Raw genomic sequence first — 72,089 nt, forward strand, 5'->3', positions numbered from 1 at the left:
AGCTCCCCTTGAGCCCAGGGATAATGTGACAGGGAAGGCGATATTCTTTGCTCAGACTTTCTGTCCACTTTTGAGCTGAAGGGCAGAAAGCAGCCGAGAGACAGAGAGATGAAGTTCAGTGATCATACAGATTGAAGATGATGATAAATATGGGAGCGGAAAGAAAGCTCCGCAGGCATGCTAGCTCCAAGGTCATCACCAGCTTCAACTGAAGGAGAAAATGAACTGCCACCAGAGGAAACGCCTGCTCCTCTGCCAAGCTGCCACCTTAGGTTTTATGCTGGAGAAATGATCAATAGCTGCTGGCAGCCTTTGGTTCTGTGCATTTGAGAACATCTAAAGACATTCATGACTGAAGATCAGTCAACTATGTAAAGCACCAAATAACTTCTCGGGATCTGCAGCTGCTAAAAATACATCCACGTATTGTCCGTGTGCCCCAGGAGCAACACACCCCACGTTACCCTGCCAGGGAAATGCAGACAAGGCAGAACGACAGGAGCGAGCAGGGCACAGCAGGGTCCTGGTAATTAAAGACACTGGTAAAAAGGAAACTCAAAGAAATCAAACAATGTAGCAGATCGTCCAAATACAGCCTTTACAAACCAGCACTTCAGTAAGCTATAGCTGCAGCTCAGTGGGCTAGACGAGGTACTCATTTCTGTGGGCATTAGCTGAAAGTCAGCATTATTACAGGGAACATAAGCGTGGTGAGATCATTCTGTTCTGTTGTCAATACACATGAAAAACCAAAAAACCAAAACAACAGCACAGAGCCTAGGAGAAGAGGGGTGTGCTGGCTGGAGAGAAACCAAGGAGGAACAGACTGCAACTAGCTGAACGATGCTGTTCAAGATACAGAGTTATATCCAGAGCACTTGCCCACAATTTTCTGGGTATATGCCAGTGCAGTTTGTTCCTTCCCACACAATGGTTCTGTGGGTTTTCAGGTTTGTTTGTTTTTTTCCCAAGAGAAGAAAATTCAAACAAGCTACAAGGAGATTCCAAACCATGGTGTCAAAAGGGGATGAAATATCTTAGAAAACATGAGTGGAATAGGAAACCTCCAAGTATTAGGACTTGCAAGCACCCAAGCACTCCCAGACTGGGTCAGCTGTTGCTTTCCCACCTGCTGAACTCCTCATGGCCCTCTCACAACCCTTCTCCCTTCCTGGAGCCCCACAGAAAGAGAGATGGGCCACCAGCATCCATGTGGATGGAGGGCAGCAGAGCACAGGGCCTCACGTCTACTGACCATCACCAACTGAGAGACAAGTGCAAGTCAAGATTCCCAGGAAAGGGAAATCTTTCTGGGAATTTAGTCTTGTCAGCCACTTCCAAAGGAGACAAGGGGTTAAAGCAGTGAATGAAAGGGCAGTGGTATTTACATAAGAAAGACCATGAGCACAAGCCCAGCCTGTATCAATATTAGCAACAACTAATTCAATCTGTCAATGGGAAGAATTACAGGAGCTCTGAAATATGGGGAGAGCTGCAGCAAAGCCTTCATTTCACAGACAGTCAATACTGGAAAGAAAAATAAACCACAAAAACATCAAAAATCCTGAAGTACAGATAGCAACTATGAGCACTCCCAGCACTGCGTTAATCCTGACATTCCTAAATTCCTGTTAATCCTGTATCCTAAATTCCTCCATTGCTTTAGTAGGAACTTAATGAACCCACAAACGCTCTGCTCAAGGCGTGGCTGTGCCAACAGGTTTAGAAGCAGCTTCAAAAACCTTTTCACTTTTCACAAAAATGTCTTTTCACTTCCTTACAAATGTTCCTGATAAAATATCAGGCAAAAAAGGTTGTTGCAAGGATGCAGCAACCTGCTTCAACTGGAGGGCAAAGTTTTAACATGCACTCACACATGAATTTACTCTAAGCTCTTTTCCCTTGATTTCCTCTGACTTCCAATACTCCACATTGAAATTATATATTAAAATTCAATTCTCTTAATGTCGTATCTTCAGAAAAGATCTTGATGTGAAACAGCATGGAAGTCTAAAACCAGTTTCCTTCATTGCTTTTTAAAATTACCTTTTTCAACAATTCTTTTTTAATCACACTATGATAAATCTGGGTTATCTCTAGTTCACTGCTGAAACGTATTATTGGCTTATACTTTTCTCTTAGGTAATCATTAAGTACAGGCAACACTTTGCAGGTTCAAGAAGTTAAGAAGAGGGTCTCAGGAAGTTTATTATACATATACATCCCAGATAATAACATTATTTATAAACACTTGTATATACATTTTATGCAATTCAGAAAAAAAGGTGCAGAGACTGGAAAACAACAGAAATCAGCAAATGGCCCTTTGAATTGGGTGATTTCCTCCACTTTTTCAGGAAGAGAAGTACATGATAAAAAAAAAACACATTTGTATTCTGCTGGTTACCATTCAAATGCTCATTTTCTCTCACATTGGTAAAACAGCAGTATTAACAGTGCAGTCAAAAATATTTGTTGGTATGTGGGTCAGGTCCCACTTTGTGAAACAAAGCCCCAGTAGTGCAAAGCAGGTATTATGCCAACTTCTCTAGGCAACAGAGGACAACCCTCCTGCATAGGATACCCACCAGTCTCACTGGAAAAATTACTCTCAGACACGTAAGTGATAATATATAAAACCATGGCCTGGAGGATAATTTGTCTCAGCTACACCAGAAGTCCTTCTAAATGCAGATTATTCTGTCTGCCTCATGAGGACAGACAAACCCTGTGTGTATCACACCAAGTGACAACCTGTATCACCACACACACACCCTGCGGGGCCTGCCTAGCCTGGAGGTGACACAAAACCAGCACCAAGGCTCCATTTTGATCCAACAGCCAGTGCCAAAATTTGCACTAGTTAATTTGCACAGCACCATTGAATGGAAAAAGACGGTTGTGCAGTAGGAGGCAGAATTTGGTGTCAGGTCTCAGTAAATGACAGTAACAAAAGATGAAGTGATTCAGTGCAGATAAACCTTTTCGGCAAAATATTCCCTATGTCTTGCTATCATCAGCAGGAATGGAGAAATGCCAGTCCTCTCCTAGAGAGCACAAAGAACAGGAGACTGGGCAGCTGATCATATTTTAGGATCTCAGCACCTTACTGCCTCCATACCATCACAAGACCAGAGAATAAACACTCTCTGCTATGTCACACACAGCATCTCAACAGCTAACTACTGTTAAACTTCAGTAGTCAGGCAGCAGACTCAGACATGTCCTCTATCCATCGCCTCCACCACTTCAGCTTGCAGAGACAGAAATAAAATATTAAAAAGGAAAGTAACAGTACAGTCTGAAAAGTAACCACATAAAAGTGTCATCACCTCATCCAGCAAGCCTGCTCCTTGCACGGTTTTCAGTTAGAGGCAGGAAGTGTAATGCTTTTCTCTGGTGTTAGTTCAGCAGGAGCCAGCAGCCCCTCTAGAGGAGTTCCCTGGATCCTATTCCTTGCCTGCAGGAGAGCTTGCCCTGAAGATCAGGTGACATGGTCTAGCATCCTTTACTAATCATACCGAAAATGGTCCCCTTTTGGATCCTGAGAAGATATTACAGGATAGCACATTTGAAGAAGAGCCCTCAGCATGTTGATGTGTGTTAACTGGATGGCATAGAAATCACAGATCTGAAGCCTTGCTGGTCAACGCTCACAGAAATGCTCTTCTGAATGAACCTCACCTTTTAGAAAACAAATTAACATATGGGCAAAACACTGATGCAGGAAAGAGTGATTCAGGCACAAAGGTGGATGTGCAACTTTTTCTGGTCTTTTTTGGTATTCATGATGACAGAAACCATAAACTTCAAGTAAGCATCTAAACATGCATTGAGTAATTGCAATATAAAACTGATGCTAGTTATCTCTCGTGCAAACCTATGGCAATGCAGGCTAACAAGTGCACAGCATGCCTAACTAAAAATACTGGTAGTGTTTAGTCCTAAAATCAATGGTTAGTACAGCAGAACAGTAGTAATGTCTAGGCACTTAAAAGTTGACAGAGAATTCAAGAGTGCTTTCCCATGCTGTCTGGAAAATACATCATCCAGTCAATAGAGGTATCAAATACTTATTTCTAGGACTTTGAAACACAGAATGAAAAGTGAGCTAATGTGATCTGCATGCAGGGTAGCCTTTCTGTGAGCTATCTGCCTGGCAAGAATATTTGCAAACTTCATTAATATTAATAGTGGGAGGGAGGAAAGAGAGAGTTTACCCAGAAGAAAACAGCATCAAAATCAGTGTGTAATAATATGACAAAATGAGTGAGACAATCACCAAGGAAAGGATTTTGTTGGTATTCCCATTGCTTCTTCCCATGGTTATTTATTTGGATGCAGAAAGTCAAGTTGAAGTGTACATGACCTGTCAGAGCATGGTGCTTGCCATGGAATAGCTTTTTTTTGCTGACTGAGAACAAGGGAAGACAGCCCATGGTCCCAAGACCCACAGGCTGCTCTAGTAACCATTAGGATTCCAGCAGCGTGTGCCACCTGCAGACCTGTGTCCCCTTGGACTCCTTCATTTCCTGCCAGTGACTCTGCTCTTCCTCTCCACTGCTGTTCTGACCCATAGAAATCCAGCCAACCATCTCCTTGCGCTTCATGCTGCGCCTGTTGTATATGGAGATCATTAGTGTGACATCAGAGAGCTGGAAGAGGGCAACCTGGAAGATGAAAGTTTCCTTGTAGACAGGGTTGGGCTGTCCTCGACGGATGGAGGTCTTGCAGCGAGACATCTCCTGGCCCACAGAGTTGAGCAGGCAAAGTTTTCCGTAGGTGTCTAGGATGAAAAAGAGGAAATCATTTGTTTGGCACAGGTGACTGACTAAACGGAAATCCCAAGCAGGTCAAAACCACTCAAAACAACGCTCAAATAGAACAGCCTTGTCTACAGTGAATAACAGATGAGAGCTGGACTGCTTTCCTTAGTAAAATCCATGGGATGAGAGGCAGCAGGTGAAAGCACCTCTCGGATTTCTTCGTATTCATCTGGGGAGAAGAAAGGAAGGAAATCGATGCTTGATTGGAAGGAGCTCTCATGGAAAGAGCAGGAAATCTGGTTTTCAAACCTAGTAAACCTGTCCAAGACTAATAGAAACTATCAGCATCTCTATGGATTCTCCACATCAAATAGTGTGTCTGCAGCTTTCCTTCCTCCCCCTCACAACCAGGCTTCATTGGAGCTGTCTTACCAGGCCTTCCCTTGGCTGCACTTGCCTCTCCACCACTTTCCTTTGGAAGAATGCCTCTATCACCTATTCTTCGAGACAGTAAAAAAAAAAGGGTCCTGAAAAAGAAGGAAAGGAAACCTGCATACATGGTGAAATTATTTGATCTTGCACAATAGCTCCAAGACTTTTTCTAAGTTCTCATCTTACTTTTTTGGTGGACCCAAGGTCAATTTTATTTAAATCAATACAGGAAGTATAAGTGCCTAGTAGATAGAGGGGAGGGATGATCCAAGTCAGCATTCCCGTAAACCCATTCTTAAACCTCTTGCTGCCTCCTGTGTTAGGCAGTTCACCTCTGTTGTGTGGTCACTAACACCGTAGTCTCAGAGCTCTGTGGTCCCAGTGCTCCACAGACCCTGCTCAGTGCAAGTTGTCACCTCACTCTGCACATGACAGTAATGGATCACTTGTCTAGAAAAGTCCCCTCCTAACCCCTTCATAATCTGTGCCTGGGTTTCTGCAAATTAGTATTATTTCAGAGCATGTTGAAGACAGGAAATAAATAACAAGCCCCCATATCTTGTCTACAGCGTGTCTATCCTCTTCTGTTCCCGTTCGATGTGCTATTTTATGCACTTCTCTACTGAGCAACACAAGGTGTGAAATTACACTTCAGGTGTGAAAACACTTCTGTGTCTCCAAAGCAGGGCTCTCCGCTCCTCTCAAACTGTTCCACTGAAAAAGCTGTCAGGAGACTGACAATCGAGGAGCAAATTGTGAGCCTGCACAGCTGTACAGCTACCCAATTACCACGGGGAAAGTTCAGTCCCCTCATCAGCTGGGGGTGCCAGCCTGGCTCCCACCACGTTAGAGATGAAGTAGATCTTGTCAACAAAGACATACCCATTAGATAGAAAAGCAGAGCTCTGACAAGAAGTAGTTTCCCGATTGTATCTGGGAAGGAAAGAATTGCTTTTTCAAGAGGTAGACTAATTCCCAAAGGTGCATTCTGTGTTGGTGATGCCGAGGGACTGAATTCTGTAACAACTTCAGAAACACAAAGCCCAAGAGAGGACTCTCTTTTCTAGCTCAACCCAATGTGAAACCACGCAAGGTACTACCAGACAGGGTCTCTTGCAATACTCATAGAGACATCCCTTTGTTTTGCACTGACAAACCACAACTTGCACTGAAGCATTCCTCATGTGGAAGTCCTGGCTGCTGGTCTGAGGAACTCCCTGGAAATAAAAATAAGTGGAGAGTAGGAGTTTTATGGATGGTTTTTTTTAAGGTGTTCACTTTTTCATTTTGTTTTTTTTTGGGTTGTTTGGGGTTTTTTTTTGCCAGGAGGGGATTTCAAAATAGTGACAAATCACCAGGCTGATTTTAAAATACAAACAAGCAGCTAATATGAGCAACTCGGTTTGAATTTTATCTTTTTTCTTTCAAATTAAAAGCTTATATAATTTCAGTGCATTTTCCAAACCAATCCCATTTACAGACAGAAAGCTAAAGGGGCTCGTTTCTGCTGACAGACAAGAGGGGTGAGTGCTAGACCCAGGATTAACGGAGATGAGACTCCCTCTAGGTGCTCCTGGCCCAATATATCAATTTTTCTCTAGATATGTCCCTGTTGACATATCACTTTCCCCACTACCTTCTTGAGACCTGCTTTGCTGAGGGTGAGGACATTTGATTGGAATCATAGTTGGGGCTGGGAAGGGTCAGCAAGGGCAGAGCTGTGGCATGGAGCAGTACTGGAAAGGTACTGGAGCCCTTGGAAGCTGCTGGGAGGGTTTCCCCAGCTGTGCTGGGGCAGGGGACAGACAGGTTGAGCTGAGCAGCACTATGCAGCCAGCCACTGCTGCAAACACCCTCGCTGTTACCCCACCTGAGCATAGCAACATGCAACATAACTAACAGCAAATTAAATACTTTAATAGCTTATGTTCCCATGCTGCTTCAGGGAAAGCTCACCCCCGCAAATGCTGGTACCTGGTTTTCTGAGAAGCTGGGGAGAGGACCAAGGTCTAGATTTTCCTCTCAGTAATCTTAGCTATCATCCCTCCTTCTGACTACTGCCAGTATGGACAGCTCAGGTACGATTCATCACACCCAACCACAGGTACATGTGTTTAAGGAGTACCCTACAGGGACAACCAAGTTATAGTCAATACCATCAAAGCAGCATATGACATAATTCAGCAAAGATCTAGTAGGCAATGTGACCATTACAAATGATTTAGGTTTTAACACTAAAGCAAGTGCCACAGCTAAAACACCTCGTAGGAAGTTTTTCATCCTGTTTCAGTTCCAGGCAATGAACGGATGAGTTTCTTACAGTGTTAAATTCTAGGATGATACATCCCTGACTGAGGCCTCAACTCTTGCAAGTGAGGGGTAATACAGCTGGCTTGAAAGAAAACTGAGCATAGTATGACCAATGACTTAAACCTAACAGATATCAACATCAGAAAATTAGGATTTTTCTTTAATACTTACATCAGATCTGCTACATAATTCTGCACCAAGGCCCTGTCTACACAATACCAAGGCTGGTGAGGATTCTGCAGATATCATCTGGATCAGGTAAGGATATGCAGGCTGGAAGGAGCAAACTCTCAGCACAGCACTAAATACCAGGAGCCCTGTCCATGCCCAGGTAAAAAACAGGCACAAAACCAGTACAAGTGACAACTAAATCAGGCTGCTACTTCTTCTCAAATGTATTCCACTGGGTGTATTTTACCAGCCAAAAGAATCAAACTTGCCTGAACAAAAATAAAAGAGTCAGTGTGGATAATATATTTAGAATCTTAAATCTGCTTTGCAGAGCTGGTATGTCTGAGGCTGAGCTGTTATTCTGCTTCACTAACTACAGTTTAAGATTGTGGTTTGCCCTTACTGAATTGTGCTCCTTGAAGCATTTTTTTAGGTGTCTTATCAGGAAACATTCTGGTTCTCCTTGTGATCCAATCTGGTCCTCTGAGATGGAAAGCTCTCCCCTTCAGTTGGCTTTGCCAAAGAAAATCCATTCCTGGGCACATGGTGAAATTAGTGGAACTACAGCAAGGATGAACACGAAAATTTACTGAGGAGCGTATGTGTGAGAGCATCTATTCATTATGAAGGCAAACATTTTCCATCTAATTACATGCTCAGATTCGGTAATGGGCTCATTAATGTGGTATCTCAGCACTGTACACTCTTCAGTGTATTTACTTTCATGCCACCTCCGTCAAGCACAAAAGGAGAAAAGAGCTTAAGGCTCACAGTCTTTAAAATGCCTAAGTGCTCACCTATTTAGGCAGCTATCTCACTGACATGAAGAAGAGCAAGATGTCTTAATATCTGGGAGTGTCAGAGCCTGCAGCTTGCCTACAATTACACAAAATTCTGTGAAGAAGCAGAAACAAAATCTCATTTTGCCAAGACCAGTTTTAGCACCGCATCCACCAGGCTCTCCTTTCCATGTAGGCTTTGGAACAGAAGTTTTTGCTACAGATCATTTTTACTATAGACTCATCTTTTCTCTCTGGTATGACTGGATCAAAAATATTCATGTATACATAAAATATCAACACCTCTGCCTTTAATACCTGAGTGAAAAGCACTAAATCAAGGAATGCTGCAAGAAGCCAGACATCTTTTGGGCTGGTGCTGCATAATCTTACTTAGAGGTTTGGCCAAGCCTCTCCTCATGCATACTGCTCTGTCTCCATCGACACTTCTTGAGACCTCATCTGCAAAGGCAATCAGTTTATCCACGACTCTTCTAATGACTCATTTCTGTCATCATCCTTCTAAGGCAACTAACTGATAGTGACAACTCAGGGGAATAATCAACCATAATTTATACGTTCCCGTTTTTAGAGCAGGGGCCCGGGTGTACATTCTGCTTTCATTCACTCTAAGCTCCACCATTACTAATAAAGTTGATCCGTGAACAAAAACACTGCAATAAAAAAGCTACCACCCCCTGCTTGAATTCATATTTAGAAAGGAAACAAACAACCAAAGACTCTTGACTCTTCTTATCTGTGGACTGCGAGGTACAGCACAGCCCTATATGGACCTTCCCACCGTGCTCCAGGCAAACTAGCTCACTTCTAAAAGCAGTGTAACCACCTCAGCATGCTGCAATCTAGACCAATATCACCTGCAGTTAAATAAAGCCTTGGGCCTAAAGCTTAATTTCTCCCAGCTGGCATGCCCACACTCTGAGCCTGCACAATCAACGGCACCATGGCATGGCAGAGCAGCCCTGGAGCTCCTCTCTGTGCCACTCTACACAGCACAGCTCAATGTGAGGTCCCAGTTTGAGACCCAGAAGACTGCCGTCCCATTAGCCATGGTTCTACCTCCCCATTAAACTGGCAGTGGGGCAGGAATGCTCTGAATCTGGCTCACTGCAGCTGGATTGGGAAAGAGCAGGGAGAAGAATTCAACCTAAGTTGTTTTTTTTCCCAAGCCCAGATCATGAAAGTCTGCATTGGCCAGAGGCAACTTGTGGCTTACTCTGCAATTCATACAAGAGCTGAGACCTGCCTACTGCATTGCTGAGGAGCCAGCTTTCCTTTCCCTATTCCACCAAGTCTCTGTTGCTCAGGTCCCCTCTCCTGTGGCTGGCTGCAACTGCACAAGGAGGGCCTGGGATCTGGCAGCCTTCATGACATGTGAGTCATCAGAGAATAGACCAGCAGCAGCACCTTTAATTTAAAATGCAGCAGAAATGAGTGTGCAGCTCCCTGGAATCTGTGTTTTGCCTGAAGAGAGGGAACTGCCAGCATCAATGACTTGTTTTGTGCAAGGAGATGGAGGCTGCAGAGGAGCAGGAGACAAGGGCTCCCTGGGGAAGCAATGCCCCAGTCTCTCCAGATGGAAAGCTGCTTCCAGAGAGCTTTCAAGCTCAGCTCCTTGGTGATTCTCCTCTGCAGCCACAACACTGCATGTCCACTCCACTGTATGGTGCCAGCCCACACCTGGGACACACACCTGGCTGCAGAGCTGCACCTCCCTGCACTCTCCATCCCTGAGGAGGTGCAGCTTCAGCCTGGGCTTACACAGCTAAACTGTAACACAGACACCCCTCCAGAGGCACAAGGTGACTATCCTCTACTAAGGGCACTTCAGCACTTCCCACAACATCCTTCTGTCTTTGTGCATTGCTGCTGCTTCAGAGAGGGCGTGGGAACTTTAACTGAGTGTGTATCAGAAAGTGTGAATGCACAGGGCAGCAGCATGATCTGAGGATGCTTAAGCCTGGCTTTGCTCACCTCCAGCAGTGGTGCCCAAAGGCATGGCTTTGTTATACAGCCTGTCACCAGATGTCCTGCAAACATGGCTCTGTAGAGTCACTGCAGGTTTGCAGTGAACATTCAGCTTCAACTGAACTTTGGAATTAGGAGGATTCTACCCTGCAATCACGGGCTTTTGCTTCTCCTTGTTTTGGGAGGGTGGGGGGAAATGATTATGATGTTTGTCTGGGTCACAGCTATGGGAGTGGGAGAGGCATCACCATCCATTCCACTTCAACTGCACTCATTTGATTCAGAAATATCTTTTTTTATACCCAGCAATTGTAACATGGATTATACTTTTTATAGATCTTTTAGAAATATAAAACTATTGAAAACATTACTGGATAACCACACACTATCACTGGATGTCTAATTATCGTGGAACATCCCCCACAAAAATCATGGAATCATAGAATGGTTAGAGTTGGAAGAGACTTTAAAGATCATCGAGTTCCAACTCCCTTGCATGGGCAGGGAAATCACACAACTCCTCCTTGAAAGTCCATTATTCTGTGACTTGCTTTTCTGAGTTTAATCAGTTCCAGGTGTCACATGTGGTGGGAAGAGTTCTATCAAGCCAGTCCCTCCATCCAACAGTATCCAACAGCACGTGCCTTAGTAAAAATGTGACAAATATGCTGGTTCTCTCCCAAAAATTCTCCCAGTCTCCAGCAATTTGCAACTGAAGACTCAGTCAGAGGCAGTGTATTCATATTCAGTGGTCCTCAGTGGATCTTTCTTTGTGAATTTGTCCTATCCTGTACTGAACTGAAGGAGATTTGGAACACCCATGACATCCTGTAGCAAGGAACTCGACAGTGTAAGTGAAGAGCTGTCCCCTCTTCAAGATCCGCTACCTCCTCACTTCATTTAATGATCCTTTGTTTTTTTATCAGGAGAGACAACAAATAAGTGTTGTTAATTCACTTTTGCAACAACACTTAAGATTTCACAGGCCTCTGTGAAACCTTGCCCAGTCTCCCTTCATAGCAGCATCATAGGAGGTGCAGTCTATTCATCTGCAGCTCCCTGGAAGCTGTTCCCATGCTCCTGTCTCCAACACTCCTTAACACATCTTTCCAGTTCTGCCATATTCAATTTGAATAGAGGGAGCCAAACCTGCACATGGTGTTCTTTACACTGGTGACTGTCCATTTACAGTCAAATAACAATTGTTCTGTCTACTTCTAACCTTTAACTCATGGGGTTTTTTTTCACTACTACTGCTTATCCATTTTCCTGGAACTATTTACTGTAAGCCTAGTATTTCATTCCCAGGAGGCCCTGAGTCCATCCAGCTTATATCTGAACTTCACCCCTGCCCCCGTGCAACACCTTACATCGATCCACACTTCATCTGCCACCTCACTGCCCAGCTGCTCATCGCTGAGTATCCTCCTGGGGCTCCTTGCAGCTGGCCTCATCTTTACTACCCTGAATTAATCTTTATCAGCTGATCTTACTGCAAGTTTGTTCAAGCTATATTTAAGGATGAGCAACAAAAAGATGCAGGAGAGGTGGTCTTGTACAAGCTTACTGTGACTGACTGGCAAGAACCTGGCAGCAGGCAGCTTCCCAGCACCTCTACTGCTCTGCTAACTGAGCTGTCTGGAGGACTAAATCTGCCCCAACTCACCCTGGTACACATTCCCCTTCTGTTACTGTTGAGATGCAAGCAGGAGTTACCAAACTTTAGGAGACTGAGCAAGTTCCCTGTTCAGAGCAAGATATGCAGGGTAAGTTATATTTTTTTATTCAGCTTCCAGGTCTGATCAGGAGTAATGAAAGAAGTTTACCTGTGCATTAGTTCTCCAGGAATGAAGCAGGGATACTAACTTTCCTTCCCTCACAAACAAGTTGCTAAAACAACATCCACTAATGGCTTTGAAGCATTCTGACATCACAGCAACAAACACCATGTAAGGAATCTAACATTTCTATGGGAGCATCTTTTGTACTTCCTGACACTGCTATCTATGGCTCAGGTAGATGTTTGCTTTCAGGAAGTCTTTGCTCCAAGAATTTCTCCTGCTCCCAACAGAAATCCTGATAGCTTGTTCTCTCCCTCTTGTCTTTTCCAGCATTAATGTTATTGTATTTGTTTAATGGGGTTAATATGCGGCTGATATAATAACGATCACTCATGGATGTAATTATGTGTGATTAATTCTGCAGCTGCTGAAAAGCTTGGAGGACTTTTCTTAGGTGAGGGAATATTTTTACAATAGACTTTCTCAAATTGCATTACACACAGATGCAAACCGCAAAAGAAGAGCAGGAGAGGGAAGAAAGGAGGCTGGATTAGAGGAGAGAGAGCTGCACCCAGCTGAGCAGTTGATGAAGGTTAAACATGTGGGCAGAGACCATCTCTGTTGCATATTTATACACTGACTAGCACAAATGATTCCTGGTCCATCACTACAATCCCAAGGTACTACTACCATGCACACAGTATGTAACTGGTTATAAATTTTTAAACATATGTCTGCTAATGGTGTGGGCTTCTCTTGTTGCTTTTTTTATAGTGAACATCCTTTAAATGAATGCACTGGATTTTGTTGTACGAAGATACGATACCCCAGAGCAAAATATGAACCTCTACAAAATGCTAGCACAGGTTAATTTTTACAAGAACCAAAGAGAGTGAGGTGCACAGCACACAAGCCATTAGCACTAAAATACTGAGGGTGTCCACAACCGACAAAGCTGTAGATGCCTTTTTGCATGAGGCTTTTTGGCACACACTGATAATTTATGGTCTGATGCTGCAGCCATACTCTTGAGTGCTCTTAAGTGCTCTGAGTGATAATGGATCTATTTGTGTGATCAGGGACTGTAGACGCAGGCCTATAACTCAGCATGTTCCCCAGAACAATACCTGGACACTTATCCTTGACCAAATATCCTTAAATCCCACATACGTGACCTGAAGAGAAGAAAACCATCTGCAAGATTAAAGTCTTTGTAAGCTGCCCAGCTCTCTTCTAACCCAGTTATTACCCATGTGAGCACCCATGACTTTGGCAATTACTCCATTAAAAGGTTTAAATGAAGGCAAAGATGTGCCCAGAAAAACCTGAGATATGTGCACAATCTTCCTTTCCTTCTTCAGAAAGCCATCTGCTTTAGTCTCTGACCTAAAATCACCGATGTCCCAGGCCAGTTCCTTCTTCTGCACTCAGTGAAATCCTTGTGCAACCAAGGAGGGGGCACACATGCTGCAGGAGGTGCTGAGCTCATGTGTGCAAGACTGCAGGTGGCAGAGAAGAAGGTCAAGGTGGGCAAAATGCACAGCTGGAGAATTTGTTGTCATGCAAGATTCTCCTGTCATTCCCCATAGCTGCAGCTGTCAGCAGCAGACAGCAATAAAGCCACTGAGCTGCAACAGGACCACATATGGGTACTGTATAGGCTCTGTGCACGCAGGGCTGAGAATGGAGATGGATTCTTCCCATTGACTTCTCTCAGTCTTACCATAAATGGCTGCCCTGAAGAGCAGTTAGGGCTTGGTATTTAAGTGTTCTGAAGCACTATTATAGCTGAAATCCCCATGATACTTTAAAGAAATAAATCACTCCTCCTGAGCCCCGAAACAACAGAACTGTAGATAAGATGCATTAGAGAAAACACAAGGACTATTTGCTCACCCTCCAGAAAGGGACAGAGCAGCAGTTTTAGTTTTCACCTAGTGAAGGACTTATTGAGCATCTCATTCAGCTACCAGCATGTTTCAGACAGTAACGATCAGACCTCACAGCACTCCTCTGCAGTGCCTGCAGGATTATCAGGGAAATATTACTCCCACATCCAAGAGAAGTGCTGATTTTCTTCCTTCTTTTAAACTTACTTCAATTTCTGCTTCACTGGGTTTTCCTCTTCTCATGACACTAATGGGAACTTTACAGGCCCAGAAGAACAATGCAGAAGTGACAATGTGACTTGGCATAAAAGAAATAGATTGTGATAGGTTCAGAGTTTGCATGTAATGGTTTATGAATTTCTGTTTTTCACCTAAAAACTGATCTAACACTGAGAAATACTGGTCTGACAATGCTTAATTTGATACGGATACAGAAAGCATGCAAAGAAACAACTCAAGATAGCCCTAACAGTGAAGATGGAAGAACTGTTATGAAACAGTGTCAGGACTATTAGTTTGGGTGACTGACAAAAGAGTTTGATCAGCTTATCCAACCAATTCACCTAGGCTTACCTGTAGCCCTCCAAACACAGAAGCAGAACATATAGGCACAATTTAAAATGAAAGGTCCCCCAAGGAATGCCTCCTTTTCCAGTATCCTGCTCCTGTTCTCGTCAATACACACAAAATTCTTATCAGGTTTAAAGATGCTGCTAACCAAGCCATGACACTCCTGCATGGCCACCAGAATGGGATGTCTAATCAAGGCAGCTAAACTTTTCCATGCTGAAATAGCTGTAGACACAGTTCATCTGCCAAGCCTCACCCTCAGGTGAGAGCCTCAGGACAGATACAATTCCCCAGCAGTCACAGACAATGAGTTCTAGGGCTGCTCAGCTTACTGCAACGCATGGAGCTATACAGCACACCCTCAGAAAGGCTGTTAGAAGAATGTGAAAGAAATGTCAATAATTTGGTGATGATATTGCAGGTAGTGAGACAGAAGGCCATTATTTGAGTTCTATGCAGTGAAGACATTTCACTTATGGGAAAAGAGTGGACATTACAGATGCCTGACCCAGCCAGGTAGAAAACAACTTGTGCAGGGTCTGATTTAGGAACAGAAGTCCTGCATAATGGCCATTTCAGTGAAGCCACTGAGGCAAGGAACACCAGAGTGAGGGATGGTGCTGGTGGAGCCCTTCTGCAGCGGCTGAACCGCAAGGAAACTTGGCAAAGCCGAGGAAGAGAAGGCGGGAGAGAGAGAGAAACGGAGAGTGAGAGGGAGGGAGCCAGTCCCAGCCCCTGTCCCTGGGCAGGGAGTGAGAGCTGCTGGGGAGCGGCAGATCTGACTCACCGTGGGCAAAGGGGAAGGGACGGGGGCTTGACCACCTCAGGTAGAAGAGCAGCCCCTGGGGAGCATGGTTGACCAGGAGCAGGGAAACAGGAGCAAGGAAACAGGAGCAGGGAAACAGGAGCAGGCCACCAGAGCCTGGCGCGGTAGAAGGGCGCAGCGCGGCAGTTTGCCCTCCCTCAAGTCAGGGAGCCAGGAGACCCGCATGGTTAAACAAGGAACTGCTGGGCAAACTCAAGTGGAAAAAGAGAATCTGTGGATCATGGAAGGAGGGGCTGGCCACTTGGGAGGAATATAGGACTGTTGTCAGAGGATGTAGGGAGGCAATTAGGAAAGCTAAGGCCTCCTTGGAACTAAACGTTGCTAGTGAGGTCAAAGACAATAGAAAGGGCTTCTTCAAATACATTGCAGACAGAACTAATACTAGAGGCAACATAGGCCCACGGCTGAATGGGGTGGGTGCTCTGGTGACAGAGGATAGAAAGAAGGCTGAGGTACTGATGCCTTCTTTGCCTCTGTCTTTACTGCTGCAGACTCTCCCCAGGAGCCCCAGATCCCTAAAGCCCCAGAAGAAGTCAGGATGAAGGAAGAGTTTGCTTCGATAGATGAGGATTGGGTTAGGGATCAGTTGAGCAATCCAGACATCCATAAATCTGTGGGTCCAGATGGAACACCCGTGGGTGCTGAGGGAACTGGCAGAGGTCATTGCTAGGCCACTCTCCATCTGACTGATGACACGGATTATTTCTGTAATATACTGAAGTATAGTCCAGTGGAAATTTAGGTTTTCCCATCCATGTACTAAAATATTACATAAGCATTTTGCTAGCTCTGGGTCAAAGAGCACAGTATCTTACAAAAGCATTCTTAGCATTTTGCAAGCTGGAGTTATTCTGTCAAAGCCTGTGAAAGCAAGGAACTGCCAAAGGTTGTTACCTTTGACAGGCAGGCAAGCACATGACAAGAAGTAAACACACCAACAAACAAACAAATGTTATTTCACATTGCCATTAGCTGCTGGTTTCAGATAGGAGGCAAAAGGACAATATGAGTTGAATACAGCACTGCCATTTGGCCCTTGAATGAGGCACCCCAGCAGCAAAGCAGATAACACCATGTCCTATGGCTGCATGACCCCATCAAAGACATTAACACCATCCATCTACTATATTTTTCAAGGACTAACTACAGCTCAAACAACAACCAAACCTTCTGTAAGGCAATTGCCATTTTTTCTTTTAGATACTGGAGGAAGGGACTCAACTGTCGTGATCCAGAACAGCAACTTTCAGATCTTATTTCTGCAGATTTTCTTGTGCAGCAGCAGACAATTCCTAGCAGCAGGATTCCCAAAGGGCCCAAAGCATCAGGTCACCTAGTGCTCAGCAGCACAGCAAGGGGACTACACAAAGTATAGCCCTGGGAAGCACTTAATGGCACTAGGCAGGGCCTCTGCAGGTCTCATGGTAACACATAATCACTTGAAAAGTGCTTCTATCTTTTTATGGATCTGCTGAGAATTACTCTGAGCTTTGGGTATAATAGCACTTTTGCCATAATCAGATGTTGTAAAGGTATATGCAATAAAAAAGACATTCAGGTATTACTGTCCTGTCAGCTGTGTCTTCATAAGATTGCCTCCAATTACACCGTAAAATTCATCAGCACAACTATTTGAAATCATGCTTTTAATTTGCAGTTGGATACTCTGCAAGGAAACCCAGCTCAGAAATGATTCAATCGAGTATCTTGAGGAAGAAAATTTTTAAAAAGCAAATTTTGAATCAACGGTGTTATTAAATAGGAGTGAAAGCACTTACCAGGTGGCCTATTAATTGCTAGGTTTCGGAAATGGCTGCCTTTGATCATCTCCACTGACAGCCGCCCCGTCGTTGCGTTGTATGACAATCCCACGAGCAGCTCTGGCACCCCTCCATGAGACAGGGACTGTGTTGAGGAAGTGCTATCACTGTGAGAGATGGCTGACAGACTAAGCTGAGAGTCTGCACTCTGCAGGGAAAGAGCACCATGAGTCTCATCAGGACATTCACCACCACCCTCCCTTAATTTATATCTTGTAGCTTTGTTTAGTTAGACCTCTCTTAAGAAATGGCAGTGACTAAGAATGAGTTATGATGGGGCACCAGAAGAATCAGAGCAACACTTCTACAAAAACACAGCTCTGACCTTTCTCTTTAAAGATGAGGAACTCTGTGTAAAGTGCTATTACTAGTGTAAATCAGAGCCTCTGAGATAAGCATACACCCTGCTACATCAAATGCACAGTAAATCTCCTTGACAATGACTTTTGGATGGAATACATTTTGCAGATTGGGTTTTTTTGGTCATGTACTGTGTATTTTCTTTTTTTCCTTCCTTGCTACCATGATACTCTCTCTACCCCCTCTTCACCCAGATGATGATGTTTTATTCATTTTGTGTGCACAACCTCTGACTGAGCTTTTTGTAGGCAATGAATCATGACAGAGCTCATCTACACCAATTGATTGGCATACACAGAGCTGGATAAAACTGCAATGTGCATGGAAGACTATGAAGCAGCACAGCCAGTTCCTCCTCACATGACTATCTCTCCACTTCCATCTGTCATGAAAAGGAACATTATAGAGCATTTCTGGTAACATGGAAACTGCAGAATGCAGAGATCCAGAAGCTAGCAGCTGGTGCCAATGAGGCAGCTCTTGCACTGGCAGTTGCACAGGTCCACCAACATAATGACAGTGCACAAGAGCTACTGACTGTCCTTTTTGAAATTAACATAATTAGCCTTGTTGGTTCTGGGACCAACTTACTATTTAAGCAAGGCACAGCATTTGATGACTTGTGTAGATGTAGTACATCTACATGATTTTGTGCAAGCTTGCTAGCTGAGCTGCTGTTACTAGGGCACAGCTTTGTGAAGGAAAGACAAGCCCTGTGCTTCCCCTTACTGACAACTTTTTAAGTGACAGTGGGACAGATGGATCCTAACAGCCCTGGATGAAAGACACCGAGTACAGCTAGTCCCCATTCACCAGATGAACAATTTTACAGACTGCATTTCTTTCACCAAACTTACTCTCAAATTACTCCTTGGCTCCAAGACCAATGTCACCTTTGCTTCCCCTTCCCGGCTGACGTTGCTCAGGTAGAACAACTGCTCTCCCATCATCTTCTCTCCAATCATCTTCTGCACCGCATAGAGGCGGAAACGAACAGCATGGCTGCTTAAGTCCCCTGGCTCCAGCTTACTGAAGGTAATTTTGTCATTGAACATGGGGATGGATCCTCTCTGAACACTTGTCTTCCCCCTCTGTTTCTTGCTAGGCATCAGGACTGCGTGGACTTGCCAGGTGTTCACACCACTGCGGTCCTTGTCTGGGATATCTCTGGCCTCCAAGATAGTAACCACTAGCTTTTGACTTGAGGGTGTATAGCTGAAGATGACATCTAGGTCACCACATTTACAGATAGGCTCATGAGCACCATGATGGGCTGGCACACTGTTCACTTCATGATGTTCCTGCAAAGAGAAGGAAGAAGTAAAACCTCCACTGGAGCTCAATCTCCTCTGTGATCCTACCTGTATTAAAAAAAAAACCACTATTCTCCTCACTCCTGCTTGCAAGTGTCGGCAGTTGCTCTGCAACATAAGGATCCCACTGTTTCTTGAAAAGCCAGTGCTAGATAGTTGCCTGATTTTGTGTAACATTCCTCATACAAGCTAGTAGAAGTACTTGCTGAAATTTCAAACAAAAACTTTCATCCATATTTAAGTTTTTTGCAAGATACTGTTAATTTGCAAAAATTCTACACAGGGAAAAACTAGACAAAGGTTTGGTTTATATTTCATTCATATCAATTTTTCTTATTAATAAAAATATCATTAATAAAACTTTTTTATTTAATTTGAATTAAAAACAAAACAAAACCAAAACCCAAAACCTTACCTTACTACTTACAGCAAACACTGGAATTTTTTCAAAATGGATTTTTTTACATAATGGAAATCATATAATCCAGAGAAACCTGCTGCCTTTTGGGATGTTTTGCTCTGTTACAAATTAAAAATGTTAAGCACTGTGCTCAATTTGACAGGAAGGGAAATCACTACATCAGAATTTCTTGCAGAATGGAATTTCCATTTCTAGATGCTACCCTATAATTCAATGCTTTTCCTTCAGCTAAAGCCATGATAACTGAGAAAATCAGTCTGGTTAAATACATATTGATTCTTTATTCCCTTTCTAAATTTCCCAAGAGAAGCATTTGTTCCTTCTGTTCAGTTTAGATACTAATACGTTCAGAATAAAAATTCAAAATAAACAATCAAAACATGTGCAGACCAATTCACACACAACTTTTTACCCACTTTAAAACCAAAATTCCTCTTGATAAAACAAGATAAAAAACATGGGTGCTTACCTTTTCATGAGTGGGTGTGTGCATTTCTGTTCAAAAATGCTTTTTTATCTTAGAGCTACAATGTGCTTCATGCGATAAAGGGGTTGCTATAGTGATCAATGATTTGTATTTAAACATGAGTATACTCTGTACTAGGAAAAATCTTCAGTTAATAGCCAGAAGGTGAATTAAGGCCTGTCACTAGCAGTCTGAGTCACCCTCCTCCTCAAACATTTTTCTTCTTTTGTCTTTGAAGTAACACTTTTTTCCAACATAGGAATTTTATTCTTTAGAGTAGAGAAGACAGGCCATAGGACTTCCAATGTAATTCCCTTCAGGAGTGTCTAGGGTGGTATTTCTCAAACAAGACCCCAGAAAAGCCTCAACACTTTCATCTGCTTCCTGTCAACAGACTAGTCAAGTGCTCAGATTCATCTGCCATGCCATATAAAGCCCCAGCTTTTCATATTTTCACAAGTGTTTAAAGGATTCATACATGTGAGCACAAAAGCCCACGTGTGCACATCAGTGATAGAGACCTGCAGTCACACATCTGGCAGAAGTCATGGCAAAGACAGAAAAATCACCTCCTGGACAGCACATGAAACAACCTGGTTAGCCATAAAAATGCCTTTCTGTATGAAGAGCAGGCTGCAAAGACAAAAACTCAAGGTAGGCCAGGTTGCCTGAAAAGAACATGATATTCTGCAAATGTTAAGTGCTGCTGTGTGGCTGTCAAGTGATTTCTGTCTGATTGATGAAATAATATTTAAGAAGGAAATGTAATGGGATTGCACTTGATTCATGTTTCCTTCAACATGTTCATCCCTCCTCACTTTCATTTGGGCATATTGAGGAGATGGAATAAAGCCACATTTGAGAACTGCTGCTAAAGTGTGGAGACAACTGTGCAGAATGTTGCTTTCATCTACATGCCTGAGCTGGAGAACATGAACTCCTGTGCATCATCATAAATCCACAGACACAGAGATGCAAGAGGCACTTTCTTGCCCCAACAGGGCTGAGTAGCTCATCTTCCGGTGGCATGTAGGGCAAACTGAAGGTCAGCTACCTACTTTTTGAGAGAACATCTAGAAAGGATCTGGATTTCCAGAAATGTCGAATTGTGCTACTGTAGCTGTGGCCACATCCACCACAGAAAAAAACTGCATGAACTGGAGGCAGAGAGGGAAAGAGAAATGCCAGACTCTGGCTGTGACCTTTCTGTGGGCAACCAAGCTTTAGGGACCTCATGGGCTGGCTCTTTCAGAGATCACTGTGCTACCTGGGACTCATCCCTGTACAGGTTTCCAGCTCACAAAGATTATGGACACTCTATCTTCTCTCTTTGGAAGTCATCGACAGAATTCTCCTTGGCTTTTGGAGCTCAGTTGTGGCTATGAGCCCATTCTGATTGCATTAGTTATACAGACACTTCAACCAGAATCCAAGGAAAGTGGGGAGTTTAGATATTAATCTGAATTTCTTTCCTTCCCTCCTCCCAATACAGTTGTTGACATGTCAAGCCAAGTACACTGATACCTTATGTCTAACCTGGCCTTTCAGGACAGCCAATATCCCCTTCACTAGGTAAAATAAGTCCATTTCTGCCAGAGAAACCTGAAAGGGCAGCTAATTATGGACAAGGCTTGAAATGGTACCTGTGGTTCCACTGCAGAAGCATGATATTACCATTTTTGTCTCTAAAGAGAACTCCTTTGAGTGAAACATAATAGCTCTTGGACATTTCTGGCATGTCAGAACATTTAGTTCCTGCAATAAAAAGTCTTTCATTAATCCTCACAACATCTTTGGATGAGAAGCTGCTTGTAGTAGATAAACTGGGACTTGGGCATATCTGCCCCTTGATGCTATAACCATTCTTTGTGGTTTAAAAATGTATATACTGAGAGCAAAATGAGACGCATTCCAAAGAAATGTAAGAGGACATTGGAGACACTGTGGCACACGTGAAGCAAGGCAATGCACTCCAAATGTGGAAAAGGAGAAATGAGCCTCAGAGGGACAGACAAACAGTCTGTGTCAGAGATAAAGAGCAAAGAGAGGGCAAGGCATCTACAGCATGGAGTTGCCATGTGTCGTGTAGTGTTTTGTGGGACTGGTTGGTGCAGCAAACAAAATGCTGCTCAAAACATCCCTTAGGGCTGGAGCACCCACACCAAGAAGCTGCTTTCCATCTCTTTAACTGGATGTAGGCAGCAAGCTCTGAGGAGAGGAGACTTTCCCTCAAAGCTGTGTTGCTCAGAGCGTGATGGAAGTGTTAATTCCTGCTGCTGGAAAACAGTCTCTTTTAACTCAGGCAGATGATGTGACCTTTGTGCTGTTCTTTTAATACATCTATGCAGGCTGACATTTTTTCAGAAATTTAATCTTGTGGTAAAATAATAATGAAAAGCAACACATCAGAAATATTATAAGAGAAAAGATGGATGCTAAATCATCAGCTGCTTACAATGCCTTCAAGTCTGTAAGGTTTTCTTGAGACTTCAAAATAAAGGTACAGAACTAAGGGAAAGCAGAGATGCTCTCAGGGTCTCCCTCCTTCCCTGGATGGATGCCTGCTACCCATGGGGACCAGAGTGATGGTCACTTACCCAAGTTATGGGCCACCCCACCAGTTGCTTCCAGCTTTCCAGATGCTTCCCATTGTCTAAGCCATAGAAACCACTTGAAAAAGGAGGTGCAGATCTGACCCAGTGACCATACACCATGTCCCTAGACACACACCCCACACATAGAGCCTGTAACAAAGTCCTGAACCATTGCTAAATGATAGCAAATGCTGTCAGGCACCTAATGGTTTCAATTTCAGTTCAAAGATTGCAGTCAGAAATCAAGCAACAAAAGAAGCTTCTCTGAATGAGTGTTGGTAGCAAGAGGTAAAACATGAAAAAGGGGAAACACATAGAGAGGGGTGTATGTTCATGCACGCAGGAGTACCATTATCTTATGCTGTGCTGATCATCTTCTCACTTCATTTCTTCCCCAACATTTTTTGGCCCCAAATATCCTTCAAAAGCTTACACCATGTATAAAAAGAGACAGTTCACCATACCTCAGGGCTCCAAGCAGATGAGCTGTCAGTAGCATCATTTACTTCCAATCCCTGGTGGGTAAATTGTGCCTCCATTTCCAAACGTCCATCCATGGCCTGGGGGCTAATGCCATCAACAATGCTGGGCTCCTTCCTGGGCCCTTTACACTGCCCAGCACCCCTGCTCTCAATTGTTGTTCTTGAATCAACTGATACGTGGTCATCTTCACGACAGGATAGGTTGTCTTGGTAACTCAGTTGGCTTAGTCCATCCAGATCTAACAATTTTCAGCAAGAAAATAATTTCAGAGGGATTAGAATAAATTCCTCCCCCTCTACCTCCAAAAACATGCGCTTCTCTCTTTTAGTTTTTTTTCCCCTCATCTCCAGTGTGTGCAAGAGAGTTTCTACTTCTGGGTGCTGCAGCACTGAACTGATAAAATATCAAATCCTGGATAAATCAGCATTTGATGGAGTGGATATGGCTGCTAGTCACCCCATTCTGAACTGTGACCGTTTGCCTTTACTTGAAGAAGTCAACCACCAAATGTAATTAGCAATGGAGTGTTTGAGATGTTTGAGTGCCTTGGGGCTGCTTTGTGGTCTCAAAGCAGTCACTTCCAAGAAAACACAGGTCAGACAAATTACAGAAAAGCACAGCAAAGGTCTGATCAACAGGTATCAGCAATTTCTGCCTGTGCGTGAGGAGAAGGAGGGAAGGATAGGAGTTAGCACTGCCCTCAAGGGGATGGTGCTGGTGAGGAAAGGAGCTTCACAGAGATAACAGAGTGCCACCATAACCTTGTCACCCAACCCTGGGAGTTTGGGTGCACATGAACAGCCACACAAGCCAGCAAGGAATCTCCAAATTTGGGCTAAATTGTCCCAAGGGCAACTGAGAAGAGATTTGGCCTTGAATATGTTCTGCAAGCACTTTCAGAAGAAAACAAGGACCTTTGTCCTCCTAACGCATCCGATGCCGGGCCTTGCTTGAGGAACACAAAGAGTTGGATTCTGCCTCCATCACTTTCAAATAAGCAAGGAGCAGTTGCAGTGAAAGAAAACAAGTTGTGCTTCCAGACAGCTGATGACAGTAATGAAAACAGAATGACTTCCTTTGCAAACACAGCTATTGGGGGTTTAAAGCTTTCCCAGAATGGTTATGATTGGAAGAGATCTCTGGAGGTCACTTTGTTCAGTTGCCCCTGCCCAAGCAGAGCCACCTGATTGTTCTCAAGCTTGCAGGTTTGTTCTGAAGAAGGTCATTACTATACAACAATAATTTTTTTAAAATTTGGCCTCCAACCCAAATCTTTTAAAAATAGTATTGATTCCTGTACTTAAGAGATAACGATTAGTTTGTTTTGGTTTACTTGAATCAATGCTTTCATTCCCCACCTGATAAATGAGAGAGGGAACCTGGTGACATCTGACATGAAGGAGGCTGTGGTACTCAACAAATTTTTGCCTCGGTTTTCACTGGCAGTTGCTCATCCTACATCTCTCACGTCCCTGAATCTCAACACAGGGACTGGAGGAATGAAGTCCCACCCATCATAGAAGATCAGGTTTGAGATCCTCTGAGGGACCTGAACATACATGAGTCCATGGGATCTTTTAAGATGCATTCCAGGGCCCTGAAGGAACTAACCGATGTAGTTGCTAAGGTGCTCTCCATCATACTTGAGAAGTCATGGCAGTCAGACAAACCACCAGTGACCAGAAAAAGGGGAATTCCACACATTTTTTAAAAGGGTAGAAAGGAGGATCCTGGACACTGCTAATCAGTCAGCCTCACCTCTGTGCCCAGTAAGATCATGGAACATATCTTCCTGGAAGGTATGTCAAGGCTTACAGTTGACAGGAAGGTGATGAGACACAGTCAATATGGCTTCACAAAGGACAAACCCTGCCTGACTAATCTGGTGGCTGCCTATGATTAAGTGGCCACATTGGTGGATAAGGGAAAAGCAACAGCTGTGTGGGAAACTTTTCTTCTCTCTGTGACTCATCGGCTCGTGACATCATGTCACCTGACTTAACTTCTGTAAGGCCTCTGACATGGTCCCACAGAACATCTTTGTCTCTAAATTAGACAGATATGGATTTGATGGATGGACTATCTGATGGATGAGGAGTTGACTGCAATGCCTCATACGAAGTGTTGCAGTTAGTGGCTCAATGTCCAAATGGAGATCAGTAAAAAGCGGAGTCCCTCTGGGGTCCATCTTGGGACCAGTACTGTTCAATATCTTCACTAAGGACCTAGACAGTGGAATTGAGAGAATCTTCAGCAAGTTTACAGGTGACACCAGGCTGAGCACTGCAGTTGAAACACTTCAGGGAAGGGATGTCATCCAGAGGGATTCTGACAGGCTTGACAAGTGTCCAGTGTGACTGACATGAAGTTCAACAAGGCCAAGCACAAGGTCCTGCACATGGGTCAGGGCAAACCCCAATATCAGTATAGACCGTGAGTTGAATTGTTTGAAAGCAGCTCTGCAGAGATGGACCTGGGGATACTGGCTGATTAAAAACTGGATATGAGCAAGCAATGTGTGATTATAGCCCAGAAAGCCAACTGTATCCTGGGCTGCATCAAAAGAACCATTGCTAGGAGGTCAAGATGATTCTCCTCCTCTACTCCCCTTCAGTGAGAACCCACCTGGAATACTGTGTCCAGTTCTGGGATCTCCAACACAAGAAATACATGGACCTGTTAGAGTAGGTCCAAAGGAGGGCCACAAAAATGCTCAGAATGCTGGAACACCTTTCCTATGAAGAAAGGTACAGAGAGTTCACATTATTCTACCTGGAAAAGAGAAGGTGTCAGGAAGATCTTTTGGCCACTTTTCAGTACTTAAAGGGCACTTACAAGAAAGATGGAGAGAGACTTTACAAGGGAGTGTAGTAATAGGGCAAGGGGTAATAGTTTTAAAATAGGAGTGGGTAGATTTAGATTTGATATAAGGAAGAAATTCTTTACTGGTGGCAGACTCAGGAACAGGTTGCCCATAACAGTTGTGTTCATAGAAGCTGGAAGTGCTCAAAGGCAGATTGCATAGATCTTTTAACAACCTTGTCTGGTGAGTGTCCCTGCCCATGGTAGAGGGGTTGGACTAGATGATCTTTAAAGGTCCCTTCCAACCCAAGCCATTCTATGATTCTCTACACATACCCTCCGTCTAGAACAAAGAGCCCAAATCATTCCGAATAGAAGAAATTCTGTGTTTGGCCTTAGCAGAAAATGTGCTGTTTCTGATTCATACCTGCTCTCCAAAAGCAAACCAACCAAACCAACCAAACAAACAAAGCCACAAGGAGAATGGGGACTGTAGTCAAGAAACATTTCCTGGAGGTGTGCAGAAGTCCTTGTCCCTCTCCTTGGCTCTTCTTTTAATTTAACAGCTCAGACACGAGAATAACTTTATCCCCTTTCTTCAGCTATGAATGGTCTCACATTCTCCCTCCCACTAAAACGCTTCAAGCATGGGCACTTCAAAAGAGAAGTCTGAGAGCACCCCACAGCTTTGAAATTATGGTTCTCTTCTGAGAGTGGCAGATGGTCCTTCAGGAGGAAAGAAGAATCCAAATTCAGACCTCTCAAATTCCAGGTGAGTGCTCTTCTCCATTCTGAAATGTAAAACCTACCTCTTCTCCTGTCCATCTAGCAGACCTAGACCTGAAACTAAGAGCCTTGTTTCACCTCTGCCCTGAGCTGAAGCTCTTGAGTGAGGGTAGAAAGTAACTTGATTTTTTGCCATTACTCCCATTCTTCTCTACAAACTCAGAAAACAGAAAGAAGTAAACATAAGAACATAAGCAAGAAATAAAATAACAGAAATTCCACAAATTTACTGAGACTGAATGGGTACAGGAGCTCCTTAGGGCATTTAATTAGCAAGCCAATGTCTAATACACATTTTAAACAGTGGGTCATCCATCAAAGCACACACCACACAGCAGGCTTTCAGAATAAAATGCTACTGTAGTAAGAAATTATCCTCACACGATTGTCTTGTGGTTTTGACTCCTGCTGGGATAATATCTAGATCAATAATAGAGGAATTTTCAAAAATGACATTAAAACCATAAAAGGCTATTCATAACAAGAGAACTCCAGAAATATATTAATAGAGTAAGCTATCTCTCCAAGATTCAGGCACAAAATTAATGTGTTAGGAAAGCAAATGTAACATTCAGAGAAAGGAAAGGAAAAGGTGATTCACCAAAACCATTTAGTGAAACAGTCTGGCTTTTTCTTTAAAACTAAAGTAGTCTGGTAGGAGATAATCACTTATAAATACCAGTATTAGAGGATCATTACAGGTAATAGCCCAACTATACAGAGTAGAACAACTACACCTCTTCAATTACATCCGTTCTAACATTGTATTCACCAAAAAGAATGGCCAAAACAGAAGTTCTCCACGTAAAGGAAAAGGTCAGAACAGTAAAGTGCCTGTAATTTACCTGAGAGGTCTTTAAGGAAGAAATGTCAACTGTCTTATGAATACCTGACATGAATAAACAGCACAGCATCAGGGATATATGTCAAGACAGCATTATCTAACTATCTGAACTTTAATTAGCCAAGAGTCCCTGCAGAGCAGTAGCAGCCAATTCTGAAATGAAGGGCAGACAGCACTGCACACCAAGAGAATGCTCTTTTTTTCAGTCCTGTGCCCAACTTTTCCCTGTTGTGTCATACGTAACCACAAGCCAAGAAGGACTCAAGGGGAATACTGGGGAATGGAAATCACCAACAAATCAGGAAAGTCTGTATTTAAGGAGGGAGAACTGGCTGTGAAGAAGCTGTGACTATTGTCAGATAAAAGGATGAGCATCACCTCTGAACAGGTACTGGGTATGGCAGTATCTCTGTAATGATACAAGGAAACCTCAACACATCAGATATTGAAAATCAGACTGGAAAATACTGTGCAGTCCCCTCTCACATTGGCAGGTAAAAAGCCTGGTTAACCTACATTTCTTCTTTTTCAACGATTCATAATCCATTCTATGAAGCATTGCAATGTGCTAAAGAATGTCCTGAGAGGTCTCATCAGTTCCTAAAACACACTGCCAAAGTTAAAAAATGGAACCTAGTAGATCTTGTTAAATTAAGGCTACATAGTTCATTGACCGGCAAGAAACACTGAGATGAAGAGTTTTATGTGTGCCTGTTTCCTCTGCTAATCAAGAGGATGTTTACTCTGTGCTTTGCTCTGTGCTTTTACAAGAAAAAGCATGTCTTGTCTTTGTGATTTTCCAAGATGAAAGAAATTTGATCCCTTCTTCTAGGCTGTATATAAACACATGCTGCAAGTTAAGAAACTATCTAAATACGATCCAGAGGAGGAAAGTACTTCAGTATGGGTCCAGGTACTTCTGGACTTGAAATCCTCCTACTAGGAGTGATTTTCAAACCTCTCTTCCTGAAAGACAGTAACAGCAGCAGAGATATGAGTTAGTGGAACTGAGGCATATTTGCCCTCAAACAGCCTTTCTCCAGCTCCAGTTCCAACCCCAGCACCACATGCTGCTTTGCACTGAACCAAACCAGAAGCAGGGAGATTCAGCAATGCTTCTGCCCCTGGTTATTTTGAGATTAGCCATCAAAAAGTGCTAAAAAACTTCCTAGAACAGCCTCAAAGGAATAAAATCATTATCTAATTACAATAAATCTAAACAAAAATGGCTTGTAAATTTTAGGGGTTAAAGAGAAGAAGGATCCTAAATTTCAAGTGACATTATGCAATCAGGCCAGGATTGTTTAATTTACCACATGCTGGGTAATAGCCTGAGAAGACTCCATGTTTCCAGAACTAAAATAGTCTCTTTATTAACAGGGTGATTTGCAGAGAGGCTGTGGGCAGAGCTGGTATTCAAGCCCTTCAGCTCCCCAGAGCATCTTCCAAACACTTCCTTCCTACAGTGTGCACTCTTCTTGCCAAGCTCTGTTCAGGTTGCTACAAAGATTTTTAACAGGTGAAAAGTTATAGCTAGACGAGCTCAAAGTGCAGACTGTCATGGCATTGATAACAGAACCAGAGGGTCAAGCAAAATCTCATGGAAGAACATGATGTGAGAAGACTTTGCTGTATGTCAAGGCTGCGTGGGAGAGAAGCTATTCAGGGCTCTGAGAGATGTTCAGCTTCCCTGTGTGCCTAAGTTTGTTACAGGTATCTGATTCTGTAAGAAAAGAAAACTACCAGATGTATGAGCAAAAGTTCTCTTTAGAGAAGACAAGGAGAACAGAAGTCTCAGGCAGAATCTAAAGAAGGTCTGAAAGTGCCATGATTTCAGTCTGGACTTTTGAAAGGTCCTTCACCCCTGCCACCCAGAAATGTCCTGGGCACCTGCTCAGCTGAGTGTTTGATGCACCTCTGGGGACAATGATAGCTTTACACACACAAACCTTTCTGTGTTTTCTGATCATGGCACAAACTGGGCCCAAAGTGGACTCTCCCATATATGGAGTTCTGAGATCAGCAACTGGCAGGTAAAAGGGGGTGGGGTTACTTACAATTTACCCCAACCAGTCAGCTTTTCTACCAAATAAATGTCTCATACTGAGAGCCAGGGGTGTGTGTAACTATGGCTGTACACCCAGTAACAGCAGCTGTACATGGCTCAGAAGCCTTTCTGGATTTGAAGGAGACCTGACATAATCAAGGATTAATTCACAGGCATTTGTTGGTAACAGTCTTGAGCTTAATGAGGAATGGGGCAGAGAACTGAGCATCTTAGTGAAAGCAGGTTTCAACACCTCGCTTCATCGAGTTTCTGAACAGCTGTTTAAACAATATTAATTACTATTACCTCTGAATGGAAAAGTAAGAGCAACTCTGTACTGTCTTGTGTCAGAAGGAGAGTTCTATGGAGAGCCATATCTTGAAATGATCCCTCTAATCAGAAAGTGCATCAAAATCAAACAATTGTATTTCAAAATTAAAACATTCTATGAAACAATAAAACAAAGGGCACTTTCACAGCTCTTCCCTCTAATGAGCTCCTCCAGATTTTAGAATGTGTTCAGACCAATCTTCTAAGTAGCTACATTTTTAAATGCATTTCATCTCTGTTTGTATAAAAGAGTCATTACATTAGTCCATAGAAGATCATAAAAGTCTTCACTTCCTTGCCATAAATTTCTAGTTTCTGTCATTGCCTGACATTTGGTGTATGCACTGGCAAATGATACAGCATAATTCTTTCACTATTCACCTTGTGTTTGTAAAGCTGTTACAAAAGCAGACATTCAACTAAAAGGTTTGCTAAGAAATTACTGAAGTGGCACAGATCAAAAATAATTAGAACTAAGTCCTGCAGTCTCTTTAGTCCTGCGAAACTGGCAGTAAAATCCATGAAAATCCTTGTGGATTTGGAGCCAGAATGCAAAAGCCACATACAGTAAATGGGAAGAGCTTCATGGACTTCAGCAGGGCTTCGATCCAGACCCTTCCCTCCAAGTATTTTAGAAATGAGCTGCAGGTCATCAATAAAGAAACCAAGTTCAGTAGGAGAGAAAGATTCAGGACTTGTTCTTCACAACATAAGAGACTCTCCATGTTGAGGCTACGGATCTTGAAGACCACAGTTTCTTCAATCCTATTTCATGCAAACAGTACTTCATGCATTCAGATACTTCTGTACTGTACTCATGACTGGAGAGAGAATGGCTGAATTTGGGTCTATGCTCCAGGTCTGCTGGTGGTGTAGAAAACTTTGTGAGCATGACACAGAGATCTCAGACTGCTTAGTCACCTTATAATTGCTGCATGAAGATGCTGTCTGTTCTTCACCCTGCCTGTAACTCCTTGCTGGGAGGAAAACACAACTCAGGCTTTAGATAGTCAGCTGCCCTTGGCTGAGAAGCCAGATGACATGACACACTTCTAGCTCTCAGATGGACCTTCTGGGGACAAAAAGAGGGCCAAGGGTTTGGAGAATTAACTTGAGAATCACCTACTTCTTCATCCTCTGGAAAGCCTGTGCATGTCATATTGCATCAGCAACATTAGTCCTTGCCCAACCCTGCAAGCTACCCTTTTTTTTTTTTTTTAAATGAAGATGCTAAACAGAGCAGAACACGAAGTAAGACACAACATGTAGAGAATCATTTGTAAAATCATTAGTATGTGCAGAGGCAAAGTAGCAAGCAAAGGACTTGAAAATATGGTCACGCTTCCACTCCCCTTCAGCTTCTGCTGAGGAGGAGAGGGAACTTCTTTTGCAGAGGAAAAGCAGCTCAGACATAACCTGCACATGGCTAACAGGCACTGCTGGCTCCATCTGCCAGCAGCAGAGGAACTTGGGAGACCAATGTAAGTTGTAACCTTTAGAAGTGAAGATACACATTTGAGCGCATCCCGGTGAGCGCCCTTCCCCTCCTGCTACCAACACGTGCTTGGAATACGAGACTGCACCCTCATCAGCGTGCAAATATCCACCAGATGGGGGAAGGAGGGTTCAATACAGACTGTATATACGTGGCCTTGCTCTGTCAGGATGCAAACACTGAGGCATTTTGCTGATGTCCCTGCCATCAGCAACAAGGAAGCACAACAGCAGGACGTTTTGACCCTCCGGCACGGGCAGAGAAGGGAGCGGTGGGACGGAGAGCAGAGGGTGTGTACGTGCATCTTGCTTGTTCACCCATGTGAACAAGCCCAGCTGTCAAGTGTGGTCAGTCTGCTGCTGGCTTGGGAGCGTGAAGCCTGTGATATGATTGCCAAGACTCACCTTGATAATTGCTACGGTGAACCCAAGCAGCTGAACAAATGAGCACTGCAGACAAAAGGGTGGAAGGCAGCAGTCTCAGGGACAGCGGTTTGGGAGGGAAAACACCTTTTTTCACACCAAATCTCAAATCAACTGGCTACAGGTGGGAAACCTGTACCTGAAGGGGGCCTACAAGAAAGCTGGGGAGGGACTTTTTGCAAAGGCATGTAGTGATAGGATGAGGGGTAATGGCTTTTAACTGGAAGAGGGTAGATGTAGATTAAACATTGGGAAGAATTTCTTCACTATGAGGATGGTGAGACACAGGAACAGGTTGCCCAGAGAAGTTATAGTTGCCCCATCCCTGGAAGTGTTCAATGCCAGGCTGGATGGGGCTTGGAACAACCTGGTCTAGTGGGAGGTGTCCCTGCCCATGCAACTGGATGATCTTTAAGGACCATTCCAGCCCAAACCATTCTGTGATATGGAATGATATGATACCAATCTGATCCTGATTTTACACACTATGTTAGGTCTACTGAAAATCTGCAGTATAAGCTTAATGACAACTGCTATCTCTGCTCCTTAAAGTAACCTACTGCTGCATAAAAGATGGCACTCAGCTCCTTGGGCAGAGAGGACAGAGCAAGGAAGCTGGCAGTAAGGAAGCTAACTGCTTCTCCCACCACCAGCCCAGCAGAAGCTGGCTTCTTGCCATGCCACCATGCTGGTAGATTTGACCCTCTGGTCTGATTTGCCACAGTTTGGCAATAAACCTTCTGTCCCTTCCAGAAAATTGCTCTCAATTGGAGGAAAAAGCTAACTGTTTCTATTGTGTTGAAAATAAAAAAGATGTTAGACATTAGTTTGTAAATGGTCAGAGACCAGCTGTCCTAAAAACGGGTTATTTTCAAGCCAGGTGTTAAAAATAAGGATTTTAATATTTATTTATTTTTAAATAAAAAACCCCTATGGCCTAAATGTGCTACCATCTACTCAAAAAACCAAAACACATAAAACTAAACCAACTGTGTTGTCAGTTCACTACCTGCAGCTCATGCAACTTTGACAAGATTAATCGAGATGCTCAGCAAATGCTGCTAAGTTCTATCCATGTGTGTACATCTTTGGGGTATTTAAAATAAATAAAAAAAAGAAAATTATTCCTGTATAAACAAAATTCCACTTTTCACTCAAACAGCTTGCCAAAAATTCTGAGTAAAGTACCATCTTTAGTAATTAAGCCACATCATTCACCATTTTCTAAAATAATGGTAACGTTTAAATCCTGGGTCCACGAGGCTGTACAGTTAGATTAACGTGCATTAAATGTGTAGTGTAGAATTCTTGTTATTGCAAGACATTTTGCAGAGTTGACATGGATGCAGCACTCCTGGAGCACCCCCTGGGGTGACCTGCATGCAACTCCCTGCAGAACAGAGCAGAGCCCTTTCTTTAGGACAGAAAGAGGAGGGGGAAGGGATGGAGGGGAGGAGGAGTTTAGCCTGGTTTGATATATTATTTGCCTCCTGACTTTGACTTCTAACTTTACAAATCCCCAAAGCATGACTGCATCACTTGTTATGACACTGGATGCTACTTCTTACGAGCATTTGGAAGCACATGGGCTAATTAAAAGGTGGCACTGGGGAATCTGTAGCAAGTGCTGGGTATGTCTGCTGCTGAATGTCTGTCTGAGCAGCAGACAGCTCCATGTCAACTTAACATCACTGTGTTAATAAAACTAACTTTACCCAGGGGATAGAAAAACGCTCACTGTTCAAATATACAAGTGTCCTGATTAGGAAAGGACAAGGGGAAACATTTTCTCTGTCACCATGGTAACTTAAATAAAGGACCCCCTGATTACAGACTAAATTCTGGAAAGATAATGAATACATATTGAGAACTGCAGATGTTGTGCAGCACATACATATTTCTAGAAACTTCAGCTCAATTACTCCTATGCAGTATCTGTTTTACAAATCAGCTTCCCACCACTCGTAAGGAGGCATGTGGGATTTTTTTCCCCCCCAGAGGAGATAGTGGAGGAGGAAGGAGGGTGACCTCTTTTCCTGGCAAGGTATTTCAAACTGCCAGTATTTATTCAGAAATTTCAAACACCTAATTAGTTACAAAGTTAGCTCACAGGCATCCAAATACAGTCAGTTAAAATGCATGAAATAAATAATTCAAGCATTCTCTGCAGTATTACCAAGTATAAAGAATAATTTCTCATTTGCTCAAAGCCTATCCAGGAAAAAAAATTACAGAATAAAATACATTGTGTAGGTGTAAAATATAGATGTACTGCATCCTGTCTGCCTGCATGTTATAGGACAACAAAAACAACAAACAACAGTCATTTTGGGTAAACAATGAAAAGTTTGCAAATGCCAAATTTCTGCCTCCCTATTCATTTGATGCTGCCCTTGTGTGTCCACTTTCTTCTTAAAGATTTTCTGCTTTGCAGGAGTCAGAGAGAGTTTCAATGGGAGCATCATGAAGCCCTGAAGGAAGCAGAAGTACTATAATAAAAAAATTGTTTGATCATATAACCAAAGACAATATCAGTACATCTATGCATAATGCAGATACCCCGAGGATCCCATCCCAGGATCTTTGGTAATACAGAAGCAGTCACATAGGCCTGGCCTTAAAATTTTCAGGAACAGGATGACACAGAGAAACAGAGATCTGCAACAGCTCCTAACTCAGCAAAACCCAGAACTGCACACAGAAAGAAAAAGAGCTTTTATTTTGGAAAGCTGAGAAGGCCTGCTGCAACAATGGATATGTTAAAGCTCCTCAGAAAAAAAGGGGGACCATTTTTAAAGGGAACATTTAGCAACATACATGGAGTTGCTACTATCGATTTCCGTGCAACTACAGCTCTGATTTGCAGTGTCTTCAATCTGGAGTCACCTTCGTGCTCTTGCTGCCAACTATTTGAACTAAAAGTTCAAGTGAAAGGACAAAGTAACACAACTACCTGATTGAAGAGTTTGATCAGGGAGGAGAGTGCTGCATGCCTTCCTCTATGCTCAAAACTATTTGGAGATTCAATCCAATAATCAAAAAACCTGCTTTTTATAAAACAGAAACAAAATCCAGAACATCCACCTAGACCTCAAATGTACTTAAGTGAGGCAGGATGAGCTGTGACACAGTAAACCCATATTTCTGCATGTGCCATTATGGACATAGAGACTGTGCACATGACTGCACCATTTACCAACACCAGCTGGTCTTCTACTAACCAACAGGGCAGCCTTCACCTGGGCTTTCTCCTTGCAACCAGACCCATGTGGTTTTGTCCCTTTCTGGTAGGTCTGCCAACCAGGGAGTCACTTAATGCTCCGTGGTAAACATAAGGTTCACCCCTCTTTCTGATTGGCGAGTGACACCATCCTCCTTTTGCAGCACATCTCTTCAGCTCTCCTCACCCCATGACCAACCCAACCGTGAACTCTCGCACGTGAACACACTTGAGTGCTTGCATGAGATGCAGGCAGAGAGAAATACAACTTAGCAGCTTTCATACCAGGGGACATTTCCAACAAAAAGAAAAAAAAATAATTAAAAGGCAAACAAAAAAAAGTCAGAGAGCAATCAGAAACAGGTCATTATTTGGCTCTGACCATCCAGCACCTCCATAGTTGAACAATACAGCAGCCAGAGCAATAAAGTCCAATTCTGCACACTGCTGTACAAAGAAATAGAGAGCTACCCACAGGAAACAGCATGAAAATCAACATCTTTTCTTTGCTGTGTTTTTTTTTTTTTTTTTCCCACTCTCAACTTTATATTTTGAAAACAGGAACATGGGATTCAAACTGACTCTCACTTTGCTGTCTAAGATTCTTCCACAACTAAAGGAAATGGCAGCCAAGAAGCAGAATCACAACCATCTCTGATTTTCCCAATCACCTACTTTACATTTTACACGTGCAGTGAGCATGAGTCATTTATGCTACTGGGTTTTAATAGCACTGACCCAAGATTTGTAGAGAATTGGAAGATAAAAAAGAAAGAAGAGATCACACACTGCAGGAGACACTGCTAAGCCAGGAAAACCCCTGGTGTGGATGCAGTGACATCCATGAGTCAGCCTACACCCCCCTTGCCAGCCTGGGTTAGATTGCTTGAAGAAAACATGCAGCTGTAGAGGGAGAAAAGCTCCTTCTGTCAGCAGATGCTGTGTCTACACTGGGGACCCTGCAGGGCACAGGTGTAGCTCAGTATGCTCTGGAATGTGGGGCTGGAAATGCTGGTAAACTCAGAAAGTAAACAAACTGCTGGATACCTATGGCCAATGAGTTACAAAATACTGTCCTTTCCTTGCAAAAAAAAACCTGTCACTTTATAGGTATTATGTTTATGCTGGTTTTTCCTGCTAGCTTTCACACCACCATGGGTTGTATTCCTTCAGGTTTCCCATCAATTGCCTTTTCTGTTTGTTTGCTTGGCTTGGATGCTCACTTTTCCTTCTAATGCTAGGGAGTCTAATGCAAGGAGACCTTTGTGAGGTCTCTCCACTACATTTAAGGAAGTTTGTCTGATCTGTCAGGAGCTTCCAGAAAATGGCCTTTCACCTGGCAGAAATCAAACCGGTGAAGGAAAAGCCCAGGAAACCCAGGACACTGACTCTTGCTCCTCTTCAAAGCACAGTTTTGCTGCTAGACCCAGCATACCCACACCAACTACAAACCATTCATAGCACCCAAGGCTGCAACCACCAGCTTCACACCCACAAGTCTTTGTTTGCTGATTAACAGGGTGGAAACCAACTCCCTCGCAAAGATAATTGTTTGGGGTTGCTCCAGATAACAACTGCATTGCAACAAGGCATTTATTTTCCCTCTGATTTTTCTAATTGAAACTTTCTGTTTGCTACCAGAGGGTTGATTCACCACATCCCCCCTTTGCCTCTGCTGTAACACAACCATTTACACGGCACTTCTGGGAAAATTACAGACTCCTACAGAAACTACAGAAAATTCAGCACAGCAGAAGCAGCAGCATGCCTCCAGAACCAAAGCTGCCACCCAAAAAGGGAGAGTCTTGTCCTCCTTCCTTTCCTCTCTTCCTTTTCTTTTCAGTCTTAGCAACCATGCTGCCAACTCACCTGACTCAAAAGTCATAGGGAAGGGGTGGGTAACTCTCATCTGAAGCAAAGAGCTGGTCAGGTTCACCGCACGGTAACACTCTTGTGAGGCCAGACACAGAAAGTAGCAGAACTGTGTGACCAGGGAAGGACAATAAATCTCGGCTGCAGTTTCACATCAGCTACTGACAGTTGCAAAACTGCACCCTCAGGCCCAATGGTTTTATAGCTACATTATTTATGGCAGTAAGTCTAGACCCCAAAATTGACCCTGCGACACAAAGCTTCAGCAAACCTCAGTGCTCTCATTAATCCAAATTCAGGGCTCTTTCTCCAGCACCACCACTCTCATACTATTTGCTTGGAAATACTCCCACACGGATTATGTTGCTACGTATAAACCATATGGGCTTGAATCTCTCTCAGCCTGAGGAGAGAAATGTCTCCAAGTGCCCAGCTTGTGTGGGCAAGCACTCACACCCAGCACAATCAGTCCCTCCAGGGATGCTTCATCTCACATGGATACTGAGCTCTCCAGAAGGGGCCTTCTCCTCCTGATCATTAAGGAACTTTTAGGTGATTAATCCATAAGAGCATCACCAATTTTCATGGTCATTAGAAAGGATTTTCTATTTTGCTACAGACTGGTTGAAGATTCAATCAAGTTATTCAAATTGGTCTACAAATAGGTATTTATGAAGCCTTCCTTCAGGAGGAGGAGACTGCTTGAGAATCGTGCAAACAGCACCTGCAGAAGTACAGCCCAGTCACACCTTCTACACTACCTGGAAGACCCACACAGCCCAACAGTGCCATTCACTGTCTCTAAAGTTGCCCATTTTTTCCTTCATCTCCCTTTTTTATTTAATTACAGTCTTTCCCCCTGATTATTAAAACTTCTTTGGAGCCTCTGGGGGCACACACCTGCTGCCAACAGGTCATTACAACAGCCAGAAATTAACATGACACAAGGAAGTTATATCCTTACGAGATGAGGACCAACACCAGCTCACTTTTTGACACAGTGATCTCATCTCATAAAAAGCTTAAATTAGTGGGTTTGGGGCTGTCAAGCAATGCAAAGAGGCTGGGAGGAAACAGAGATGGATTATTCATGCTTCCAGAAGTCCTAACTGACATTCCCTTCTGCAAACATTTGCCTGCCAACATGGGTTTGAAAAAGCAGCCTTCTACAAAGCAGGCCAAACTAGCAACAACTGCAACTGGGGGAAAAAAAACAAAAGGCCAAAAAAAAGACAGAAAGTACTACTGCTTATATCAGCACACAGACATACAATGTCCCAGCTCTGCAGAGTGTGCTGCCAGTGTGTCTGCAAGTCACCTGCACCACAACACTATGAGATCATTCACACCTGCCTCACCCGTAGTAGGAGATGGAAGGTGAGGAGGCAGGTTTTCTAGGAGAGAAGCAGCATTTCCCAGATGCTGCCAAGATGCTGTTTATTGGTAAATGAAGCCTCTTGAGTCCTAAACAGCCTTCCCAGAGGAAGACAGAGTCACAACCGCCATATGGGGAGTGGGAAGAGGATGCCACTTAGCAGAAACGGATCAGAAAATACATGCAGAAACACACGTTCACAATTCGTTCTGTAACGGCACTGAAGGGCAAAAATCCATTTCTTATTCTTAAATACATCCTTCTCCACACAGCTTATGCAACCTTCTAGACAGCGAGAGCAGATGACAAGCACTCCTGAACAGAGCATCCTTCCTTGTGCCCCCTAGGGAGCTAGGCACAAGGAAGCTCTGCCCTCCAGGCAAGGAACTTAGTGAAAACCCAAACTACTGATCTACTGTGGGCTTACAAACTGTCTAAAATCACCAACTGAGGATGAACAGCAATGTTGACAGGCCCAAGGCAGAGCCCACAGTGGCAGCACCTTTGAAAATTTGTGGTGTGGACCACTCTTTGGTTTCATTGTCACAGCTGTAAAGCTGACATACCAAAATCCACCCTCCTTTCAGGGTTACTGTGTACTCTCGTCACCACTTACTTTTGGCATAATATGGATGAAGATCACTTATAAACTGAAACTGAAAAGACAGAACTGCAAAGAAGTACTTTGAATATAAAAAGGAACAGAGTACCACCTTTACGAGGACACAAGTCTGGGCACAAACAGTTTCTGAGTGGTTCTGAATTTCCCAGAGAGAAAGCACTCAATGCAAGCTCAAGGCTGCACTCCATTCCAGAAAGCCAAAGGCTCATACTACATTCTTCAGAGACCACATGCACATCCCCAATCACATCACCACTTTCTCCCACTTGAGCAGCCAGGAGGATATTCTGTGAAGTGCTTTTGTCCACTGTCTGTCTGTGCTTCCCTTCACCCAGTCCTAGTGGTGCTATTGTGTCAGTGTAGCCTCTTTAAACATCCTGCTTTGAGTACAGGCACTGATTTTTTAGGGCTACATTCTGGCAACAGCACTGCCTGGCTCCACAGCCAGACAGGTGGTAAATTTATCAGCACTTTGGATCTTTACATGGAAATTGGCCATCTATCTATTTTAGTCTAAAGTTCAAGCAGAAGTTTTATTTATCACACAACCAACAAAAGGTTCTTCCAAGGTATATTTTGCTGTATAGGTTTATAGTGAGGAAAACTCACTTCTTACCTAGGAATTCCTGGCCATATGAGGGGTCATTTTACTGAGGTCAGGAGTGCATATATATAGCAGACAGAATAATTTCCTCTACCACAGCAATTACTGGCAAAAATCGATGACCTCTGTTAAGCTGGAGGCCAAGGTAAGTAAATGCAATTGTGCTTTCTAGTTTTAAAACCTCCCAGAGCCTCAGAGCCATGCTTCCCCTTACACATGTATTGAGGATAACTATCTAAGCATCTAGACAAGATTCCTATTAGGACCTCAAACTTCCTAGTATTCCAAGGTCAAAAAATGTATTTTAGTGCTACTGAAGTGCAATCTTTAGCCAGTGCTGAAATGATCTAATTGATGGGGAAAATTCTCCACAGACACGGTGCAGTTAAAGTGTAGTGCTCACCTATAAATTACACTAGTGTTATCAACACAGTGTCAGACAGCTCGGGAGACTCTTCAATCACAGAAGTCATGGTGCAAAAATAGTTCAGCTCTGATTCATATCACTTGGCTCTGCTGCTCTCTCTGTCCCGGTGCCTTTTCAGAGCAGCATCTGCTGCAACTGCCACTTAATGGTCATTCTGACTTTTTGTTTAAAAAGGACATGGGCCTCGAGGAAGAACTGGGGTAAAGCCATTGCATCCATGGCACAATTATTGCTGCTCTTGACCTTTTTCATCCTTCCTTTCTTTCCTTTTAGATTCAGGCTGGGAAGCAGATGGACTGGCCAGCTCTACCCCTCTACTCGCAGTGCACTACTTTTAGAAGTGGCTGCTTGTTCCACTGATTTATTTTTTTTTTCAGTTCTTAAGCCAAATGTGCAAGGATGGATTTGGCAGCCACACTCTCACCAGCCACCCCCAGTCAGCTGATCAGCAACATCTCAGCCGTGGGGGCTGGGGGGGTGCGTGCAAAGGCTGCTCTCTCCCCGTTCTGCAATGGGAGACAGTTTCTCTATCAGAAACACTGAGGTTAGAAGATGCAGGAGGGCCTCAAGGAAGCAACAAGAGCAAGTTCATGTGTCTTTGCAAAATTTACAACTACAGGATGTGCAGAAGGTGGCAGGGATCTGCATGCATGGAAGGGTCTGCCTTCCCATCATTAGCCTCTGAAACCAAACACCCAGCGTCTCAACATTTCCTGCCAAACTACCTCCTCATTTATAAACCACGGCTCAAAAGCATCCCAAGTGAAAACTTTTCCCTGCATTTATTTGAGACCTTGGCACAACATTACTAACATAATTTCAGTACAGGCCAGCACTCAGCAGCAGCCAAACCTGCACCCTGCTGATTAGGATGCCTCAGAGCATCTAACAGACATTTGATTTAAGAACCCAAGAATTTCATTGCTCAAACACCATTAGATCTCTAAGCCCAAAAATGGTTTTCAATAATACATATGCTGCTTTGGGGCCTCAGAAAAGCTACTCTGGGAGCTAGAAAACATTTCCAATGAGGTAAAAATCTGATCAAAAATATATTTGATAAAAAGGAGAAGGGGGAATGGTGGTTTTTAACTGGAACTGGATTTTATTTTATCTCAGAAGCATGCTCTAAGTTTAAGAGAGGGGAGCAACTCTTGGATTTTGGTTTCCATCTTTTTTAAAAGAAAATTATTCTCATCTAGGGTTGGTGGGCTTCCCTTCCCCCCAGAACCAAATAAAAACTATACATTGGAATGACCTTGCAATGGGTTTTTGTGGCTATTTAATCACCAGTGGCTGCTAAATGAAGCATATCTATTTTCTCTGTTACATTACTATTGGCAACCAGGTCTTCAGTAAGTGCCCAGAAATATTTCCATGGCAACAAAAAGCATTCAGCATTGCCACAGTTTTGTGCCAATTTAGCTTTAAAATATTCTATTGTGGAGAGAAATACGGTACATTAAGTGAAATAAAGTCAAGATGCAATGTTCTGAAAAGAATATAAGGATAAACAGGAAACATGTAGTTTGCAGAAAAGAGGGGGAAAAATGCCAAATGGAAGGAAAAATGTTCAGAGCTAATATTGGTACTACTGAATGCCTTTGCTGAATGTCAGCAAGTCCATATGCTCGCTTACATTGTCACTTAGGGTTAGGTAACAAAACTAACAGAAATAAAGATAACTCACTCCTCTTGATCATTTTAATGCATCACTAAGATTTTAAGTTGCCAGATTATTACAACCTCTCTGCATGTCTAGGTTACCAATCAGCAAAGTTCATGCTCCGGATATTAGAGCATGAATCTAAAGGAAGAAGAGAAAATAAACAGTTGAAGAATGAAATACAAAGAACACGTGTGTGTTTTGGAAGTGAAGGGTCACTCAGAAGAGCAAAAGCAGTTCTTCCACATCAAAAGATCTTGTGGAAGACATTTTCAAATCACAGTTCAACACTTTCTCTCCTGTTATACAACTTAAATAGTTCAGAGAAAAAAGGCATCGGCTCCCAGCCCTCCAACTCTCAAACAGCCAGCTCTATAGTCATGAAGACCTGAGACCATTGGATGACCATTTGTGCAGCTCATTGCAGAGATAAAGAGATAAAAGACTGTTTGAGAGCATTTGGAGTGACATTTCCTCAGGTGTAAAAAGCTGTGTGATGCCCTCTAAAGTCTTTGTGTGGAAGTAGCTCTAGGCAGCAGCAATGTAGGTGCTGTGGAGCTCTTCAAGGCCCACAATGGCTCCAGACAGCTTACTGAGAAGGTAAGCAAATAAATGGTAAGAGAAAGTCCAACAGCAACGCAATCAGTACCTGCTGTCAGCTGGGACAGAGGTTCAGAGTGGCCCTCTCCTTTAGCTGCAGTAATGGGTTACTCTAGCATCTGTCAGTCTATGTGTCTCTCACCAGGAAAATTCATCTGGTCCATCACATGCTCTTAAGGATGCATCCCCTCAGATGTCCCTGCGGATAAGACTGCAGGTGAGAAACAGCTCCAACAGTAGCAGTAGCCCATTCCTGGACCCCATTCCTCTGAGATCTCACCAGCTTTTCTCCCATCCACTGTGAGCAAGGGTGTAGTCCAGAGAAAGGACAAAGATCTGTAGGCCACCACTGGAATAACACACATGGCTGCTCCTCAGCCTACACTGAGGAGCCCCAGAATCTGCCATGAATCACTCTAGCAGCCCTTTTGAGCGTACAGGCTCTGCTGGAGACAAGGCTACACCCTGGATAGCACTTTTACAGGAGGATCCATGGCCTCAGGACTGCCTGGAAAGACACTACATGCCCTGCTCAGTGGTACACACAGTAAATCCTGCCCTGCAGCATCAACTTGGTGCCTATGGACAAACCCTGTGGGCAGGATATCAAACAAGCAATGTACAGGGGTACCAGAAAGTAAAGGATCTGTACAAGTTAGAGGTTGGGCTCCAAGAGATGCAGCTCTAGAGTGCTTAACCTGAGAATTGGCAAACATTCACCTGGGACATGAAACAAGCAGTCCCAGTTTGGGAGACAAAACAGCTAGACCAAAAGCTCTTTTTAATTATTTACTTGCTGGCCATAAAAGTGTGAGGAATAGTAATAAAGAAAAGAGCTAATTTTAACATTCATTAAAGAACACCATCAGGGTTTATACCCTCTCAGTCTGATATTCCTATTAAATATGAAAACAAACAGGCTGATTTTCCACAGTCTGCACAGAAACAGCTAAACATGGAAGACTTCCCTAGAAGCAGGAGTGATGAAAAGTCATTATAAACCAAACATTTTCAAGAGCATCTACTGGTTGATTCAATAAAAGGCTTTTAGATATTTGAAGCCAAATTCTGAAGACCCCTCAGTGAGTCTCAAGTTCCTCATCAGCTCAATATAGCAGAACCACTCCCTTCTCCCTTTCCTCCCTTATCCCCCTTCTTAGTATGTCCATAAAGAGTAGATTTAACCCAGCAAGACCTCAGGATAGTGTCATCAGGACTGCAGCTTTCCTGCTTGTGGTTGATTGATGTGTCTCCACCGGTTCTCTGTGACCCAGGTAACTTCCAGCCACACCTACAGTGATATTTAGCAAGTACAAGTTACGTGGCTGAAATTCTGTCCTGAACACAATCGACTGAAAAGCCGTTCATGTCCCTTAATGATCAGAAGTCATAGTCAGGCCTATTTAAAACTGAAAATAGCAAATTCAGTTCTTCTTCCCATCATCTCCTGCCTGCTGTCCTCTTCAATCTTATTTGAAAAGCCTGTGGGGGTGGTGGGAGGGGAGGAAAGCGATATGGGAGCCTTTAATCCATAAAATCATGAGACACGGCTGGCTTTTTAGTGCAGCATTTCACAGCACATGGCACAGTAACATCTTGAGATTCCTGGCACAAAGAAACAAGGTTTGAGATTATATATATATATATCTCTTTAATAGCAATGACGCAAAGGCAGATGGTTTTCACAGCAAAGGCTTAAGGCTAAACTTTCCCTTTGAAGGGTCCTGCTACCAGGAACAAAAACAGGGGTGGGGGAAAACAAAATACTCCTTGCTGCAGCTGAATTGCCTTCTAATACACAGCATTTCACCCTGGACATTTCCACTTATTTATATTAGGTTAGTCTCACAAACAAGAGAAAACAGAAGAGGAAAGGTTAGATTTTTCTTTGGGATTTGGGGAGTTTTATTTTAGCTGTGGGAAACAAAGACAACACAGAACATAATGAGGAGATTAGCAACTCAGTCAAATCGATACCAGGAAAGAGAAGACTGGATAACACTGTCAGGGTGCATGCTAGCTGCTTACCTGCAAAACTTGCCTTGCCAGTATTATTTTTCAAGGAGCCACCCAATCTGAGGTTGTGCTTATGACCTCCCATCCTCACAGAGGGCTCACCTTCTTCCTCAGCAATAGGAGGAAGCCGCTCAAGCAGCTGGAGATCTTCATTTGTCCAGTAGAATCCATTGGCTGTCAAAGACCTGGTGCTTTCAACACTCTGCTCTGGTAAACTGCTGGTATTTTTAACCAGTTTTTGCCTCTGTGGGCCCGTGTCAGAGCCATGAGGGAGGTCTTCTGAAGCAGGATAAGGACCTGCAATGTGACCATCTTCTCTTGGATAGAAGTATTCCTCATCCCAGAGATCCAAGTGTCGTTCACCATCTGATTCCTCAGAATAATCCTCATAAACTCCTCCATTATTCTCCACGTCCTGGTTCCTCTCTTCTTCTTCTGACTTACGACCCACTCCACTCAAATTCAGCAGGGAAGCAGATATAGAATCTCCAGCTTGTTGGATAGCTTCGTATATTTGAGACATCCAAGAAGACAGTGGCTGAAGGAAATTCTGAGCAGCCTCAGAAGCCATGTTTAACACCATGCCAGTAGCTGATGATCAGTTGTTCAGCTTTTCCAGCATGTCACTTACAATTCAGGGAGCTACAGAATAAGCATCATAAGAGATTACTGTAAATTGCTTGTCCATCAACACCTGTCGACACACTATCTATGTAAGATGTCTAGAACTGAGAGGAGAAATGGAAAAAGCACTTCCACCCATTGAGAATACTACTAGAAATCCAGAAATGATGGACAAATTACATGTATTCCTGCAGAGATCTGGAAAGTTTTCATTCAATTGCTCAACCTTCTATAAAAATAAAAACAGAACATTGGAGCAGAAGTACCTTTTGTGAAGCGCACATGTTCTGGTTACAACTGCCAACAGACCTGGTAAAAAAAAAAGTAGGCAATAACCTGCAGTCAAAAATCTCAAATAGAATCACAGAACTTTGGAATGGTGAAGATTGGAAGGGACCTTAAAGATCATCAGGTTCCAACCTCCCTGCTATGAGCAGGGACACCTCCCACCAGACCAGGCTGCACAAGCCTCATCCAACCTGGCCTTGAACACCTCCAGGGAGGGGGTAGCCACAACCTCCCTGGGCAACCTGTTCCAGTCCCTTACTATCCTTATGGCCCTGGCTTCTACCAAATCCTCAGCATTAGCATGTCCAGATGGGAAAACTGAAGGGTGAAGAGTTTGGGGAGTATTATATTTTGATTTATTGAAGTGACAGGCCCAAAGCATGTGGAACCAGCCCATGGCACTCAACTATTTCAAACACTTTGCTCCAGAAAGACTCTGGAAAAAACCCCCTCTGCCCTCAGAGTAATACAGCCCGGACTGGTTTTGCCCTCACAGAATTAAAAAAAAAAAAACACCAAACAATAACACAGGAGGTAGAATATTATAGGTATAGTATTACTGGGAATAGAAGTAAGTTCACAGAAGTATGGGTATCATGTTCAAGGCCAGGCTGGATGGAACTTTCAGCAACTTGGTCTAGTGGAAGGTGTTTCTGCCCATGGCACTTGGGTTGGAACTAAATGGTCTTTAAGGTCCCTTCCAACCCAAACCATTCTATTATTTTATGTCAGTATAGTATGTTTTCTCAAAGCTCATCTAAACCCTAAATAAAATCCTAACTAGCAGAAAGTTAAGATGCCTTTTTGCCTGATATACATCTTCCCACAGTATCACAAGAGAGATATTCTTTTAGGAACTCTGAGAAGGAGAAACCTACAAATAGAATGATGGGTTCAGGAAGAAAGAATTAAAGAGTTTCAGATTTTAGGCTAAAAGACAAACTTAAAAAGTGAAAAGAAACTTCAAGAATTAATACAAGAGTCTTGCTGAATTTAGAGGTCTAGGAGAAATCAAACTATTCCAGGGTAAATGCAGTATAAGCAGCAAGAAAATAAGTTCAGCATGTGCTTTGGAATGTGCATTACCTTGTGAAATGGTCTCCAGATAAATGTAGTGGAAAATCCAGTGCTTTGGATTTTCAGGTGGAGCATGGACTAAGGAGATCCCAGCTTGCCTGGGCAGCAGTTTTTTTATAGATGAGATCAGTGACTTAAAAGGTCTTTTTTAAACACTTGTGCCAAATAATTTAGTTCAGTGGTGATGACTTACACTGCAGACACTTCCAGCAAGATCATTATCAGCTTCAGTATGGACTAAGAATTACAGTCCTAACAAGGGCAGTAAATGACTGTAGATGACTAAAGACATTTTAAAAGCTGATGGCTGTTGCAAACTCTCCAAGCTCAGGGCACATACAGATCCCATATCCACCTCCCAACCACTGACCTCTGACTCAGATGCTGGGACCCAGGTAACACTCCCTGCCATGTATGAAGTCTTTGGCAAAGAACAGACAATGTCATGGTGTAACTTCCCTGGGCAGTTCTTCCCTTCATTGACTTTCCTCTTCCCAACTCTGCCCCTGGAGAAGCCTCTCTGATTTGTGCAACGTGCAACTTATTTTCTCATGGACCTAAAGTGATCACACACTCCAAACACCACCTTTTCAGCATAAGGCAAATTTGCTGCTGGAAAGTCACAGCACCAGAGAAGTCACTGGGAGAAGGCAGTGTTTGTAACAACGAGATTCTCCCAGGCATGGAAGGAGATAAATTTAGATTGGAAAGTACCAGATATGTTTTTAACCAATCATTAATTCACAGGCAACAGCAAATGAATCTTGGATGTCTGGTGAAAGAAGAACTTCTTAACACTCTGCCTCCATCTCAACAGCAAAACACATGACAGTAATAGACCTCGGAGCAATGTAGGCATCCAGGAATGATAGCTAACCAGAGGAGATAAAACATATGGGTGCTGAAATGAAGCACTGATCTGTTCTAAAAATCAACAGAACATAGACTTGTGATATTTGCATAGGGAATAATTAGCTCCTCTTTTTATTAGATTTCAGAGCAAACACCCAACTTATCCAACAGAGCCATCCCACTTCTCCCAGATGCTGTGGCTGACAGCACCACAGCTTGGGCAAACATTGTGGTCCTGCACAAGAGATGCTGCATTAGGGAAGCTGGTATCACAACCATGAAGACAGAGGGAGTTTTTCAAGGCAAAATTTTACTTTAGCAATGGAATTATAGCAGTTGATCTACAGTCAGCTGCAGGGCCTGGATGTGGTCACACAGTCCCCTAAAGAGGCAGATAGGACTTGAATATGCATCTTTCACATACCAAGTAGTTGCCCTGATCAATCATCTTGCCATAAGTGGCCTGAGGGGGAGGAGAAACATGAACCACACACACACATATACACACAAACACAATAACACAGTCCCAAGACCTAGAAATTGATCTAGATTAAAGCCAGAAAACCTCAACAAATGGTTGGATTTCAGTTTATTGACAATTAAGTATATTTCACCCCCAAAAATAATAATCACTTTGCAGTAACACCTGAACAGACCCCTACAACTTGCAATCCATCCCTGGAGACATTCAAAACCCGCCTGGATGTGTTCCTGTGTGATCTGCTGTAGGGGATCCTGCTCTAGCAGGGGGGTTGGACTAGATGATCTCCAAAGGTCCCTTCCAGCCCTTATCATTCTTTGATTCTGTGATACATCATCCCTACAGGCAAAAGGAATGCAACTTCCAGGGCATCTGTCTCTGTTTAGCCTTTTCTTGGCTTTTCCTCCCATCCTCTCCCTGTTACTGAAGACTCCACAGAGATGCTGAACAACTGGAGTTCAACTGAATTATAAATGGCTTATTATTGGTCTTGTAACAGATGGATAAAATGTGTAACAAGCTGCAGACAAGTTTAGGCGGGCAACATTTTTACAAACTCAAGAGAGGATCAAAGGGAGCTGAGCTCTGTTAATAGGCTTGCTGTTTCCCAGGAGCTCTCTCCCTTAATTAGCAGGCACTGCTCTAACAGGGTCTTTATGTTGTATTTCACAACATGGCCTTTTCAACAGAACTGATTTTTACTTTTGAGTTCACTAACAATTTTGACTTGCATTAGGAATAATAAAAAAAAACAACACAAAACCAAAACTGAGAAGAGCATTTGAAATGTGTGGCAAAGAAAAATCCATTTCTTTTTAAAAGCGTTCATCAAAAAAGAGAGAGAGAGAAAAACACAGTTTAGCAAATTCACTTCAAGGTCCATCTTCTAAAACTAACCACAAGAATTTTCACACTGAATTGCCTGCTTTACTCAAGGTTGGTGTTGTTTTGTTTTTTCCTCTTGGAAAGTCAGATAGCTAAAAGGATCAATGTTAAGCCTCTCACAGAAACCATCATAACCTTTACTACAATCTATATTCCCATGTCTTCATAGGATCATTATTCCTGAGCAGCGTTCCCATTGAGAGGTGCAATTACTGTATGGCTAAAAAAAGAAGACTGTTAGCAGAATTTCAAACACTACCACAATGCAGCAGTTTGTCATATTAGCAAAGTGTCTTTCCATCTTCTTGACAGGCAGGTCCCTAAAAATTGCCATCAGATGTGCATTTCTTACAACAATTTCCCTTATTCAAGCTGGTGTGGAGCGTAGGCACAAACTTCCTTTTTTTTCAGTCACTTTTTTTTGTGGCCCTTGCAAAAGTTTCCTACCAAACTCCTCCCTTGAGGGGAGGCTTGTAGACCACAGGTAGAAAACAGCATCCCAGCATATAATAACTGAACAGGTTTTGAGTGCTTATTTCTGAAACACTCGAAGAAACCCACAGCCTCATCTGTCTGCCTGGGGATGTACTGCCCTGTGTAAAGACACAAGGAGAGGAAATCAGCTCCCAAAGATGAGAAGACATCTTTGTCATATCACTGTTGTAGAAAGATGCATTTCTTTTGCCACTGCCAAGAAAATTGTACCAAGAAGCTTTTTTTTAGCAGTTTGGGCAAGTTGCTGAATCCATATGTCCACAACAGAAACTCAAGGCACTGTGCTGGGTCACTGGTGTTGGCAGCCACACTACATGAGGAGCCACACCCAGAGGAATGATTCCTGCCTCCACCACTTCTCAGAAACTTTAATGAAGCCACTGATAATGATTTACTTCGATTTTCTGATTGCACACAGAGAGCAGCAGCACTCCGTGTCCACCTGGTATGACCTAGATCATATCCATGAACAGGAGCTTTATTTGTGTGAACACCTAAGAAAAGCAGTGTACCAGATCCACCATGAAGCCTTGCTCCAAGCTTAGGAAGAAAGACCTAAACCAAAGTGTGAACCTAAGCTGATGCCCAAACCATCAAAGGTCAGCACAAAGGGTTAGGCCATTTTGCTGTCTATGAAAGGAGGAAGAAGGGAGGGTTTGGAAGGGTAAGATGATTTAATAACTCTTTTTAAGCTATTGAAAAGTATAATGAGCCTGATCCTTCCTTCTGACTAGAACCCAATTAGCACACATGTAAAATAACAGAGGGGAGATGAGAAATATACTCCACTGAAGGCAGGCAAGCAGCAGCACCCAGCCAAGAAATCCTATGTCCTAGTTCTGAGAGCAATCTGGACTCTTTACTGTGATTGCCAGAAACACATTTAACAAGATGCTAACACAGCCCTTCCACCCTCACAGTAAAGGATAACCAAACATTGCTACCATGAAACTGTATTTCCAGTTAAAACTGATACAGTGCCAAAACCAGGCAGTGCACTTGAAGCTGTTCAGTTGATTGGAGTCTCTTGCAGAGCATTATGAGAAAAGTTCACATATAGGGCTCAAGGATCACATCAACTGTGAGCATCATTGCTGATCAAGTTTCCCTAAGGTAAAACAAAACAGAAATACAGAACATCCTGGTACCTTTTGGCCTATGTGCTATTAAAATGCTATTTGTGTAGCTGAGTTTAACACCTAAAAAAATAAGGCACTTTCCAAAGGATTGTGTGCTCTGTAGTAATAGTTTTCTGCTGGTAATTCAGAAACTCCAGGGCATTCAAGAGAGATCTAATGTTATATGCCAATAAATTACACACATCTCACTGGGAACATTCATGGGTTACAAGTCAACAGGCAATAAACCTACTGCTGCAATGCATTGGTCCTGCAGGCCCCAAAAGGGTGAAGTGAAAACAAAGATGAGATCAGACAGACAGCAACACACCCTGCTGCAAGGGGTTCAGCCTACCCAGAGGAAGTCTGCAGACTTATTCCTCACTCCCAAACCACCTCATGCATTTGCAGACAGATCACTACTAGTGATGCTGTGCCAAATTAGCTGTAAAAATTCATACCCAAATGACAGATGTGTTTTTGATCCGGGTATTTAGCCCCATGGTGTCTCTTCCTTTCTTCCCATTCCTTTGTTGCGTGCTCTCCTTTTGTCAAAAATAATGGCAACAATTACATATCCTAACAATTTCAGTGTGATGGGGACAAGAGGAAAGGAATAGAAGAAAAAGGAATTATGCAAATGTGACATTAAGAGTTCAAAACTGTGGATCCTTTTTCAAAAAAGCAGGTCTCTTCACCATATAGAGAATATGGTGATAAATTCCAGCACAACAAGTCCTCCTGGAAGACCAGCATCCAAATCGTGTGCTCAGAGGCTCCACCAGCTCCAGGGCTGAGGAGCTGATGGTCATTTCCTATCCTGACCAATTCACACTTTGTTTTTGCTTAGACCTCCTGAACTCAGCAGTTTATTCCATTGAAGTCCAGTGCATTCCCAAAACATGGAATCTGTGACTGCACAGCTAGGTACTATTGACACCAAAATATTAGTACAAAATTTGAGGGACTTTTCAGGAGGGAGAAAATGTGAACATGTCTTGATCATAATATTTGGCCTGGATATGCCACAGAGCCAGATTCTGTCTCAGCACTGGCCTTAAGTCCAGAGTCAATCCACCCTAGCCTGTCTCATCCTCCAAATCAAAATAAGGTGCTTTGCTTTAAAGAGCTGCTTGTGACCATAGGCACAAGAACCTAACAATGAATAATTATTTATACTTTTCAAAAAAAGGGCATCAAGTCACAGATAATTGGAGCATTAGGAAAGTGGTGTTGGTAATGGCAACTGTGCCACTTTCAAGGTAAAGGAGTGAGAAACGTCTGTAATTACTGGATTAGGGGAATGAAAGGAGTAACCTGCAGTCAGAAATTACAGCACATTCTGTAACTGAGCTGCTATCATTCATTGCCTTGCATTAAGTCAGAAAAGCCAGAAGGAAATCACAAGTCCAAAAGGTTGGAGAAACATCAATTTGCACCAACACTCAAACCCACCCACCTGCGCTGTCAAGCTGTTGTGCAGAGCAGACCCAACAGACCCAGTCTCCACCCACCTGCAATTATGTTACCCATCTGCAGCAACTGAACAAGGCAGGGTCAACCAGAGCAATTACTTGCATGGAAATTAGCAGTGGGAGAGCCTGTCTAGCTGTTTAACACAATGAAGATATTTTAGGAACATTGTGAGGAGTCACCCAGTTACTGTTACTCCTCCTTCCCCCACAGACACCGTGGTTACAGAGCCTTTGCAAACTGCTGTGCAAGGACCCCCACTCAGACAGCTCTGGTTGGCAGCCCCAGCCCCAGGAATGAGTCTCCATTCCTGGTCCCCCATCTCTGGGTGCACACACAGCTAAGTCAGTAGCTCCCATCTTCTTTCCCTTCTGCCAAGTCAACCACCAGTCCAGCTGGATATGCTGGGAGGCTAAGGAGTCACTGGGAAAACCAGACCTAGCTTCTAACAGCTTCAAGGCATTCAGAGCCATAAATCTGAGCAAGTTGTCCCTACCAATTTAGGAACTGCTCCTTCAGCTACTCATATCCTTCATTGAATTCAGCCTTGTCACAACCAGGCTCTCTAATGTCTAGGGAAGGCACCAGCAGCAACAGTCACACTGTCCCATGTCCAGTTGCTCTTCCTATGAGCCTCTACAGTAGAAAATGAGAGGAAAAGCAGTTTAGAATAGTGGCTGCATTTGGGCACTGAGAAACTTCACTTTCAAGAGCTCCTCTTGCTCCTGCCACTGGCTGGTCAATGAACCTAACACCCTGGCTGAGCTGTGTACCTCAACAAGGTGACACAAATAACCCCAGACTCATTTTCAATCTGCACCCTGCCGAGGGCTATGGAGATACTGAGTACTCAGCAACAGGATTACCAAGCCCCAACACACCTGTATTTCTCTGAAGGAGGACATTCCTGGAATTTCCATGGCTTACTGCACTGTTGGAGGAAGCCAGTCTGCTGGCTCTGTCACACTCTGCCACATCTCTTGTTTCAAACATGATGGTCCCACACGCTGCATGTGGCAGGTCCCCAGTGCCTGGCTGGACCCATGGCTGCACTGACAAAGTAAGGTCAACATTCAGGCAGCACTGCCAACATTCCTGCCTTTGCAGAGTGTTATAGGGGTCCGTGCCTTCCTTAAAGCCCCAGCTACAGGAGATGAGTGGTTTATATATGAAAAGCAAAAGGATTTCCCCAATTTGAGAGGTTAGAACTGGGAAGAACAATCGTTAGTGGGTTACACGTTAAAGAACAGCAGAGTCTTCAGAATCAGGATCTCCTTGTAACAAACACAGCTCAGAAGAAGTGGAGAAGAGGAAAAGTGGATGCTAACCAGTAAGTTACATGTTACAAACATTCCCATCCTGCTCCTTTCTACCCAGCAAAGTCAGATTCCAAATTTGAAACAAACTCTTCCTTGTCAACACTCCCCTTGGGACAGCTCCCTCCCCAGGCAACTGCCACCCTACAAACAGCCTTTCCTGGCTTCCCAGCCCAAGCTCAGGCTTCAGGTTTCTCCATTCACCATATGATGTGCTGTGTTAGCCCAGGGTTTAAGCTATTCTCTCATGCTGCTGTCCTTTAAAAGCATTAGCATTTCCTACACACATATTCCATATTGGTCTTAGAAGTACCAAAACACTATGGTGAAATTTAAACTATATATAGAGATGATATTTTTGAATAGCTCTGAGCTTCAACTCACCAAGGTGATCTTGTTTGAACAGAAGAAGCAGGCTCCAACTTTAAGCTTCCATTGTAATTAATTATTACAACACATTCCTCTGCTGTATCAGATTTAGCACCTCGTTAATGTGTGTGGTATTTTGCTTGTACAGCACAGTTGTAGTTAAAGTTGAATTAGTGTTTCCATTATAAACCCGTGTTTTCAAAGGTTTATTACTCAGACACAAGATTTAGTCTGAAGTGAAAATTGCCACTGAGAGTGTCAGCTGAGAAACAATTTTTTTCCCTTCAAAATTTGGAAGGAACAAAGCACAAAGAAGCAAGCCACCCTGTTTATTAATAATTCACATTTTAAAAAGCATTGCAAATACATGTTTACATGATAGCCTGTGACAGCTCCATAGAATGTCAACACCCACGCACTCCTGGGAGATGTGTCATCTTAAAAACTGAAATAAAAGCCACATTTTTTACACCACTTGATGGGAGGCAAAGAGAAGAAAGACTTAAAAATCATACCCATAAGGGAAACTTGCTTTAAAAAATAAATGCCATAGCCTTTGTCTAGAATAATTAAAGCTAGGACTTTCAATGGAGAGGGCTGTGGGTGGGAATAATTTGAAGCACTTTTCACCTTTTGGTGTCTGTTCCTGGGTCAGAGATGCATTTAGCAAGAAGCCATCAGTCCCACTGACTTCTTCTCACATCCAAGCCTTCGACTGCCCATAAATCCTGGACTCTTATGGTACAAGCAGATCATGCCCTTTGCTACAGCCATGCTGAATTCAGTGTACAAGGCAAAATACACAAGAAAAAAAAAAACCTCCAGGGGCTCCACACTTGTGGATTGTTGTGATTGTGCCCATCTACAATTAGCTTGAAGACTGAACCACTGAGAGAGGCAAACCTCTTAATGAGGAGGCTTCTGAGATCTCTTCTAGGCTGATTACTTCAATAATTATACACATATGACATGCAAATTTACAAACTAATGTCTGATGAAATTACTGAATTCTCAGTTACCACCATTACCAGAATGGAAGCATTTTTGATCACTGGGAAACATTAAAATGTTATTTTTGTAACACAGTCAAATTTCCAGTTATTTTGGCTCCAGGACTCCTGGGTTTACCCAAGATACAATGTTTTCAGACCAAAACAAATGCACGAAGGAGTTTGTAATAGCTACTACAAGAAAACCAGGATGGGCATGTGCTTTGTGAGCAGAAAGGCAGTGTCATTACTCAGAATTGCTCATATTTTGCTCTTCACTGGATTAACAAAATATTCCCACAAGAGAAAGTGAGGACTGTGCTTTTTTCTCCCCAGTGCCTCCCTCCATTTTACAAGAGATTACCCCAGACAACAAGGACAACAGGAGCAGGGTAGCAATTGCATATCCATTTCATCAAGTTTTGGAGGTTACAGTAATCTATCCAAAACCCTGCTGTTTTCCACACAAATAACCCAAGACACAGCAAACAGGTCCATCTCTCTCCAAGCAATCAGAGCCTCAAAAAGATTTTGTACATGAAAGGCAGTTTAATACTGTGATACTTACCCAGACCCTCATGAACTCTGTACTTTTCTTTGTCGTGTTTTCTTCTCCCTTGTTATTTCAGGCATGGGAGCTCATCTCTCTTTCCAAAGTAGAGCTTCTTGTTAATGAAGTGGAAGAGGACTTCAGGGAGGATAATGGAGACTCCAACTGCAGACAAAAAGCCAAAAATCTGAGGGATAAATAACAATAGGAAGTCAGAAAGAAAACATTAGCACAAGTAGGAAACAACGCCCAGAGAAAGATATGGTTTAGCCACACCTGTATCCATGGCTCCTCTTCCCCATCCTCTCCCCAGAAGAAATAGTAACAGAATTCAGCAAAACTTGGACTTCAATTAAGTGGATACAAAATCTGTGTTGGGCTAGTCTACCGAGAACACCAACAACAGGGTACATGACACACAGAACCTGGTGATTCATTTCTGTCACATGATGAGCTCCAACAGAGGAAAGACTTCAACTGGTTTTAATAAACTTTTGTATCAATGCAGAATTCCACCTGCTTCAAGAGAGATGCTCTCAATCTATGTTGCAAAACGAGGTAAATGTGGTGCTTCAGGAGATGGTTTAGTGGTCACAGAGTTGTAGGGCTGATGGCTGGACTTGATGATCTTGAAGGTCTTTTCCAACCTTTAATGATTCTATGAAATGGCACTCGGTCATAAACCTCTTCTGCACAGCTTGCAGTATATTCCCAGGGGAGGCTGTGGGAAGGATTAGCTTGGGGGGTGAAATGCCTCAACACTTCCTTTGCAATTTATGTATTTTCTCTAAAACCAGAATGGTACTCACGAACTTCATTATATTTCCTAAGAAGCAGGTTAATGATTAGCCTATGATGCTCATTCAACTGCTACTTTACCCTTAAGTAAGAAGTATATTCCTGTACGACATAATTACCATCATTTGCTGCAAAAGACCAGCCTCCAGCTCTGGTAACTCAGTTTAGCTCCCTTGGTGTCATGTTGGGCCACCTGTAACAAGCACAGTAGTTTCGCACCAGCTGATGACCCTGTCTTCTGCATCAACATCCTTATGTCAAACTATAGAGAAAGCCTTATTTCAATTTATCACTTTCTGCCTCTGCCACCGGGTCTGCAACAAACCGCAGGCGCCAGCAAAAAGCTTTTAAAGCCATTTCACCTCTCTCACACATATCAAAATGCCAAAACAAGGGACAAACACTACATATATCATCCAGTGTGGATGGCAAGGGCACACACGTCAAAACCTGTGTCATCAGCAAAAAAAAAAAAAAAAAGTAAAGTAAAAACTGGTTTGTTATTCTGCTAATTACTTCACCAGGAAGGGGTGAGGTTCAGTTGTTCAATTCAAGTCAAATACACCATAAAAATGAAACATCAGCTGCATCAGTGGCACACCAGGGATGCCTGTGATTGCAAAGCTGCAGCTCGCAGATGAGATGAGCAGGAGGAAAGGATGTAAACAGAGCCAGCCCTGGCTGTGAAACACCCCACTGGGAGTTTGCAAGACTTGACTCAGCAAAAGGCTTAAGCTAGAAGAGCTACACTGTCTCCAGTTAGAGTCTTGATAGTGCACAAAAGGACTACAATCTAGGGGATAAAAAACCCCTAAATTAATACAAGCCAACATGCCTCAATAGAAAACAAAAATTACCAATGCATAGCAGCAGCCCACATGCAAAACAGACAAGTGTTTGGGACTGAACCTAGAAGAATATGGGTTACCCCTGCTCAGGAGGTGGCTCTGACCTGGCTCACTCCAGGCTAAGGAAGGAACAGAAATATGCACTGAATTACAGCCTCTTAAATGACAATAAGATCAAGTATACGTTTCCATTGCTCTCTTCTGCATGGGCACAGTCACTCCTCTGGTGATTATTTCTGTGTCCCCCTTGTGCCACACCAGCACTAAGCAAGGTCCATGAAAACAGTGGGTTTTTCTGTCAGCACTGAAATTTGGTGCCACAGCTTTCCTGGGTAATATGGCAGCCACATATCCCCTCAGACTTCAACCCAGGGAGCAGGGCTGGGGACACAAATGGCTGAGTGATACATCTACTCTGGCTATTTTCAGCTGCTGAAGTCACCATTAAGTGGCTGCTGGAGCCAAGTGTAAATCAAAGGAGCTGAGTTTAAATCAAAGTAACCATAACCCCAAAGTATACACAACAGTCTGGCTGGGTCCCATCACTGACTCCTCCTTTCCTTGAGCACAGCATAGGTAGGAAGGATTATGCTCTACCTTACTTTTAAAACACTTGGGATCACCATATCTCAGCACACAAGTGTGTGTATTTGTGCACAAGCTCATGTGAATATGTGTGTGTGTGAAGTTGGAGCAGCTATGTAGCAAGCTGATTATCACGTTTTAAAGGCTCTAGGTGACACTTCATTGCAGAGGGTGTGATGTGGAGGGGTGGCAAGGGCACAACTGTTACTATTTATTAAGCTTTTTTATAAAATCTCAGCTCTGAGACCAAGGAGATGCCAGGGTTTCTCCTTCTCAGACAGGACACAAGCAAGCCACCAACATTTTTAACACAAATTTTTTTACTGTAAGAGTGACAGAGCACTGGAACAGGCTGCCCAGAGAGGTTGTGGAGTCTCCTTCGCTGGAGACATTCAAAACCCGCCTGGACGCCTTCCTGTGTGATGTGCTCTAGGTGACCCTGCTCTGGCAGGGGGGTTGGACTAGATGATCTTTCAAGGTCCCTTCCAACCCCTAGGATTCTATGATTCTATGATTCTATGAAATTGTCCAGCACATGCTCCAATATGCTATATGAACCCAGCTGCAGAAATCCTCTAAGTGCCCCTTTCTCCAACAGACCTGCGTGATACCTTGCAAAATCCCAGAGGAAAAGAAGACTCTTGGCTAGACCAGGCATCCTGAAATAAGTTTAGAGACAAATCATCAGCTGCTGTCCACTTGCACTAAAGGATCTCAGACTGGCACAACAGCAGCAACTACTCCTGTTTCCTGGTCAGCTAAAGAGGAAAAAGGAAGTAGCATCATTCAATCTCTGAAGAGAGATATAAAAGGCATCTCCTGTCAGAGATCACAAAAGGTCCATTAGCAACTTCTAGGAAGAAGCTTTTCAAAACTGAACACTAACAACTGTCCACACAGAGAAGGTTTTGGGAGCACAGGTGAGAAGGGACTGCACAGAACCCTCCCCATACATCCTGAACTGCAAAGACTATCAGCAATCAACCAACAAGGGCTGAGATCCTTGCATCACCCCTCCCTTCACTGTAGGCACCAAGCAAAGAGGAAAGGTGCTCCAGAAGAACCTCCACAGCTCTGGCAGGAACTGACACCTCCCACACAGATGGCTTCCCCAGCAATCCACAGAGTCCCTCTCCTAATGAGGGTCTACCCAACTGCAGAGTGGCAGCTGGGACTTCTGCAGCTCAAGGCAAAGGAGCTTGTCCATCCTGTCCAATTTAAGCAGCAGTGTCCTCTTCTCTCCCAAACATCATCCATTCTAAATACTAGAGTTTTGTGCCCAAGCATCTCTGAGGGAGGGCTGTGATTTTTCTCCTGAGCACTGTCTCACAAACGTAGGTAGAAACATGACAGTCTGTGCACCTGGCTCCAGCTGCAAGCTGATTTCCCTCTGAGGAGGGAGGCATGCTGGCTCTCTGCTGCTCCATCATCAAGAGGAAAACATGCTGCACCTGCATACAGTCCTGACTAGGTGGCCCAGCTCTCCTCTCAACTCTCAGCTGAAGGGCTTTCTCTGCAGGCTTGAAATTCTAGGCTAAGACTACACCTGGGAAATTATTGTAAAATAGCTCTGGCTTGTGGAGGGATGTCTGGGCCAGGGAGGGTGTTGAGAAGGAAAAGCAGCAGAAATACAAACATGTTACTGGTGTTACAGCATTGCTGGAGCATGTCAGAGTCTCTCACACAAGTAAAATGTCCAGACCTACAGCAATAGGCACTGGACCTGAGAGCAAGAAGAGGAGACAGGAAGCATTCAATTGTTGGTTCAAACCCTGGGCACCCAAGTCCAGGGAAGGAGCTGGCCACCACATGCTTTGAGACATGAGCAGTCCATTGAAACAGGACTCTCTCCCACTCACCCATTTTCAAGCTAAGAAATAATGCCTAGATGCCTTTATGCAATGCCAGAGTGAGTCCAAACATCCTGTTGTCCCAGGTAAGAGCACAAGCCAGGAAACATGTTTGTGCTCCTGGTAAGCTGAGGGCACACATGACTACACATGCTCCTTTGCCCTGCATGGTTTAAGAACAAACAAGAGGTGCAGTGTGAAGGAGATCAGAGATGGAAGCAAGACCACCAGAAGACATCTGACAGAGGGCACAGGGAGCACAAGAATTTACAGTGCTGTCCCTGCTCCAACCTCTCTCCCAAAGCTACCCCCACACTACAAGGTTCCTTCAGGGGAGAGTTTATCTGGAAGAGCAGGAGGGAAGTATGGGCAGCACCGTTACATGCATGGAACCCAGCTGGGTATTTGGCTTGCACCAGGTTTCACAGCAATTCTGGTAGGACATCTGGTGCCTCCAGACAGCCCAGAACCAGGAGAATGAACGGAAGAAGTGCCACAATAGATTCACTTGGAGAATCTGCAATTAACAAAACCTTAATCAATTAAGCTTTGCAGGGGTTAAATTTTCCACAAAACCCTATTCCAGACAATAGCTCTTAAATTCCACTTGATACCAAGCTTCCTGCAAAAGGAATGTTTACTGGTACTTTTTAATTACGAAAAACCCATAAATTGTCTGTTTTACTGTCTGTGCTAATTACATTTCATTATATATTTGGAGTAAGCTATGATTTTCCTGCTGGTTCCCATGACATTTTTCATTATCAACCACTAATTGTCTAGCATGCACACTGCATTGTGAACCAAGTAGGCTGATGCGTGGGCAGAAGTTCCAGCAAAAGCTGCAAGGCAGTAGAAGTGCACATTATTATTATTACTATTATGATGTATTAGAAAGTTTCCACCTACTTGCATATCTACATATCCTCATCCCTATCAGCAGTGTGACAGTGCAGCAAAGCTCAGGAGTCCATCTGTAACAAGGCTTGTGTTTAGCAAAGCTCAGCAACTACTGAAGGAAAGTTCTGTGGGGTGAAACGATGACAGTGGCCCCACTGCAAGGACGAGTTCCCTGCTGGGTGAGATGGAAATGCTAAAAATGTTTCTCAGTCACTTCCTCTACTTGGTGCCCAAAGCACGTGGGAATCAGAATCTTGTCACTTTGCCCACTCACAAGCTGAGGCCGAGGTTATAAAGGAAAATAGTGCCATATGTGGACTCCTAAAGGAGTAGAATAGCTAATGGGATCTTTCTGAGAGAGCAAGGGAGGGAAACGGTTTTCATGAGCCACAACTACCACTGTCTACTGCCTCTATTGTAGTGAAACCTCTATCAAGCCCTTATCTATGCAAGCTCAAGAAGTGCCACAAAGCATAAAGCAACTCATTGGATGCAGCATCTCGTAACTTCAGACCAAGGGAAGCTGTAGGCACCAATTCTTCATGCAGCAAACTGCTAGAATAAGGGGTGAGTGACCCCTGCTCCCCAGATCATCGTTATCAGCCTCGGACAGGTGGCAATTCTATTTGTGTGCACCACACACTCAATCCACAAACACTTCAGAAATAAATGTGTGTTTTCACAGGATTGCAGCTCTCTCCTATATCCATTTCAAAGGAGATAAAGCCCAACCCTTCCTAACAGCACTGTGAGGGAACAGTTGTATAATTCTTCTTCTCCTCAAGGTGATCCACAAATACATTATCAGAAATGCAATCAGACAACATTCAGCTCTGTAGCAGAAGAGTGAAATTCCCACCCAAGGCAGTAGGACCTGCCCTGCATCAAAGTTTAGTTTCACACACTTCATTTTTATGTGGTGATTTACACAAAGCAAGAATGAGGAAGTTCTCCATTACTTTTATGTAAGGAATATGAAGGACTGAAAGGCACTTTCAACCTGACTATACGTCTATTAACTTTGACTGCAAAATCTGACTGATCAAAGGGTGAAGAATGGGTTCATTCATAGCTGCTTCTGATGTACTTGCAGGTCACCTTTAAAGATTTGAACTGTTCTTATGACCTATGACATAGGCATACAATTTCAAAGGTCTCAGTGACAGTACAACAACTGCATGTCCCTTTCTTCAATGACTCAGACACTTTATAGCCTTCAATGTGTTTATTCCCCCCTGTGAAGAAGGGAAATGCAACAAAACTGCTCCACAGAAGCAGAGCCATGGCACAGACACAACCCAAAATGGTGGAAGTTAGACCCAAAGGAACAATTAAGAAAAGTCCCACCCATCTACATAGGTACTTCAGTGTCTAGAAATATCTCACTTTTCACCCCAAGGCTGAGGATCCCAAATAGAATATCTACTGCACCTTCTCAGAGAAGGCACCACAGCAACAACCGTGGGCCTCAGGCATCTTCTCAGTCACCTCAGCTCACCTGAAAGCCACAGGACTGATATTTCTTTCTCCAAAGCCTGATTCTTCACAGGGATACAATCCAGTACCGGTGCCCGACAGGTCCTGGCAACATTGGGTTCAAGGGAAGGCACAACAGGGGACATGGATGTGGTGGCATTAAGTAAGGGCATTCGTTCAAGAAATGGAAGGCCTGAGGTAAATTCTTCCTTAAATCCACATTTTCCTTTCCCCAGTGCCATGTCCCAGCTGCACAACTAGAGGAGGGCACACTCTACCCTTTAGGCTGAGCTTGGCTCACCGTGCAGCCCATGTTGGGGCCAGCAGTATGGTCACCAGGCACCTGATTTCTTCAATATGCTCAATGAGGTTCAAAAAGGGCAGAACTGGACTTGAGTTCTCAGGACACAGTCTGGACTTCACTGAGAACCTGTTATAGATAAATTATGAAGACATAAACACCGGGAGGGAAAATCCCGGAGCGTCCAGCAGCTCACCTATGGGAGCCATAAGCCAGCAAGGAGGAGGCCCAAGTTGAACAAGGTTTTCCCTGAGGCCAGATTTTCCACCTATGAAGGCTGCTATAGCCAAGTGCTGCATCCTGCATTTGGGCCACAACAACCCCATCCAACACTACAGGCTTGAGGAAGAGTAGGTGGAAAGCTGTGCAACAGAAAGGGACCTGGGGACTCTGATTTATTTTTAGGCAGCTGAATATGAGCCAGCAGTGTGCCCAGGTGGCCAAGAAGGCCAATGGCATCCTGGCCTGTATTAGAAATAGTGGGACAAGTAGGACCAAGGAGGTGATCGTCCTTCTGTACTCGGCATTGGTGAGGCCACACCTCAAATACTGTGTCCAGTTTGGGGCACTTCAATACAAAAAGGACACTGAGGTGCTGGAGAGTGTCCAAAGCAGGGCAATGAAGCTTGTACAGGGCCCTGAGAGCAAGTCTTATGAGGAGAAGCTGAGGGAACTGGGGCTATTTAGTCTGAAGAAAAGGAGGCTAAGGGGAGACCTCATCGCCCTCTAAAACTACCTGAAAGGATGTTGTAAAGAAGTAGGCACTGGTTCTACTTCTCACAAGTAACTGGTGATAGAACAAGAGGAAATGGCCTCAAGCTGCACTAGGGGAGGTTTAGACTAGTTATTAGCAAGAAATTCTTCACTGAAAAGGTTGTCAGACATTGGAACATGCTGCCCAGGGAGATGGTTGAATCACCATCCCTGGGTGTGTTTAAAAGTTATTGTGCTTGGGAATATGGCTCAGTGCTTGGTAGAGTAGGGTTAATGGTTGAACTCAATGATATTAAAGGTCTTTTCCAACCTAAGTGGTTCTCAGATTCTGTGATACACGACTCCCTGGCAGCACTGCTTTCCCAGCAGCAGAAATCCCACCCTGGCCTTCAGCAATGCTCCTGATGACATTTGCAACCAAGCAGATACGGTTCTGTGAAATATTCTGCCCTCAACAAAAGCTATATTCCAATTAGGAAATACGAAGTATTAGTTTTGTTGGATGTGTTTCAAATGACTGTGGAGCACTAGTTCAAGTCAACAGTGAGTACACGGTGTTTGCAAAGGATGATACCTGATGTTCTGCATCCAGAGGAGTCCTGGCTCTCACCCCATTCCTCCATCTGTAAGGGGACACACCACAGATACAGATGAACAAGGGAAGAGAAATGTGTCCTAACAAACAGGGGAACCTTCACATAGTCTAGCAGAGGCAAAACAAGTAACAACCTAGGCCTCTGAAAGGTGATTCAGAAACTAATTGTCAATCTCCGTAATGATCTTAGCAAAGGCCCTAATTCAGCAGGGTATTTAACATGCAGTGAAGCTAACAGGGCCACGGAGACCAAGAATTTGAGCAGCACAATGCTTGAATTGTCCTTCACAAACTGAGAGCTGGTCCCCTCTGTGTCAGGACTGAAGATGTTTTACGGGGCAGCAGGAAGAACCTGTGGTACCCATCCAGGCCTTGGTCCTCTGTAGCACCACCACCACTCCCTGCCAGGGTTGTTCTCAGAGTTAGGTCAACAGTTGATATTATAAAAATGAAAACCACAGCCTTCACAATTATTTCTCTCAGTCCTTCTCCAGACCAGCAAAGAAAAATTAGAACCTAACCACAATCTACAAGAAACCCTTACACTCAAGTAATTTCTCTGTCATTTCTTCTCTATTTCAATATTCACCTCAATCTCTGAGCTGCACTCAACCTCTCAGTTTTGCATTCTGGGACTATTTTCCATTGTTAAAAGAACCATCACACAAAGAAGTGAGGGGAGTAACTTGGTGGTTAAAGCTTTCACTTAAGATGTAGGAAAGCAAGAATAAGGCTGTAGTGATAACAATTTATACAATCTGGATTAGATCAAACAGGAGAAAGAAGCCAGTCCCTAAAAGCCAGTCTCTTGCTGCTCAGGGCTTTCGTGTTAGAGATGAGACCTGTAATCAACTGCAAGTCAGAATCAAGCAGGACAGAGACTTGAACTTGCCCCTTCCATGCGTCCTCTGACTGTCTGACCTCCAGAAAACCCATTGCAGTGTCAAGGGAGGGCTGGTGTCTCTTACATTACCACGCTCCGTTCAGAGAGGAATTCCACCTCAAATAGGGACACAATTTGGGTCCAGGACATTTTTTTCAAAATTATGTATTTTCTAGAAAAAGTGATGATTTAAACAGCATTTAATTGTCTGACAAAAGCCCATTTTCTCAGAAGATTCTCCCTCCGCTCTTACTGTAGTAGATTTGGTTTTGATCATGTCCCAGGCTTGTTTCTAGTCACAGTACAACACAGAGTTCAGAATCGGATACGTTTTGTCACAGCTGACACCACCACTGCCTTGCTGGTAGAAAGGGAAGGCTCGGGCTGTCAGTCTGCCACCTCTCTTGAACACTGAAGTCATGCTTTTTATTTTTTCCCCTTTTCCTAAGACAATTTCTTTGTTGCCATGGTATCACTAATGCAGTATTTTGAGACAGGGAAAGAAGATAACCATGCATCATCACAGTGGCACATCTATCAACTGCCATCCTCTCAAAAAGGGTAAATAAGTAAGGATGTCAAAGTAGACTTTTAAAGGTTCCTCTACCCTTTTTAATTTTCCCCTCTCATACGAATTGTTGACTACAAAGGTCATGCCTTGGTTTTACAACAGAGAAGGTCAGAATTTGTCTCTCAGCAAGCAGTGCCTAGGTTTACTTTTCAATTCCTTCTCTTCTCCCCATGCTATGTGACACCAGCTGAGATACACACTCACGAGAGAACAGAAGCACCTGAATGTTCAGGAAATGCCCGCTTGGCTTCCCATGTTAAACCATGCAGTGACTGCTCCATAATTCTTGCTTGCTCCTGAACTAACAAGGTATTGACTGCTGAGCACAACCCACATTGATCTCAACAGTAAGAGAAACAACAAAGGGCACTCTGTGTCTCCCATATGCCACCTTCAATTCACCAGGTGTGGTCTTGTTAGCCTTGTAGCATGTCTTTCCTAACACTGCCAGAATTACTTTGAAGAAACCTTTTCTAACGTAGCAAATCAAGGCCGTGCACTCAGCACAATGGCTTTTCCCTCCTTGACTCTGCATATGAGAACGTTGCATCAGCTCTGCACACTGCTGCCACAACCCTGCTATCTCAGTAAAACCCAGGAACAGTCAGTGAGAGTTGCCCATGTCCCAACACGCTCCCAGACTTTGACTCAGGATCAGTGAAGGGGCAATAGCAGACACGATGACTTCCAGCCTACCACCACTGTCACAGTGGCATTCCCAGTGGTGATGTGATGAGCTTTTCACCTTCCAGGTGGTGCAAAAAGAAGGAATAATGTAATAAATTAAAATTTACATAAGCTGAATTCATCAAGGCTTTTGCAAAAGGGGAGGGAGCAGAGAGCAGCAAGTGAAGCAGTGACAGAAGGTCAAGCTGGAAGGATCCCTGGTATGGGGCATGAATTCAACAGTGAGCACAGAAGTATTTTCCATTTGGGAAAAAGAGGAAAGGGGAGCAGAGGGAGAAGGAAGAGAGATCTCAGTTGCTGCTTCTCTCTTACTTGTGGGGACAACAAAGAATAAGTTGTCTCCCCTCAGAACCCAAGTGCTCTCTCCCCTCTTCAAAGATGAATCTAATTGGGATCTTTATGCTCTTATATACTTATTTTTCTCCTCCACAAAACCTTGTTCTTAGTTCCACCAGTTTGACCCAAGGCAGAATGACTCACCACAACAAAAGGCTGGACAGCAGGGTTTTTTTCAAAGACCTAAATAAATGCTACTCCATCAATTGACCAAGGACGATGCAGGAGTAAACCTCTTGCTGAAAGCTGTGAGTTGCCTTGGCAACCTGTCTGATCTCCACTGCTCCAGGGACTGGAAATGTGCTGCCAACAGGAGATTTCAGCTAATCAAACCAAATCTCTTAATACTTAGACAATTTCCCATCTGCAGAGAGCAGGCCATGTGCCAGTGGAAAGCAGGGCACCCTCTGAATGCAGACCTGGCTCCTCTTTGACCCATTGTTTGTTGGCTTCTTGTAGGACACGGACATGTCCTGACAGCTACCAAAGGAGACGAGGGAGCAGCAAGAGGCCACATCATGCTCACTACCTGCACAGCAGCTCCACACCTGTGCTCACCACATGCCTGGCAGGCTGCAGAGAGGACAGGCAGTGAGGAGAACACAGAGAGGGGTTACAAGAGCCTCAAAGGGCCCATGCCTCAATCCCATAACCTTTGAAAGAAAAATGAATTTCCAAATATTGGTAACCCACTCCCTACAGGCCTGGTGCTACATTTTTGGAGCCTTCTTAATGCACTCTGTCCTTTTTTCAGCTCCCATTAAACACATCCAGGTACCAGCAGTGGCAAATTGCTGACCAAAAAGAAAAACTAGGAGAACCATGTATCTCCAACCTTTGTAGACCAACAACTGCTGTCACACTGCAGCTCAGAACACCTGCTTTATTTGAAAACTTCTAATTGGCAATGTTAAAAGAGCAGCTTTGGTGGCTAATTTTGCCCTGAAAAGCACATCCAATGCTTGGGGTTTTTTTTTAATAGAAACAAGACCAACCTTTCTACTGCTTCACTAAAGGTTTCAAGGCCCTGCATTTAAGCACAGCCACAAAGACTAACAATCAGTCTGGCATTTAGCACTACCGAAAAAGAGATGTGAACAGCAGGCAGGAATTCCCTACAGTTGTGCTGCTCCTGAAAGAACCAGTTCTGTTTGGTGGGAATGAGATCCATGTCTGTGAAAAGTCACCAATTACCCTATAACAACCCTCAAGGCTACATCACCTAAGATGTCCCTGACTACGATCTTTCCACAGAATTGCCAAAGGGAATTGGGGCATTCAAACAGCAGAGTCAACCCTGGCATTCAGGCTTTCCTTGCTCTCCTGGGTCATTCCTTAACTGTATCTCTGAGGACCCTAACCCACCACTCTGAACCTAAAAACCTACAGTGAGCTTCATTACATTGCTTGTTGCCACACTAACTCATGGTATTGCCACAAGTTGCGTGTGGGACATTAGGTGGTTTTTTTTCATCCTGGTATGGAGGACATCTGCACAGGATATGCTGACCCACCACACAGCTCCCTGGGACCTGGGCTAGCTACCAAGCTCAGGCTCTAGCTCTTGAGGAATGGGATGGAGGAATTGTTGGTATTTGAAAGGGAGTCCTGAAGCAGAAGGAGGCTGCTCATAAAGTAAGGTGTGGTTTCAAAGAAAGAGCATATTGTGGAAGGCTTCTAGGGCTCTGGTATCAACCAAGTGACCTACGCCCTGGAAAAATATGTTCTAACAATAACAAAAGGCATTAAAAAGAATGCTTGGGGGGGAAAAATGCCAGTGGTTTCCAGAGTAATGTATTTAACCGAGTGAAGATCTTAGCAAGTATTTCTGCCTTCTACCATGTCACCAAGAGCATTTCTCTACCCACATTAGTATAACAAACCAGTTAACTTGTTGCTAGGGCTGCACGGAGAAGGGTGTGAACGGAAGTCATTGCTCAGCTAACCAAGGGCTCTGTGATAAGGGAAAGGCAATGAAGTCCTGCAGGCTTCATGGGAAGCTGGGAACAAGAGTCAGTTTTAACGGCCAGGAGAAGACCTGGCTCCTGGCGTGTGCTTTCCCACCTTATTCTTTTCTGTATCACACCTTCTTTCTATTCCAGGCACTCCTCAGCCTTGCTTAATCTCAGTTCAGGCAAACTGCATCCCAGACAGATCCTGGGACTTATGCCCAAAATACCTGTCTCTACAGGGCATGGAAAATCAAAAAGGATGGAAAACAAAAGCAGAGTTGTCATCAACCTAACGGGGAGCAGGAATGATCTCAGAGAAAACAAATGTTGATGATGCAAGGCACCCTCCACAACTCCTTTGGAAAAGCAACATGTAAGGCAGGATCTCAGCACTATGAAACCTGTGAGAAGTGTCCCCTCCAGATGAAAACGACCACAGTTCTGCCTCAGAGGGTTCATTCGTGTCAACAAGTTTCAAAGCACCCTCCCAGAGCTTCTTTCAAGCAGCAGCTGTGATGTCGGAACATTCTCAGGGATAAATGGAGACCCATACCACTTCAGAGCCAGAAGAGCGAGAAGAGGGAAGGCAGATAGAGGCGACTGTTAGCCAGAACAGATGCAACAGAGACAGACTAAAATAGATTCCACATATTTCAAGGGCTTCTGCAGTTCTGATGCTCCAGTCCAGCCCACGTGAATAAACATCCCCACACACATTCTGCAAAACACTTGACAGAAAGGACCACAAGAATAAAATGCAGCCTGTTCCTTGGATGTTTTCAGACACACTGAGATGAGCTATGGAGTCTGGTTACTCCTTTATTTGGATCTCCAGCTGTTTTCTCCCACAGCCATCATGCTACACTCAGGTCCTTCATTTAACCTACCTCAGTCACAGATACCTGCAAGAATTCATGGCTTCCCTTGCAGAAGTGATCGGATGTGCCCTCTGCCCAACAGGAATGCAAATACTCTATACTTGTGTTACTCATTACAAATCTAGAATTATGGTCTTATTACCACTTCACAGTAAAATCTGAAATGACAGCAGGAAACAGCACAATGTCAAAGCAGAAAAGAGAAGAAAAGGCTAACTCCAATTTAATTACTTGCCATTTCCCAGGGCTTTGTATTTCAGGAAAACCAAAGCAGCATGCAAATCCAAAGTAACAAGTGTTGATAACGCAGGATTTTCTTTTTGAACTATAACAGTCACCAAAGTAACAAACTAGGAAAGTTATCTTCTAGCCAAGAAATAGCCTCCAATCATTCAGAATGTGAGACTTGCCTAATCGCACTTACGGAAAGCAGCAAAACAAGTCAAACCAGCATTGAAATTTCCCAAGAACACTTCTGTCACAAAATAACACATTTCAAAGCTTACTTCCTGGGACAGGCTGCTAAATCCTGGGGATCTGTGTTGTTCACACAAGCTGGGCAAAGCTGAAGAGTAGCACAGTCCTGAGTTTCAAAACCAGGAGTGGTTCCTGTGCTCTTTTCTCTGCATGTTCTTGTTGATTTAATGTCCCAAGGAAGAAGGAAGGCTGCTGGTTGGTAAACATGTGACAGGCACCAAAGGAATGCTAGCCAGAGAAACAAGAGATAAAGCAGCCTGTGCCACTTCCAGTGGGGTTTGTTTAAAAACTACTGCCTCACCTGTAGCTTTCATACTGCTCTCAACTTACGAGTGCCAGGTCTTTATTCAAACAGCTACATTCGTAGAATCAAAGAATGGTTTGAGATGGAAAGGACCTTAAAGATCATCTAGTTCCAACCCCCCTGCATGGACAGGGACACCTCCCACCAGACCAGGTTGCTCAGAGACCCATCCAATCTGGCCTTGAACACTTTCAGGGATGGGGCTTCCACAACACTTTCAGGGATGGGGCTTCCACAGCTTTCCTGTGTCAGTGTCTCACCACCCTCACAAGAAAGAATTTCTTCCTAATATCTAATATAAATCTCCCTGACAAATTTGCCTAAAAATAAAATAGGCATTCATTTATCATGAAATTTTAAGTGATTTTTTTTTTTTTTTTCTCTCTCTCTCCTGTACAGAGATACTTTTTTTTTTACTTGGCTTAAATTCACTCTCTAGTCATAAATATTTTGGATCTGCTTCAGAAACATACCTTTTCCATCCTGGATTCCCACAGATATACAATGAAGATATAAAATAAGGATCACAGTGGGCATTCAGTCTAAAACAAAGCATTTCCTCTCCAGGCAGCAACCTACCCCTTGCACTTGCCAGGCCTCTGGCTGAGTCCTGCTCCATCACTGTCAGCTCCCAGGCTGGAAAAGCAAAGCTGCCCAGCAGCTCTGTGCTTGCAGATGTGGTTTGTATACACAGAGGTAAAAACTGATCCTAAAGCAAAAGGTGTAAGCATGTATACCAGCTCATGTACTCACTACACACTCATGAAGAGCTAGAGATTTCATCCTGGAAGACTGTCTCTTATAAATTCATGCTTCATCGACAAAAATAAATTTTTAAAAAATGTATAGAATGGACTTCAAGTCCTGATTTTTTTCTTTTTTTTTTTTTAAAACCTTAATGTATATTTTAAGGAAGACTCTGTGACAGTTACTGTGAGTTCACATCTTGTTTTCACTATCCCCACAACTGTTGCTTTGAATGTGGATTTTGGATGTAGATTTGATTCCTCATAGAAGAAGGGTTATTTTTCCCCAGCATTCAAGGCAAATCCATCCCCACTGTCTCTTCCTGCAAAAGTTCCCTCTTCAGTGAAACTGGAGCTCTTCCCAGCAATTAATTAATTAATGCAAAATTTTGTTTCCAGCTTCTAGAATATCTGGTGCTACGCAAAAACAGCATGGAAAGGCTGCAAAATAAAACCACACATCCGAACCCAGCTACTCACAATGCTCAAAACATCAGGGAGGTGGACAGAAAATGGGAAGGAAGAGAGGACTACACTCCCCACTCAGCAGGGGCTTGTAGACCTGGCTGCTTATAAGCAAAAGGGCTTTCAGCCCCATTGTCTGCAGCAATTTCTAAGCTGGCTCTCATCAGCTAGCAGCTGTATCTTGCCTCTCTAAGGTAAACTGCTCCCCAGGGCAATTTTCTGCAGGTGTTCCTAATGCAACTCTTTCCCCCCAGTCCACCCCAGAAAAAAAGGCATTCTGAGTCTCTTGTTTACAAGAGCTGCTGCCTCGCAGATTCCTGAAGAATAGCCCAGACTGGCATCTTCAAAAGAAATGCATCAAGCCCCTTGACTTACATGAGTCTTGCTGCACCAGATTCCCCATGGATTGAGCAACCGGAGAAGGTGTCTGGTTCCCTGGGCTTTGTGATGGCTGCAGGAAAAAAGGGACAGGACAGGCTGAGCCCTGGTGAAAGGCCACAGCTGGGGATAGGTGCCTTTCAGCAGGGCTCTTTCCTGACTCACAGCCTCTCCCCTGCCTCTGTGATGATCAGGCATGGCTGAGTGATCTTGCTGATCAGCCCCAGGAGGTCCCAGGGCAGGAGGCAGCAGCTGTGGCACTGTGCTAAAAATAAGCCCAGCAGAGCAACAAGGGAAACACACAGTCTAGTTATGTCACACTAGTCACTGAAGCCAACGGATTGAGCAAGTTTCATCCACTGCCCAGGACACTTGCCTCATCTGCTAAGCCAGTGGGAAATTTCCCTGCTAATTTAAAGGTTAACACCAACCCCTTGAAGTTTTGCAGAGACAAGGCACCAGGAAGGCTGGGGCAGGTTCAGCACACAGGTCTGTGGGTGCCTCGTTCCCTGTACATACACTTAGTCCCAGTGCTGCATGATTGAAAACAAATGTCTGAGTATCAGGTCCAGAAGGGAGGCAGTAAAATGAGTTGTCAAAGAGGGAGGAAGGTCTCGAGTTCAACACAGCTTACCCAGTGTCCAGGAAAACCATCCTCCATCCACGCCACTGCCACAAGTTAGCATTCTGTCAAAGAGGTTGCTTACTCCAAACTTCTTCCCATTGATTATTCTGCTGTTCCTTACTTTTGAATTCTTCCCTTTGTAACTTGCACTGTAGCTCCAACATCTTTACTGTGGTTATATGCCAGGTTCCCCAGTGAGATTTTGGATGGTCCATCCCTGGAAGTGTTCAAGGCCATATTGGACATGGCTTGGAGCAACCTCGTCTAGTGGGAGGTGTCCCTGCCCATGCAGGGGAGTTGGAACTAGATGATCTTTAAGGTCCTTTCCAACCCAAACTGTTCTATGATTCACTTGCATTAAAATTTCTCCAGAACTCATCAGGACTGCCACATTTACGAAGGAAAATGGATGACCACTTAAGTTTTCCACTTAGACTCCCCTACACTCAGCACCTGTCCTTGCTCTCTCACAATAAGTTCCTACTCTAAACTTTACTCTTGAATCCATTGTTTATAAAGTTGCAATGGAAAAAGTAATCCAGAAATAATGCCACAATTATGTTAGGAGAATAAACTCTCATTCTCGTCAAGTCCACGCTGCCTTTTTTCTGCTTTTGCTTTTTTTTTTTTTTTTTTGAGACTCATTGTGCTAACAGAGCTAGAGCACAACTGTCAAAAATCCAACTACCTGTTCCGATGTAGCCAGTTTTTTATTGTTATTTGTCAACTACCAGTTAAACTGTAGAAATATTCCCTTTATGTGTCGCTAAATGTCAAGCCGTTATTTTTAAAACCTGAACAATGTATTTCACATAAACCTTTACACCATTATTTTAAAGATCAAACATCCATTCACCTGGGAGTCATAGCGTGGCCAGTTCCCCCAGCAACACGATGTGCTTCCAGCTTGGACAAGCAGCAAGATCCTTTTCAAGCATCTCCTGCTGAACCAGCACCTGGCCGGCCACGCTCCTCTTCAAAGCTCCACCAAGAGCCTTTTGCCAAGGTGCCTCTGAGAGATCCTCTCATACACCGATTCCTAATTCTTCTTTTTCAAGATGCACCAGGCTTAGATCTTTCAGCGAGGGTGGGGAGAGGGTATTTC

The 72,089-nt window shown here is 43.6% G+C and overlaps 1 protein-coding gene across 1 annotated transcript; it reads right to left on the bottom strand.

The window, feature by feature from the left end:
* Positions 1-4,361: 4,361 nt before the first annotated feature.
* SYT16 (synaptotagmin 16) lies at positions 4,362-44,681 on the bottom strand. Its single transcript, XM_051621417.1, has 5 exons — positions 44,111-44,681; positions 22,952-23,208; positions 18,551-18,994; positions 17,292-17,481; positions 4,362-4,786 (listed from the first exon to the last, which is right to left on the bottom strand). The coding sequence occupies exons 1-5, from the start codon at positions 44,679-44,681 to the stop codon at positions 4,473-4,475; spliced, it is 1,776 nt and encodes a 591-aa protein (XP_051477377.1). The 3' UTR covers positions 4,362-4,472.
* Between the last annotated feature and the right edge of the window lie 27,408 nt (positions 44,682-72,089).

Source organism: Apus apus, chromosome 5 (genome assembly GCF_020740795.1).
Source record: "Apus apus isolate bApuApu2 chromosome 5, bApuApu2.pri.cur, whole genome shotgun sequence".
Lineage (NCBI taxonomy): Eukaryota > Metazoa > Chordata > Aves > Apodiformes > Apodidae > Apus > Apus apus.

Excerpts from the sequence above, each read along its gene's own strand:
- SYT16 (XM_051621417.1), bottom strand. The coding sequence starts at position 44,681 with ATGGTGTTAAACATGGCTTCTGAGGCTGCTCAGAATTTCCTTCAGCCA. Across the intron at positions 18,995-22,951 it reads CATCTGCTTGGAGCCCTGAG|GAACATCATGAAGTGAACAG; the intron begins GTATGGTGAACT and ends TTCTCTTTGCAG. Across the intron at positions 4,787-17,291 it reads AGCAATTAATAGGCCACCTG|ACACCTACGGAAAACTTTGC; the intron begins GTAAGTGCTTTC and ends TTTTCATCCTAG.